Source organism: Papaver somniferum, chromosome 3 (genome assembly GCF_003573695.1).
Source record: "Papaver somniferum cultivar HN1 chromosome 3, ASM357369v1, whole genome shotgun sequence".
Classification (NCBI taxonomy): Eukaryota; Viridiplantae; Streptophyta; class Magnoliopsida; order Ranunculales; family Papaveraceae; genus Papaver; species Papaver somniferum.
Genome location: NC_039360.1, coordinates 66860959 through 66933047, shown reverse-complemented (window position 1 = coordinate 66933047; position 72089 = coordinate 66860959). Strand labels below are relative to the sequence as shown.

Genomic DNA, 72089 nt, shown 5'->3' with positions numbered 1-72089 from the left:
TATATAAAACCATAAAGATTAATACTGCAAAATCATCTTCCAAATAAACTTTATAATTTAAATAAATAAATCTAAAAACATTGCAAGATGAAAATCGTTGGAAATAGCTATTGTTGATGGTGGTTTTTAGTTCAGGGTTAAATTTGTAAAACCTTGCATTCAATATACCGTCACTCTGCAAAAAAACGGAGCCATGTAAAAGTGATGAGTGTCAACCTCTCCACAGACACATTTATTGAGTCGTTCAATATATTTACATGAAATTTATCCAGACTGGCGCATGTATCAACAATCCCAGATACTCTGTAAATTTCAACACCTTGCTTATGTTATTCCCTAACATAAGACCCTCTGAGTACTTTTCCTGTGTTATGTTCCCCGGCATAACCCTTAATATTGGTATGAAATGACGGATTTGTGTTCACTCGCAGCGGAGTAGAACAAATTTCCAAGTATCAAAGGTTAAGGTCCTTGCAAGAAATACTCAGTCAGAAAGCATACTTCTCTCTGTAAATAAAGAATTATGTGTCAATACATAGAATTCAATAAATTTTGTGATATTCACAAAATTCATGAATCTAACTAATTTGCAAAAATTAGGGTTTTTGCACCCTGCGCAGTATATTAGGCCCCGTTGGTCGAGATTATGCTTAAACAACTAAGCAATTGATCCGTCGTGGATTAGTAGGTGCAAAGTCCTACCCAAAATCAGAAAACAGAAAATAACGGAGACACGGAGTAGGAGAAGCAATGAGAAGAAGCGTGGTCGTGCCATAGGCTAGCCGGCACCACTTGGCCACGCCATATGCTACCCAACCGGCCCTAATTCCTTTGTCGACCAATCAGATCGCTTTAAACCTGCCACACTTCCATGAGTTGTGGCTGGGCCCATACTTTCCGGCCCTATTCCCCATCGACCAATCAGGTCGCATTAAACCCGCCACGCGCACCAAAAGGGTAGCCACGCCCATGCTTGGCCGGCCCCCTACTTTTATTGACCAATCAGGTTGCTCCAAACCTGCCACAACTTTAAAAGAGGTGGAAATTGTGTCAAGAAGTCGCCATACTAAGTTGGCTTCCCAAAAACCGCACCAACATACTAACGACATGCTAAACATGCCAAAATGAGCTTGCCAGGCGCACATGCCAAACGGTCATGCCAAGTACACATGCCAAACGTGCCACTTACCACGGCAGCATGCCAAAACGTACCAACCCACTCTCTGTTCGTGACCAGCATCACAACAGACTTCAATTTTGGCTAGCCTAACCATAAGCGCGACCATGCTCTAGTGGCGGTGGATGGAACCCTAACTTCTAATCGTGGCACAAAACTATGCCGCCTCGGGCCCACAACAATCCACAAGCCGTGCGGACTTAGGAAACCCTAAAAAAGGCGCCACACCACAGCCACTCGTGGAAATATTTGCTCCTGTAACCGTTTCTACATGGTGGCCTGCCTATGGCTCCTGTGGCATGACTCTGGCACTGTTTGCATAAAATGCCATGCCACGGCCACCTACCGCATGCCCCATGCCATATGCGCTAATTAGGGTTTCGGCATGCCAAACCCTAATTTAGGCAAAGTTTTTACGCCAACCAAGCCATATAATGTTCCACAGAGCATTGGGATTGATGTGGCCACTGAAACTGATGTTGCCACACCACATTGGAGTCTAACACCAATGCGCCAAAATCTAGTGACCATGGCTACGCCAGGAGCTACTTGCACCATCGCGCCGCTGGCATGCACATGCTATGCCAGCCATTCTACCGTGCCACTAGCATGCACGAACTATGCCAGCCATGCCGCAGTGCCACTGGCATGCGCTAAAGGCGCCACTGTACCATTGTCAGGCATCAACATGGTGTGGCCATAATCGATGGCTACCCTTCCTCATGAGATGCAATCTCGGCCATCCAAGTTCGCCACCGAACTGATAGACCTGTAGCAAGTTTTAGGCGACCAGCCGAGATGAACCTAAATCTAGTGGCCATGGCTATGCCAGGCGCCACTTGCACCTATGTGCCACTGGAATGCACGAACTATGTCAGCCATGCCGCAGTGCCACTGGCATACGCTAAAAACACCAATATGCCATTGCCAGGCATCAACATGGTGTGGCCATAATCGATGGCTACCTTTCCTCACGAGATATAATCTCGGTCTTCCAAGTTCGCTACCGAACTGACAGGCCTGTGGAAAGTTTTAGGTGACCAGCCAAGATGATCCTAATAGCATCACATGCTATTTTCCTGCGGCAAGTCTCTTGACTTTGACTTGCCATACATAGAAAACTGCTACATGTTTTCCACAAAAATGCTCGAGACATCAAACATGTCACAAACTGGGGGATACTCATCAGGGTATTGGTCTGGCGGTTTACAGCGTGCGGCGTGCAATATGCCCGTTACAAGAAAGTGTCATGAAGCGGGACGGTTAATGGTGGAAAGAAGTAACGGGTGTAAACGGATCCACTTCCTTCATCATGGAAGCACGGTTTCTGACGGTTACTCACTCTTCCATCACTCAATCGTTCCCACTTCCTACGAGATCAGGGTATGTTTTATTATGACTTGTATAAATAGGTCTCACCTATTTCCACCAAATAATAGGTTTTGGTCAGAGAACAACACAGTATCCAGAAATCACCAAAGAACTGATAGCTTTCATTCCGCAAGCCAGTTCCACTTTCTGATGCAAAAAACAGTCACACCTTCAGAATTAACCATTCTGGTCTGAACAATTTCTTCGCTTCCCTCCCTAAAACCAACCCTTCTCCTTCACTTTGTGACCGAATTAAGCCTGGAACGGCCATTTCTTGGTTTAGACCAGGATTGTACAAATTGATCTCTCGAATCAAAAGTACTCCCGTGCAGTGCATTGTTTTGGGTTTAAATTTCTTTCTCATCTACACACCCGAATTTACCAAAACCGACAGAAACAGTTTTCACCCACAAACAACTATGTACTCACAATAATGGCTATTCCAAACCCTAGTTATCCTTCTAAAAACACAAGAATAAATTCTCATAAGAAGTTTCCTAGACATTAAGACCTTTGAAAAATTCCTTATCGTCCCAGAACTCCTTGTAATCAACAACCATTGGAACATAAGGTTCATGAAGATAAGAGTCAATTTTCAACGAACCTTCTTGACTGATGTCGAAACAGGGCCTTATGTATTTCAAGAGTCCTAACAAAAGCCTTTGTTTGCGCATCTATTTTCTTATTTCCTTCAACTCTTCAAGAACACTAGAAAACTTCTGAAGATTTGAAGGAACAACCCTTGGTTTTCTCACATTCCTCATTTTTCTTTTCAAATTTGAGGGTAAGGGAGATACCAATTTATCTTTTCCCTTCATGATTGACGGCTTAACAATCATATTAACATCTTTTCCATTAGAAGTCATGATGCTTGGAGTCTCCATAAAAATGGGTTTGTGAGAGTGTTTATGGGTAAAAACTGTTTCTGCTGGTTTTGGTAAATTTGGGTGTGTGGATGAGAAACAAATCTAAACCTAAAACAAATGCACTACACAGGATTACTTTAGATTCGAGAGATCAATCTGTACAATCCTGGCCTAAACCAAGAAATGGTCATTCCAGTCTTGCTTCGGTCACAAGGTGAAGGAGAAGGGTGGTCTTAGGGAGGGAAACGAAGAAGGTGAGACCAGAATGGTTAATTCTGAAGGTGTGGCTATTTTATGACTTGTGTCAGAATTTGGAACTGACTTGCGGAATGAAAGCTATCATTTCTTTGGTATTTTTCTGGATACTGTGTTGTTGTTCTCACCAAGACTTGTTGTTTTCTTGAAAATAGGTAAAACCTATTTATACAAGTCATATTGAACGCACCCTAATCTCGTAGAAAGTGGGAGTGATTGAGTAATGGAGAAGTGGGGTTATGTGTAAATGCCAGAGACCACGTTCCCACCATAAAGGAAACTGGTTAGTTTACACCCGCTACTTCTTACCACCATTAACTGCCCTGCTTTCTGACACTTTCTTATAATGGGCGTGTTGCACGCCGCAGGATGTAAACCGCCAGACCAATGCCCTGATGAGCATCCCCCGGTTTGTGACATATTTGATGTCTCGAGTTTTTTCGTGGAAAACATGTAGCAGATTGCTATATGTGGCAAGTCAAAGTCAGGAGACTTTCCGCAGGAGAATAGCATGTGATGCTATTAGGCTTGTCTTAGTTGGTCGCCCAAAACTTTCCACAGGCCTGTCAATTCTGTGGCGAATTTGGAAGGCTGAGATCGTAACTCATGAGAAAGGGTGGCCATTGATTATGGCCACATTTCTGTTGGCGCCTGATGGTATCACGATGGAGTCATTGGCACATGCCAATGGCGTAATGGCATATAACGGCATACCAGTGGCATAGTGACGCCTGGCGTAGCCGTGGCATAGTGGCGCCTGGCGTAGCCATGGCAGCTATTTTGGCATATTGGTGTTAGACCCAAATATGGCTCTGGCAACATTGGCCATGTTGCTATATCAAACTTAAGGCCTTAGGAAAATCACCTGACTTAGTTGGCGTGGCAACTTTAGCTAAATTAGGGTTTGGCATATCGAAATCCTAATTAGCGCGTGTGGCATGGCCGCGGCACGGTGGCACCTCATGCAATCGGTGCCATGGCCACATTAAAGAAATTATGGCAGGCCATAATATGGGAATAACCACATGCGCAAGGATGGCCACGGGTGATTATAGAATGACGTCGTTTTAAGGTTTGTCGGGTCCCATATGGCTCGTGGCATGTTGTAGGGCCAAAGTGGTGTAATTGGGCCATAACTGGAAATTAGGGTTTCGACTAATGCCACTAAGGCAGAGCCGTGTTTAAAGAAACCTAATTGGAGTATGTTATGGCGTTTGGTCACGAACAAGGAGTGGGTTAGCACGTTGGCGCGCTATTTATGACACGTTGACACGTCTGGCATGCTACTGCGGCAAAGTGGCACGTTTGGCATGTTTGGCATGTCTGGCATGCCAGTTAGCGTATTGGAGCGGCATGGCATGTTCAGCATGCCGGAGCGTAATGGCACGTTTGGCATGTTTTGCATGCCAATTAGCATGTTGGCGCGGCTTTGGAAAGCCAATTTTGCATTGTGACCATCTGGCGCAACTTTGCTTCTTTTAATACTGTGGCAGGTTTAGAGCGACCTGATTGGTCGATTAAAAAGAGGGGTCAGCCAAGCATGGGCGTGGCCACACTTCTAGTGTGCGTGTGGCGAATATAAAGCGACCTGATTGGCCGATGGGAAATAGGGCCGGCAAGTATGGGCCCAGCCACAACGCATGTGCGTGTGGAGGGTTTAAGGCGACCTGATTGGTCGACAGGAAATAGGGGTCATTCGAGCAACATGGGGTGTGGCCACTTGCAAGTGGCGCCGGCTGTCCTATGGCATGGCCACACATCCCTTTGTTGTTGCTCCTATTCCGCGGCTCTTTTTATTCCTTGTTTTCTGATTTTGGGTAGGATTTTGCACCTACTAATCTATGGTGGATTAATTGATTTCGACAGGCGAGGTCTAATATACTGCGCAGGGGCGCAAAACCCTAATTTCTGCAAATTAGTTGGGGTAATATCTGAATCTTGTGAATTATCACAAAATTGATTGAATTCTATGTGTTGACACAGAGTTCTTTAAGTTTATTTCCAGAGAGCTGTATGCTTTCCAATTGAGTACTTTTATGCAAGGACCTTAACCTTGATACTTGGAAATTCGTGCTACTATGCTGCGAGTGAACAAAAATTGTCATGCCATATCAATATTAAGGGTTCAGCCGGGGAACATAGCACAGAAAGCATTCAAAGAAACTTATATTAACTGAATAATACAGGCAAGGTGCCAAAATTTACAGAATATCTGGGATTGTTGCTACATGCACCATTCTGGGTAAATTTCATGTGAATATATGTTGCTCAATAAATGTGCCAGTGAAGAGATTGAACACTCATCACTTTTACATGGCTCTGTTTCTTTGCAGAGTGACGGCATATTAAATGCAGGGTTTTACAAATTTAGCCCTAAACTAAAAACCACCATCAACAAAGAGAAAATCATTGAACAAGCTCTACAAGCAAACTTGTGATGAAAAGAGTTTTTAGAGAAGGAAAAAGGAAGTAGGGTTACATAACCTTTATACAAACTAATGATTCACGTACGCTCAATTCTCAGCCCTAAAGAGGGTAGAATTGCCGATTTTAACCCTTCTTTTTAACGAAAAAGGAAAGACCATTTCAATACTAATTTGTGATATGAAAGGATCAACCAATTTTTTATTGAACTCAAACAAACAAAAGAAAACAACCAATTTTTTTATTTTCTTTTAAGACCTGAATGTGCTTTAGTCTTGTCTCTTTGAAATCAGGCACTTGAGACAAGATGCACAGCCAACACAATTATGACGTATTGGGGTGAACAATGATTTGTCCACCCTGAACCTTTTGGAAAGAGTTCCTAACTACTTCTTTCACAGAATGCTTATACCTTGTTCTTTTCCGGAGAGGTCTAACTGGTTCTTTAGAAGTTAACCTTTTCGGAGAGGGATTTAGTTTACATACCTCAAACGATTTCTGAACAAGTTTAAGCTTGTTTGCTAATCGATTTTCTCTCCGATGAAGTTTGTTGACATATCTTACTTTATGCTTGTACTTGAATCAATTAGAGAGTTTGTGACCCTTAAGAGTACAGTAAGAACATGTCAAGGTGGAGGATGGTTCAGACACCATAACGGAGCAGGCTGCTAGACAAATTGTGGTACCTGAAACATTAGAAATAAAGTCTCCAGTAGATAGAGAAAAATCCATTTTATCCTCCAAAATTGTTGAAGAATTTTCTCCAGGAAAAATATCAAGATTGATGTGAGTATTGCTACAATTATCAAAATTAATATTTTCAGCAAGGAGCGCAACACTTGATTTTTTATCTTCATTTGAATCATAGTGATCAGACATTTCATCAAGAGTTGCAGCAAGACCTTTGTTTCCAGAGTATTTTCTACGATTTGGACACTTATTTGCAAAATGACCAAAGCCTTTACCCAACGCAAAAGATGTATTAACAATTTCAGACACTTTGTGATTAAACTGATCAAATGAATCTTCATCTTCCATACGAAAGTTTTCCCAATCGGAATTTAGGTTTTGAAGTCTAGCTTCTTTTTCACAGGTATTCCCTTCAAATACGGTTTCTAAGATATCCCAAGCATCTTTAGGCCGAGTGCACGTAGTCACATGGTGTTGAAGATCTTGGGTAATGACATGGTAATTACATTCAACCCGTCATCTGCTTTGCAGCAAGAATCTCAGAAGCATTATAATCACTGATATCCTTTGGAACAGTTACAGTGCCTATTGTAACAACCGGAGGATAATAGCCATTAACAACGTAAACCCATGATTGAAAATCACGCGCTTGAAGAAAGGCACGCATAGCAATTTTCCACCATAAGTAATTTGAGCCATCGAAGACTGGCGGTACTTTTATTGAGATAACACTTCTGTCCATAGATTCAGATCGCTACAAACACAGACTTATAAGGTCTTAAACGTGTTTGCCTTCTCTAATACCAATTGAAAAAACGGGGGTCAAACAACCACATCCAATATTTCGCTTAGCAATCTGTATGGACTATCTCCAATATACTTTCAAGAGAATCAACTAGACAGTCAGACTCAATCTTAAGAAAAGTATATCAAAGAGTTATATCTCAATTTCTCAATCCAATCCGTAATCAAACAAATAGGAATTTGCGAGCCTGATGGAATATAAGAAATAACTTGGATGGTATCAAAAACCAATATCCAACTGTCAATCAATTTATATCAATTGATTGAACTTACGCACAACCTGTGATATTTCAATTATATAAACAAATATAATGTGGAAAAGAAATAACACAGACACCAGAAATTTTGTTAACGAGGAAACCGCAAATACAGAAAAACCTCGGGACCTAATCTATATTTGAACACCACACTGTATTAAGCCACTATAGACACTAGCCTACTACCAGTTAACTTCGGACTGGAATGTAGTTGATCCCTAACCAATCTCACACTGATCAAGGTACAATTGTGTTCCTTACGCCTCTTGAACCACGCTGGATTCTGCTTACTTGATTCTCTTAGCTAATTCACGCACAACTAAGAGTTGCTACGACCCAAAGTCGAAGAATTGATAAACAAATCTGTATCACAAAGAAAAGTATATTGAATAGATAAATCTGTCTCCCACAGATATACCTACGAGTTTTGTTCCGTCTTTTGATAAATCAAGGTGAACATGAACCAATTGATGAACCGGACTTATATTCCTGAAGAACAGCCTAGTAATATAAATCATCTCACAATAATCTTAATCGATTAACGAAACAAGATATTGTGGAATGAAAAACGATGAGACGAAGATGTTTGTTACTACTTTTCAATATTGCCTATTGGAGAATAAATCTCGAGCAAATCTTAAAGAAGATAGTACTCAATCACAATAAAAAATAGCAAGAGCAGAACATGCAACTACAGAGAAAATAGTTGGGTCTGGCTTCACAATCCCAATGAAGTCTTCAAGTCGTTAACCTACAGGGTTTTGGAAAAACCTAAGGTTAAAGGAGAATCGACTCTTGTTGCAACTAGCATCACGCATGAGGTGTGGGGATTAGGTTTCCCAGTTGCTAGAGTTCTCCTTTATATAGTCTCCAAATCAGGGTTTGCAATCAATGTTACCTTGGTAACAAAGCATTCAATATTCACCGTTAGATGAAAACCTGATTAGATTTAAGCTAATATATTTCAACTGTTATATCGAACTTAGCTTGTTATACACAAATGAAATGTACCAAAGGTGACCGTACCTAAACGTGTACACTTAGTTGGTTTAGCAATAGTTAAACAATAGTTAGCCATATGAGCACTTTCATATCAACCTTATTCATCTTCATCACAACTAGTTCAAATGACACAAATGAAACTAGTTAGAGAGATGTTCATTTGTTTATATTCTCATAGAAGTATATAAGACACAATTGAAGCAAAATCGATTTTGATTTACTCGAATCATTTCATGAACATTATACCCACAGTTTGAAAAAGATTGCATTCCTTATTATATAAATGTATTAATTCATGAACAAATCGATTTTAGAACATAACCTACTTAAGTATGCAAACGGGTACGCATACCTAAGTAGCCGGACTGAGTTTGGTTACGCCAGTACGCGTACGCGTACGGGTACGCATACCATACTATACTTCCAAACTCCAGCAAAAATTCACGGAACTTGAACTTCCGCTTCTAAAAACCAACCTGTACGCGTACGGGTACGCATACCATAGTTCCCGGTTTTGGACTTTACACAAATGTGAATACACACTATGTTTATATCCAATCATGGTTACATGTTCTAAACCCTCACTTCAATCATTGAAACATTCTTGGAAGACGACAATAGCTGTTTCACACAAACTATTAGCTTCAAAGCAATTTTCAAGTGATCGAATGATCAATACGAAATATTCCGAGTCTACATCAAATGACTGTCTCACATAAATCATGTAAGATGTTACAAGGCGATTTTCACATGATCATGTTTTGACTTTCGTCAAGAATAAAAGATGAACTTGGTTAAAGCGAAAGCTTACCAACACATATTTGGAATAGATAGGCGAGATAAACTCGGCTCGAAATATCAAATGTGTATAATTGAAGTTTATATAGCAATACAACTTTTGTCTCAAATATGAGATAGATTATGAAAAAGAGGGGGTCTAACAACACCACCCAATATTTCTCTTAGCAATCTGTATGGACTAACTCTGAAATACTTTGCTAGAGAATCAACTAGACAGTCAGACTCAATCTAGATAAAAAGTATCTCAAGGAGTTAGTATCTCAATCTCTCGATTTGATTTCTACTCAATCTAAAATCAATAGCGAGTCTTTATCAAAGAGAGATAACTTGGACGGTACCAAAGACCAATGTCCAAGGATCAATCAACTACAATCAACAACCAAAAGTTAGATTAGAGAGTTGATGATCACGAATGCATAACCTGTATTATTTCTATTATATAAAATATAATGCGGAAAAGAAATAACACAGACACCAGAAGTTTTGTTAACGAGGAAACCGCAAATGCATAAAAACCCCGGGACCTAGTCCAGATTGAATACACACTGTATTAAGCCTCTACAGACACTAGTCTACTCCAAGATAACTTCAGACTGATCTATAGTTGAACCCCTACCAATATCCCACTGATACAAGGTACAGTTGTACTCCTACGCCTCTGATCCCAGCAGGAAACTGCATACTTGATTCCCTTTGCTGATCTCACCCACAACAAAGAGTTGCTGCAACCCAAAATCAAAGACTTGATAATAAACGAATCTGTCTCACACAGAAAAGTCTACCGAAAGGATAAATCTGTCTCCCACATATAAACCCTAGGTTTTGTTCCGTCTTTATATATAAAATCAAGGTAACAGGAACCAATTGATAATCCAGACTTATATTCCCGAAGTACAACCTAGATTAATCAATCACCTCTCTACAATCCTTCATGACTACACAAGCGGATTGTCGAGGAATCACAAATAGTGAGACGAAGATGTTTGTGACTTCTTTATCTTGACTATCGGAGAACTCTCACGATCTCAAGCCAATCAATCGATTGTACTCTTACTATAGAAGATGCAAGATCATATAACACAACTACGATAAAAGTAGTATCGGTCTGGCTTCAAAATCCCAATGAAGTCTTTAAGTCGTTAACTCGATTATAGAGAAGAAACTCAAGAGTTAATGGATATTGACTCTAGCGAGAGCACTAGTAGCACACAGACGTGTGGGGATTAGGTTTGTTCAATGCTAGATGTCTCCTTTATATAGCCTTCAAATCAGGGTTTTTCCTTAGGTACAAAGCAAACTCTATTCACCGTTAGATGAAAACCTGATTAAGATTCAAGCCAATATCTCTCAACCGCTAGATCGAAAGACATAGCTTGTCACATACACTTGGGTACACGTTTACTGGGTTTGAGAAAACCATGACCAAATGAGTACATGTATGTTGGTTCAACATGATCACCCAAAAGGTCAACCATATGAGCATCTCATATTAATCATGTTCTTCTTCACCATAACTAGTTCAATTGACTCAAATGAACTAGTTAAGAGTTGTTCAATTGCTATGAGATCTTATGTAACTACACAAGACACAATTGAAACAAAAATGATTCGATTCGATTAGAATCAGCTCATGAACATTATAGCCACGGTTTGCATAAAACATTCCTTAATAGTTAATGTTTCATGTTCAGAGCACATCTTTAGATCATAACCTCTTAAGCTCACAAACAAGTTCGCGGACTTAAGCTAATCGGTTGAGTTTTCCAAACTCAACAGAAATTCTCGGGTCGAGAACTTCCGCCAGTTCGCGGACTGAGTTCGCGGACTTAGCACACAAACGAGTTTTGTAAATCCCAGCAGAAATTCTCAGTCGAGAACTTCCGTCAGTTCGCGGACTGGGTTCGCGGACCTGGCAAGCCAATTCCACAATCCTAACGATTTCTATTGATCAACATAGTTCGAAAACTTCGGTTCAAGGAATACATGGTTATATAATCTAAACTCTCATTTCAATCATTGAAACATTCTCATAGGGCGATATTCAGTCGGGAAGAACAACAGAGCTTTCTCGTCAGAGCAATTTCTAAAGTTATTGAAACTTTCATGACTTTCATCACTAGGTGAAGATAAACCTGATCAAAGCGAAACGCTTTACCAACACTTGATTTCGAGTAAAAGATAAGCAATGAATACTCAGCTCGAAGTATCAAGTGTATATGATCTAGTCTATATAGCATACGACTTTTGTCTCATAAGAAGTATGAGAAGAATAAATAGACTTTCGAGTGATAGATAAGTTCAAGTCTCCATATACCTTTTTGTTGATGAAGCTCCACGGTTCCTTGGTGTAGATCTTCGTCGTTTTCGTTGAATCACCATGAAGTCCTTGAGCTCAACTACACTTTTCCTATCCTAGTCTGAGACTTAGCTAATAGGCTAGAAATCAAGACTTTATAGTTTTGATCACTAACATTGAGAAACATGCTTGATATAGCAACGCATGCGAGGTTGACCGAGCTATGCTCTAACAATCTCCCCCTTTGTCAATTTTAGTGACAAAACTATTAATATATATGGAATACAAAAAAGATAAACTTTAGTGGCTCCTATTCCATAGTCCAATCTTCAACGTTCCTTGAAATCTTCGTCCTTCCAAGTACTCCAATGATCCCAAAGGTTGTAGGTTTAGTATCACCGTTGTTGAAGATCCGTAGCTATAACAATGAGAGAAATCGAGATTCTCGATCATTATTATACAGTGTCATAGTATTATTATGAACATCAAAGTCCAATTGCATCAGGACTTTAACAATAATACTATGGTGATATGTATCACTCCCCCTTAGTCAATACTCCATCTCGATCATGGAAACCACTCCCCCTTACACAATGATCCGAAAACCATATGTATTTGTAGTGTGACCTACAATATTTCTCCCCCTTTTTGTCAATAAAATTGGCAAAGGTACAAGAACGGGTTCATAATGAAATTTCCACAAGAGATATTTCATGACCAAAAGAAAGACAACATATCATCTTAATTTAGATGCAATCTTATAGACAAAGCTAACAACATTCATCAAGGAGTTTTAAGACACAAGATAACCCCTATAAAATTCCACAGCTGCACTCCCCGCAAGATATTACCATTAAGCACAAGTTCAAAAGAACTCTCCCCCATTTGATGTCATTCCCAAAGGAACAACAAGAGCGACCTTAATTTCGAAAGAAAAAAGGATTTTTATTTGGACACCAAAAACCATGTGAATGATTTTTTATATCCAAAACTCAAACAAAATACTCACAAGTAAACCTATGAATATTCTAATTGGAATACGCAATTAAATCAAAACCACAAAAGTGATCAATTTAATTGAAAGTGCTCAACATAAGTAAACTCACAGAGCAACAGGCTACGACTAAGTTAATCATATGGAGGTGACTAACTTAACCGTTCAAGTACTCAACATAAGGAAAACCTTACAGAATACGTGACTACATTAACCAATAAAACATGATAGTGTAGCTGTTCATATACTCAACACAAGAACTTGTGGAATATATGAAAACTCAATTAGATTAATTCCAAGAGAACCTATAATTAATCTAATCGGAATACAAACAAATAACCAAACTAATCACCGAGGTAATCAATTTAATTATTTTGGGATCAACATAAGAGATTATGGAACCCCGACTAAGATTATCATAAGACATGACAACCTTAACCGTACATGTACTCAACATAAGAAAGAAGACATATGGAGTACAAAACTAAATAACCAAGGGTGATTAATTTAGTTCATAATGCTCAACATATAACATCTTACGGAACAACCAACAAATCCAAGGTTAATCGACTTAGTTGTAAGGTGCTCAACATAAGACACACAATGGAGCCTTCACGGTAAAACATAATAAAATGGATCAATGAAGATCTATACCGTGGATAACATACAACAATCTATTCTATCTTTGCATCATTATATGTATAACAACATAATAGACTTTATCCTTGTCACACAAAATATTTAATCCTATTTTCCATCAATTACATGATTGCATAGGCATAACTTTTGTATATGTCAAAAGTCCGTTCGTCCTTTCATCAATACGAATACCAATTCATGGACGACTTTACTTTTGACCGCAATATGGGACCTTCAAGTTCACGGACGCAAACAATACATATCCCATAAAAATATTGCAATATAACAAACCAAGAAAATACTGCAATCATCATCCTCCAAATATTTTTAAAATTTAAAGCAATAAACCTGAAAAATAACATAAGAAGATGAAAACAAATATAGCTATGTGTAGTCACAATCATTGCTATTCAAAGCACTAGTTATTCTTCCATCTAATCCAAAAAGAAGACATACTAGGCGACTAGAACTACGAACAGACGAAAAATTAAATCCTTTCTGCAACCAGGGTTTGAACAAGAACGAGTTCCTCAGATGCCTTTCTTAGTTCGTCTTTTAGGTAGTCTAGATTCCGTGTTGCGATACCAAGTTGTTCGCGTACGACCTTAAAATCTTCAAGAAGATTTCATACCAGTTGTGAAGAAATATGAACTAGTAGTTTATCTTCGTTTTCATGATCAAGAGCATGAAAGCATGAGATATGAATAGGACACAACTCAACATCATCAAACTTGTTGCTTCCCTCCATTGTGCACAAAAAAACTATAGAAGAGTTTTTTGCACAACCGAAATACATTATAAATAAATATAAGGTATTCCATCAAACCCTAGGGAACATGTCGTTCGTGTGGGTTGGTGTACGAGCAAGATAGACGGGCTTATGATAGACAAAGGAAGCCCAAAAAGAAAATATGTAGAGGAGCAAACGGAAATAACATCGAATCTAGTACAATCCTGACAGCTTTCTCAAGAGAAAATCCTGAGAACAATGAGCATCCCTTTTTAACAAGACACAATTACAAAGAGATGCAACATGAACATGTCAGGGTGTAATAAGATGAGCATCTATCTCATCATGATTCACTTCTTCTTTTTTCTTTTCGTCGGTAATTAACGAACTATCAGATTTAGTTGAAGAAGCATTATCAAGAGAAGATTTAGAAGTACCTGGATTAACAGTATTCCATGTTTTCTTGATATTCCATTTTAGTCTGTTTATGTGAATCTTCGGATCATATACTCGGTTGTTGACATGTAAGAAGTCTGAATTGGAAGTCTTGGATTCACAGTCCTTTTTGAGAAAATTAGGGGAACTTGACACATTTTTCTTCCTTCTGTTCCTTTTTCTCCTTCCAAACTGATTTATAGCATCTGTCACACTTTTGCTGTTTTTCCTTCCACCATTGTAAGTATTCTTCGGTTTGAATACAAAATTAGGAAGATCCCTATCACCGTATGTCCCTTGAGGTCGAACATGGTTGATTCTAATTTGTGATATAGGTTTAACAACTTCTTTAGAAATCCAATTAAGAATGTTGTGAAGATTTTCATTCCTTATCCGAAGTCGACACTTTCGCTCAGAGTGTCCTTTGTTTCCGCAGTAATAGCAGTTGAAGGACCTACATTTAGTAGTTCTTTTTTGAGCAGATTTGGAAGAGGTAGAATCCTTGTTTTTGTAAGCTGACACAGGTGATAGACGCATTTATGTGTCTAATATATCTCATTTGTATATACTGTTAGTGCCCATTTTTGTACTTATTATGGTGTTTTATTTATTTATAGGTGTTTTTAGAGAAATAATCCCTTGCGGCGAAATTGGTTAAAAATGCGGCGTTTGGAGCTCCGTTGATAGCGTACCGGAAGTACCCCAGAAATGCACCAGAAGCGTCCCAGAAATGTACCGGAGGAACCCAGAAAATTTAATATTTCCACCCCAAAATTACTATTTCCACTCCAATTGCTAAAGGGACACCCGTACAAGATTAGGGGGAGGACACTTTTCTTCTCATAATTCAAATTTTGGAAAAAGGCGGGAAAATATTTCTTCTCACTGGAAGTTGGGTCGATCGATTTTTGGAGGGGTTAGAGTTCGATTAAACCTCTGATTTTCAATGGGTATTTGTGATATGGATAGAGGAAGACATTTTGGGTGTTAGGATCGATCATAATTGGCTGGAATCATCGCAATCAAGAAATCAGGAAGCACGTTCAAGAAATGAATATCACACGATCACATCAAATTTAGATGTGTACTCATGTGTTTGGAGAGTGTTGAATCAATTATACAGCGTGTAAGATCATGTTTGGAGTGTTTATACATCATTTCAACGCGTGGAGAGCTAATTAAAGGAAGAAAATATCCAAAAAGTATTTTCTCTTTAAGCCGAGTAAAGAGAGAATTATTTTGAGTTATGGCGTGATTAAATGAGGCTGAGGAGTATAAATAGATTTCTGGTATCACAAAGAAGGGGGATCAAGAGTTTGGGGGTCGAGCCAGAGCCGAAAGAAGCGAGAAATCGGGACTTGCAGGATTGTTCACCTGCTGCTGCTGAAGAAGAAGGAGGAGCTCAAGAACACGAAGAACGAACGGCCAAAGACGGTCGTTCTTCAACAGTTCCAGCAGCAGTGGAGAAGTGTCGCAGTTTAGCTGCAGTTTTCTGGTATCGTTTCTTTCTGGACGTGTTTTGTGAGTCTCAGAACCACTGTTTTATAACTTTTGACTCTTTTAATCATACTTTGAGCATCAAATATATATTTTGAGAACATGATTATTATGATTAGCTAAACTCCAACACTAGGATGATGGAGGAAGCCGTTCTTTACGCATATGATAATTATATTAATTCTTTTTTTGACTACTTGCACTTTTTATTAATCGATTTATGATTTTTCTTAATTGGTTGTGATATCGTATGATGATGTATGCTTGGTCGTAGTGCTTTTGATGCGTCATGCTAGTGATATACAATAAATATTCTAAAAATCTACCTTGGCAAGAATGAGAGTCCTTATGATTTGAGCTATAATTGTTTCGAATAAATATATGAATTGTGTGAATGATTAATGGTGGAATCCTGTGTCCTAGTGTCTCTTGATCCTGTGACAAATATTGTGTATATATTTTTATTTTTAAATCTTTACAAGTCCGAGCAACGAACTTTTACTTATAACTAAAAAAAAACTACAAGAAAATGGTGTCGCCGACGCGGACTTGTGTATAGATTTATTTTTATTTATTTTAATTATTTTTGTTCTTCTTTACGTTTCTGGGTTTTTTGTCTTTTTCTTTCAGATTTTGGAAGTTTGAGCGAAAGAAAATTTTTCCAAAGTTTTTGGTGAATACTTAAAGATTGGAGTAAAAGGCAAAGCGAAAGGGGCGAAAGAAGAAATTTTTTTTATTTTTTATTTTGATAAAAAAAAGAGAGAAAAAAAGAGAGATATTTGTATTTTTTTTTAAGACTTTATTTTTCTTTTGCACTTTATTTTTTTTATGGACTTTGGACTTTAAATTTTGGGACATTATTTTTTTATACCCTACGGAAGGGTACCCTTAAATATAAACTGTGTGCAGGGAAGGACGACGATTACAATATCGTCTCGGCCCCTCGGGTTCGCACACTGACACCGGAGTCAGTGGCCCGAGTCGACTTCAACGGTTCATCCCCCGTCTGGTACGGGAGGTAAGCTTTCGAAACACCCGCGAATCCCCTATCAGCGGGTTTACTGTATTCCTTAAGGTGATTTATTGATTGAGGACGAATTTGGGTTGTTTTTAAATTCCTAGTAAAGGGCAAGACCTGACCAATACAATATAAGGGTTCGGATTTCATCACCACTCCCTTCTTGCCCGCCTTAGGAAAACGAAACCTAACGCGAACCCAAGCTTAAAACTTGACTAGAACGAGACCGATAGGGTATCGCTCTTATCAGGAAAAAATTTCGAAGGATATTGGTTACTTTCTTAAGCACACCTCGAAGTTCATGATGGTTTCTGTGAGTTGAATGCGTGACTGCGCCGCCTTGTGATAGCGGTGAGGCCTTGGGTATCAAAGCTCCACTGAGCTTCCCTCGCCTCAATTCAACTTACTTTGACTCGGATTGATTCCAGAGGGGTTTGCTTAAATTGTAACGAATATCCTTTCGAAGGATTAGAAGCTGGTCTAGAAACAATCTAAGTGGAGCCATCATTCTTTTTGTTTGCTAGAAATCAGTAGGTTTGATTTGGTCGAGTCATCCTTGTTTGTGATTGTGTAGAATTCCCTTGCAATTAAGAATGTCGAACTGGTATGACAGAAGCCAATACAATGAGTATCGATCTGAATTTGAATATGGACATCATCATTTTTATGACCATGGTGGGAATATTAGTTGGGAACGCCAACCTTTTCAAGGTTATGGTTCATACCATGGTGAGCCCAATTACTATCCACACACGAATTGGTCTTACGAGCAAGAAAATCAGGAACACTGTAGTACTGGTTACTCGTTTTTGGAAACTAGTCATGATTATGATATTTCTGAACTTGTTCCTTCTCTAGAAGAGACCCAACAACGGATTGAAAGGACGTATAAACGTTTAGTTGCAATGAATAGTTCAAAAGAAGAGTGTACACGATATTCTGAGATGATAAACGAGAGTGGTGAACGTATAAGTGTTATGCTCAGTGAAATTCAGGCACGTCTAGAGGCAGAAAATGAAAAGTTGGCTAATGCTGCTCGAAATAATCTAAATTTCCAAAATAGGGTTTCTAATTCTACCCTTGATATCAATAGTGAATATTTGCCTAATTTAGAGGACGAGGCTAGAATAAAAGACACTAATTATTTAGATAAGGTTCAATCATCTTTGTACTATTATGATGATGAGGATAGTAGTAATGAAGAATCTGAGATATGTAGGCATAGTGATCAGGAATCTATTAATCCAATTGAGCTTTATAATGATTATATTATTTCTAGTTCATATCCAAATAATTTTTATGATTATTCACCTATTCAAAAGGACGAGGATTTGATTAGGGATACCACTGTTTTAGACGATGTAGTTTTTCCTTTTGATTACGAAGCCGATAGTGGTTTAGAGGAACGGGTTTATTACGAAAATGTTGTTTTAGAGTCTAGCGACTTAGAAACAATAGTATTAGATGAAGAAGATATACCCGTAGAGATGAGTAAAGATGCACTACCTGATAATAAATTAGAAGAATCAATTGACCATTTTCAAGAATCTAATGATCCAGAAATTAGGGAGATTGTAACTAGTCTATCTAGAGACACTGAAAACTCTAAGTTTGGGGGTGATTATCACCTTCCTAGTGCCTTACCTTTAACTCTCAGAAAGTCCCTTCACTTAGGACTTGATATCTCTGCCTCGACAATTTTACAAGATTACCTTCATACTCGTTTTCCCGAACCTAATGATGTCCAGGAAGAAGTTCAATCGTTAGAAACCCATCCTCTGGTTGATGTGGTTTGCCCAGGCTATGATTCCCAGATTGACTTTGTTTTCCCACCAAATAGTTTTCTTCCAACTGTGGGAACGTTTATATTCCAAATGTGTCGAATATTAAGTTGTGAGACTAAACCTAAATGCTTTAGGAAATTAGAATCGACACATTTTCTTAAGAATGATCACTACTCTCGTTGTGGTCAATTATGTAAGTCAAATCTTATTGACTTAGAGGATCCTCAGTTATTTAGGTTATTATTGTGCGCTTCTAAGATCATATTTGAGTTTTTTCAGACTCTAGGACCTAATGATTCGGATCCCACCTATGAAGAAACGCAACCAATGAAAATTTTCTATTTAGACCCTTTCATAGAACCTGAACCTGAACCACAATTAGATATAAATTTCTTAATCAGGAAACTAAGTAAGGGCATACTAGTCTTGTTCACTTTCTTGGTTCATTGCATTTTCCTTTGGTCAGCTCTATTTAGTTTTGAAGACCCACAGTTATTTCGACTGTTACTATATGATTCTACGTGGTGACTAATCCCTGCTTAGTCTGGATGAAGACTTTAAACTTAGCACTTCTTGGGAGGTAACCCAATATTCATGCGACACGGTAATATCTTTCCTTATCTCTTTTGCTTCATTGGTAACAGTTTCTCCTTGTTCATGTTTTTAATTTTATCTTTAGAACATTGAGGACAATGTTAGGTTTAAGTTTGGGGGTATGGGAGAAACTTTTTAGTTTCATAATAAATAAACTCCAGAGCCTAGAAATTTATGCTTATTTAGGATGGCACTAACAAATCTAACTGGATGGAAGCATTTTGGTTTGAGGAGTTGAGGGATCAATCTGACTAGATGGAAACATCTAAAGATTCTATTCATAAAAGCACAGAGCTCAGGTGTTAGAAATAACATGATAGTTTCGCCATATCTCGTTGAGTCCTTTTCATTTATGTTTCTATTTTTATTTTTAAACTATGTTTCTCTAGGTGATTAGGTGGGGCTCACGATTCAAGTTGTTACCACTGCTAGGGTAAAATAGAGTGACTGAGTATTGAAAGAAAAAAAAAATTAAAAAAAAAAGTTATGAAAAAAAAAATTAAAAAAAAAAAGTTTTAGACCAGACCATTTGACCAAACGGAATAAAATTCAATAAAGTCGGCCATTGGAACCCTTGTATATGCCAGTTGTGTTGACCTAGAGTTAGGATTATCGAACACTGGTTCCCTTGTATATGCCAGTGATTTGATATTAGTCAGACTATCTCAGTCATTTAGGATAGGTTTATTTTGGCAGTAGCCTTCAGACAGATATGAGAAACATCGTTCACCTAGTTAACATCAAAACCATCTATATTTTTTCTATATCCATCTCTTAATCTATCCATATGATTAGTCTGACTCCGATTATGATGTCCATCGTGAAACTATCTTAGTAGAGCTCTGTCACTTATATGAATTTTAGTATACTTGGGTGCAAACTCGTATACAACAATTGGAATTTCGCATCAGGGAACTTCCTCCTGTAATTAATAAGTATGCCAACCAAGGAGGTTCTTTAGTGCTTTCCAAGATTTTGCGTAGATAGTTAGGGTCTGGAGTAATGATTTTGTGGGTATATCTCTGGCAAGCCCTTCCGAGACTATAACTCGGCCACTAGGGCCACCTAGGGGTTTAAAGGCTTATTGCATATTCTAAATGCAATCGATGATGCCTGCAAAAGTGAGTTAGGATTTTATTTTGTAGTTTTGATTTGCTCGGGACTAGCAAATAATAAGTTTGGGGGTATTTGATAGACGCATTTATGTGTCTAATATATCTCATTTGTATATACTGTTAGTGCCCATTTTTGTACTTATTATGGTGTTTTATTTATTTATAGGTGTTTTTAGAGAAATAATCCCTTGCGGCGAAATTGGTTAAAAATGCGGCGTTTGGAGCTCCGTTGATAGCGTACCCCAGAAAAGCACCGGAAGCGTCCCAGAAATGTACCGGAGGAACCCAGAAAAATTACTATTTCCACCCCCAAAATTATTATTTCCACCCCAATTGCTAAAGGGACACCCGTACAGGATTAGGGGGAGGACACTTTTCTTCTCATAATTCAAATTTTGGAAAAAGACGGGAAAATATTTCTTCTCACTGGCAGTTGGGTCGATCGATTTTTGGAGGGGTTAGAGTTCGATTAAACCTCTGATTTTCAATGGGTATTTGTGATATGGATAGAGGAAGACATTTTGGGTGTTAGGATCGATCATAATTGGCTGGAATCATCGCAATCAAGAAATCATGAAGCACGTTCAAGAAATGAATATCACACGATCACATCAAATTTAGACGTGTACTCATGTGTTTGGAGAGTGTTGAATCAATTCTACAGCGTGTAAGATCATGTTTGGAGTGTTTATACATCATTTCAGCGCGTGGAGAGCTAATTAAAGGAAGAAAATATCCAAAAAATATTTTCTCTTTAAGCCGAGTAAAGATAGAATTATCTTGAGTTATGGCGTGATTAAATGAGGCTGAGGAGTATAAATAGATTTCTGGTATCACAGAGAAGGGGGATCAAGAGTTTGGGGGTCGAGCCAGAGCCGAGAGGAGCGAGAAATCGGGACTTGCAGGATTGTTCACCTGCTGCTGCTGAAGAAGAAGGAGGAGCTCAAGAACACGAAGAACGGACGGCCAAAGACGGTCGTTCTTCAACAGTTCCAGCAGCAGTAGAGAAGTGTCGCAGTTTAGCTGCAGTTTTCTGGCATCGTTTCTTTCTGGACGTGTTTTGTGAGTCTCAGAACCACTGTTTTATAACTTTTGACTCTTTTAATCATACTTTGAGCATCAAATATATATTTTGAGAACATGATTATTATGATTATCTAAACCCCAACACTAGGATGATGGAGGAAGCCGTTCTTTACACATATGATAATTATATTAATTCTTTTTTTGACTACTTGCACTTTTTATTAATCGATTTATGATTTTTCTTGATTGGTTGTGATATCGTACAATGATGTATGCTTGGTCGTAGTGCTTTTGATGCGTCATGCTAGTGATATACAATAAATATTCTAAAAATCTACCTTGGCAAGAATGAGAGTCCTTATGATTTGAGCTATAATTGTTTCGAATAAATATATGAATTGTGTGAATGATTAATGGTGGAATCCTGTGTCCTAGTGTCTCTTGATCCTGTGACAAATATTGTGTATATATTTTTATTTTTAAATCTTTACAAGTCCGAGCAACGGACTTTTACTTATCACTAAAAAAAAACTACAATCAACAGGTTCTTCACATGGAGAAATATTAACAGCTTTAACAAACTTATTCTTACCACAGTTAGGAAAATCTATTCCTTTATATCCCAACCCACGTTTATCATGAGGTTCTTTACAAGATCCCAGCATAGAAGACAGTTTTGTAGAGCTAGAACCGAATCTATTTAGATTCTCTTCCAGTGATTTTACCTTATTAAGAGCAACAGTGAGTTTGGTTTCCAAGGATTTTTCTTTGGTAAGAAGACTGCGTTCATTGTCATTGAAACACTTTTGTTGAGATCACATTTTGCTTCACTTACAGCAAGTCTCTCTTTTAATATACAGAGGTTACGCAGAAGATTATCACATTCAGAGTTTTTGAGCGAACCTCTTCTTCGTGGTCTTTGACGATAGATTGTAATAGTCTGTATCCACCATCATATCCTTTGAAGAGTTTTCTCAACTTTCTGTTTTCTTGACAGAGAGGACTCATATACTTTCTCAAGCAATCAGTTGTTCTTGTTTCCTTCAATTCACGATTAAACAACTTGATGTATCGAGAAACTTCTTAATCAAGACTCGGTCCTTATTCAGAATCACTATCATCCGAGAGATCATCCAACTGTTCATCAAGAGATTTCCTCCAGTTGGATTTAGATTCGGTTGAAGGAGACGAGAAGGAATTTTCCTCAGTGGTTTCAGATTTTTGAAACTTATCTGAGTGGTCCTGTACTGATGTTGCGTTGTGAGAGATAATACTCTTGTCCATAGAGTCAGATCGCTACAAACACAGACTGACGAGGTCTTTAACGTGTTTGCCTGCTCTGATACCAATTGAAAAAGCGGGGGTCTAACAACACCACCCAATATTTCGCTTAGCAATCTGTATGGACTAACTCCGAAATACTTTGCTAGAGAATCAACTAGACAGTCAGACTCAATCTAGATAAAAAAAAAAGTATCTCAAGGAGTTATTATCTCAATCTCTAGATTTGATTTCTACTCAAGCTAAAATCAATAGCGAGTCTTTATCAAAGAGAGATAACTTGGACGGTACCAAAGACCAATGTCCAAGGATCAATCAACTACAATCAACAACCAAAAGTTGGATTAGAGAAGTTGATGATCACGAACGCACAACCTGTATTATTTCTATTATATAAAATATAATGCGGAAAAGAAATAACACAGACACCAGAAGTTTTGTTAACGAGGAAACCGCAAATGCAGAAAAACTCCGGGACCTAGTCTAGATTGAATACACACTGTATTAAGCCGCTACAGACACTAGCCTACTCCAAGCTAACTTCGGACTGATTTATAGTTGAACCCCTACGTCACTACACCATTTTAAGGTTTTAGCAACCCAGAGTAGCAACAACACTAGTGTCGTTGCGAAATTTCCGTTGCTAATTTCGGTTGCTAATATTTCACAACAGCGGAATCCTGTTGCTAATTTCGCAACCTTGGAATTTCGGTTGCTATTAGCAACCGCTGGTTGTTCATGCATGCGAAGCACGCGTGTGGTCGGGAACACTTTGACTTATGTTTACACCCAAGTCAAAGTTTGGTCAAGTCGTCTTCTTTTGTTTTCCACCCTTCAACCTTATCCGCCTTATCTTTCCATCCTTTGAGTTTTCTCAGCCACATTTTTTTTTTCATTCTCTTTCTTCTTCAAGCTGCAGCTCCGAAGAACCCTAGTTCATCAACAACTCCAAACCCTTTTAACCAGATCGATCACATGACCACCATCAGTCTTTTCACATCTCAAGACCCCATCTCAGATTCAAAAGCAAACCCTAGTCTCTTCTTCAACTAACTTCTTTATAATCAAGAGCATAAATTCATCAGGTAATAATCGATTGAACCAAAGAAATCCTAGCTAGTTCGGTCAACAGGTAATAATCGCTTTGTTCTGTGTATCTGTTGGTTTTAGGTTTATGTTTGCTAATGGATTTCGGTTGGAATTTTTATTGCAGTTAGAAGCACCGATCTGAGATTTTAGGTCATTTTTGAGATTTGGAAGTATCGATATGATAATCAGGTAATAATTTTATGATAATCATCTTTTCGTTTTAATTTTATGATTTTGGGTTCAATTTTAGGTTTCGTTGTCTGTGAGATTTGGGTTTCTGTTTTTTTTTTTTTTCCGATTCTGAGTTTAAATGTTATACACAAACATCAGCTGCTTGAGGTGTTAGGTGATACATCATGTTTATGCTACCACATACTTTAGATATAATATTTGATTGAACGATTTGAAAGTAAACATCTTTTATGTGATTCTGTCTTTTGATTGTGGAAGAGTTAGCGTTTTAGGAAATTATTTATTCTCAATGGTAGGATTACCTTATGGAAGTTATTTTTCTTTTAAAAGGGTTGAACCTTATAGGAGTTCTTTTTTTTTAAAAGGGTTGCAATTGGAAAGCTTCTTGAAATTGTATGAATGCTTTTCTGTACCAAGTGTATGCTTGCTCTTTACTTTTTATTTTCTAGAAAGCTTTTTCATATTTATTTGGTGGGATATTTTTTACATCTTTTATTTTTTAATAGGTCAATGCAAATTATGTTTTCCATAGGTTCATATTCCATAAAAATATATGTTTATTTCATATTTTACAATTTTGCAGTCATGAATATCAAATGATAATGGTTGTGCTTTGGAAGCGAATCAATGATACTGGCTAAAATTGGCGCCACGTGTACAAAGTTTTCACATCCCCTATGCTCTTTCTGATTTTTTTAGAGCTTTATATCTGAGATGCTATGGCGCGGTATTTGTGGTCTTGAATGGTGGACATTGAGTCAATGCCCGATATCAACTTCATCACTTACTTATTGATGTTTTTTCTGATCGCCTCTTTGTATTTTTGCAGTCCGGAAAATTAAAAATTGCTAAAACAAGAAATGCGATTCAAGTGGAAGTGCTCGAAAATGACTTTAACAGTCGGTTTATGATAATACAGGTCACTAAATTAAACCCCTAAATATTCAAAAATTTGGATAGAATTTTAGACATAAATTGAAGTAGCAGCTGATTCTTGTTAGTAAAACCATCCGAGTTTTGGGAAGAAGATGAAATCCTTATTTGTTTTTACCTATATTTGCATTTAGTGTGGTAAAATGCAGTTTGCAAGTATGAGATGACTGGTGGAAGATTTAAAGTACCTTGCCTGGTGTTTTGCACGTAACCACATTTTTGTTTTAACGGGAGACTGGGCATGGCTGATAATGGAAACGATATATAGCATGACGTAACCACAATTTTGCTCATTTGATTGTCTTCTTCAGGTTTCCCATACAATGAAGGCTTTTGGCTGTAACTTTTTGAACTGTTTACAATGCATGTTTTAGAACAGCGCCTACTTATTCATAATTTAAAACGATAGTCTTCATGTCATCTTCGTTCTTGTTCATCTTTATATCACGGTGTTTTTATTAGTCAGCAGCATAACTGAATTCCCACTAACCTCATTGAATTCCCCACTAACCTCACCTGGTGGGACATGGGTCTTAACCTGTTATTGATGAAATCAAAGAACATGTATAACAAATACTATCTCTGTCGGTTAATATTTGCCATTTGGAAATGATTGTTTGCAACATCTAATTTGAGTAAGCTTTTACGATGTAATTACGTATTCTTGATGATATTCCTGTTGAGTTTATTTCGCAACTTTCTGTTAATCGCATTCTTCCATTTTAAAATATACTAAGTAAGCTTTTTTACTGAGACATGCAAATATTATCTGATTTTCAATACATCGACTCCAGTGAGAGGGACCAGGGAAGTCTTTGCTGGCACTAGTGAACGAAATCTCAGTCTTTGGTGGCACTGGTGAACGATAAAGAAAAAAAATTCAAGAAGCCAGACAGAAAGCACTTTCCAACAGGGAGAAGTCAGTCTCCTTTCAAGAATACTCTCAGACAGTTGTGCTTTATCTTTTTTTTTTTTGCTTTTTTTGAAACACTTTTGTACATGTGCTTAGCATGCTAGCATGTAGATTCTTATGCATTCGTGCATAAGGAAGACTCTCAGACAGATTTTTATGCAGTTCTGGATAAGAAAGACTCTCAAGCAGTTGTGCTTAAAAAACTTTGAATCGTAATGTATCTATGTGAACCGGCAGTATTAATATAATCAGTTTTTCTTTATGGATGTGTGTGGTTTGGGTTCTGTTGTATTTGTTTGCGCAGGTGACTGCAGTGCAAGTCAATTGAAGTAGTAGCCACCCGGGGAAATATCAATCCCTGGTAAGTACACTTCTTTTGGTTATGCTTATCATATTGAGTTCTGTTGGATACTAATCCTCAGTATATAATTGCTTTTGAGGTAATATGCTGTTCGCGATGTTGCTACGGGATTATGCTGTTGCTGACCTTTCTCCGGTAAGTCTCTGTTGTGATTTTCATTGCTCCCATGAAGCCATTGGGTCTGGTGGGTTTTCATAATTCAACAAGTTCCTAATTCTTTCATATTTGTGTAATTGGCAGTTTCAGTGTGTCTATTAACAACAAAATATGAAGATACATTCAGGTAATGTTACTACTTACTCTTAGATTTATTGTATCAATATGTTGTCAGATTTATATGCGATGTATGATTTATTTTAACACTCTTAAAGTTTCGCAGGAATCAGCAAAAGCTTATGTCATGTGCTGTCTGGCTCCCCATTCTGCACCGACCTGTGAATTCCAATCCCCTTTGTTGTCCTTCTACATGATGTAGATACACTCACAACAACAGTAGTTTCTGAATGTTCATGATCAACAACTACTCTGAAACGAAGGTAAACAAACTTCTTTTGAAAGCTTTCGTCTATAAGTCATAAGCTTATAATGCCAGACCTTGCAAACTAGAATTTAGCTGATTGAACAGTCATTTCATTCCTTTGGATTAGGTAAACAATTCTGAACATGATACTATTTGCTTGTGCGATCGTATGGTATTGAGGTTGGATTTTAGGAAGATAGGACCCAAATTTTCATTGTTGATCCAAATATACATGTAAATTCATTTTTTGATCCAAATTTGGATCCAAATATACATGTAAATTCAATTTTTGATCCAAATTTTCATGTAAATTGAAGTTATACATGGGACTTCCAATTTTTGATCGAAATTGTGGCAATTTTGCATTTACTTCATCATCAGTAACATGTCAATCCATGGATCATCGCCATCTGACCAATTTGTCCTCATAACTAGACTAGTGATATCCTGGGATGTACTTGAATGTTTTGATAAAGTCTTATGTATGAGATGAAAGTGTTGGTCGCCTTATAAATTCATGATATCTTAAATCTTTAGGCATTTGAATTCTTACTAATGTCCATGCTCTCTGGTCCAGTATATCTATCCAAGTAGAAAACAAGGGCATTTTCTAACTCTATATGAATCTGTTCTTGTAGGATCCCCATCAGCAGATTGCACTCCTAACAGCGTTCCTGGCAAAGGTGAATAAGGTGAAGGCATTTAGTGTATTCTCGTAAATAAAATAGATTTAGGCCTTGAACAATGCGTGTGTTAGGGTAAGGGTATGTGTGTGTGGGGTTGGGGGTAGGTGGGGGAGAAAATGAACCTGGTCAAGGAATGATTGGTAGCATCTATAACAATATCTTTATATTTCATTATCTCGGTCTGCTACATCGAATTGAAAATTTAGACATTATTGTCCATTAATTGTCCACTAATGCGTCTGGCACAATGGAGACTGTATTATTGTTCTCTTATTCTCATACATCTCCATTTAGTTCACTTATAACAGAGTTTGTTGATATTTGGTTTACATGGTTTTGACTTGTGGTTTAGTCTTTTGTTTGTGAGATCAATACTGAAACATCAAGTTGGTTGTTATGCAGGTATTTGGCCTTAAGTCAAAAAGCAATACTCTGGTGATATTTTAGAACAGTTGAATCTTTGTTGAGGAGATTGGTTAAGCAAGCGGAGTCTGGTGATACTTCTGGTGATATTTAGTCTTTCTTTCCCTGTTTTTCAAAGCCTCTGTCAGTTGACACAAACTAGGTTACCCATCCATTTTAAAAACATCAACATTGATCGAATATTGTATGTCAGTCACAACATACATAAGTTTACTTGTGTAGATTTGTATCAATTGAAGAATCCTTTCTTTTATGATAATATTATCAGTGGTGATTCTCAACTACATTTGTATCAGTTTTGTATTGTCATTGTAGTTTGTAAATATGTTACCATTGTGTGGATGTTGAATATGGGGAACTGGATAATTGCAGGGGGGGGGGGGGAATATGGGGGTAATGAATTTTGACTAGGTCAATAAACATAGACTTGACCTTTTTTTTTGTGGTTGCAAAAAATTAGCAACCTTAGTGCTCTGTTGCTAACTAGAACCAATAAATTAGAACCAGAACCAACAGTATCTGGTTCCGGGTAAGGGTATTCCTATAAATAGCAACAAATTAGCAACAAAAGACTGTTGTCTCTAATTAAAAATGTAGCAACGGCAACCTCCATTGAGAATTGCCGTTGCTGACCGAGATTCGCATCAAAGCTTACGTCGTTGCTAAAACTTGTGACACCATGATTAGCAACAGCGAAAGCCTGTTGCGACCCTGTTTAGCAACATCTATGGTAGGTTGCTAATACCTTAAAATGGTGTACAGTTGTACTCCTACGTCTCTGATCCCAGTAGGACACTACGTACTTGATTCCCTTTGCTGATCTCACCCACAACAAAGAGTTGCTGCAACCCAAAATCACAGACTTGATAATAAACGAATCTGTCTCACACAGAAAAGTCTATCGAAAGGATAAATCTGTCTCCCACAGATAAACCCTAGGTTTTGTTCCGTCTTTAGATATAAAATCAAGGTAACAGGAAACAATTGATAATCCAGACTTATATTCTCGAAGAACGTCCTAGATTAATCAATCACCTCTCTACAATACTTCCGGACCACACAAGCGGATTGTCGATGAATCACAAACAGTGAGACGAAGATGTTTGTGATTTCTTTATCTTGCCTATCGGAGAACTCTCACGATCTCAAGCCAATCAATCGATTGTACTCGTATTATAGAAGATGCAAGATCATATCACACAACTACGATAAAAGTAGTATCGGTCTGGCTTCACAATCTCAATGAAGTCTTTAAGTCGTTAACTCGAGTTTAGAGAAGAAACTCAAGAGTTAATGGAGATCGACTCTAGCGAGAGCACTAGTAGCACACAGACGTGTGGGTATTAGGTTTGCTCAATTCTAGATGTCTCCTTTATATAGCTTTCAAATCGGGGTTTTGCCTTAGGTACAAAACAAACTCTATTCACCGTTAGATGAAAACCTGATTTAGATTCAAGCCAATATCTCTCAACCGTTAGATCGAAAGACATATCTTGTCACACACACTTGGGTACACGTTTACTGGGTTTGATAAAACCATGCCCAAACGAGTACACGTATGTTGGTTCAACATGATCACCCAAAAGGTTAACCATATGAGCATCTCATATTAATCATGTTCTTCTTCACCATAACTAGTTCAATTGACTCAAATGAACTAGTTAAGAGTTTTTCAATTGCTATGAGATCTTATGTAACTACACAAGACACAATTGAAACAAAAATGATTCGATTCGATTAGAATCAACTCATGAACATTATAGCCATGATTTGCATAAAGCATTCCTTAATAAGTAATGTTTCATGTTCAGAGCACATCTTTAGATCATAACCTCTTAAGTTCACAAACAAGTTCGCGGACTTAAGCTAATCGGTTGAGTTTTCCAAACTCAGCAGAAATTCTCGGGTCGAGAACTTCCGCCAGTTCGCGGACTTAGCACACAAACGAGTTTTGGAAATTCTCGGTCGAGAACTTCCGTCAGTTCGCGGACTGAGTCTGCGGACTGGGTTCGCGGACTTGGCAAGCCAATTCCACAATCCTACCGATTTCTCTTGATCAAGAAAGTTCGAAAACTTCGGTTCAAGGAGTACATGATTATATAATCTAAACTCTCATTTCAAGCATTGAAACATTCTCAGAGGGCGATATTCAGTCGTGAAGAACAACAGACCTTTCTCGTCAGAGCAATTTCCAAAGTGATTGAAACTTTCATGACTTTCGTCACTAGGTGAAGATAAACCTGATCAAAGAGAAACGCTTTACCAACACATGATTTCGAGTAAAAGATAAGCAATGAATACTCAGCTCGAAGTATCAAGTGTATATGATCTAGTCTATATAGCATACGATTTTTGTCTCATAAGAAGTAGGAGAAGAATAGATAGACTTTCGAGTGATAGATAAGTTCAAGTCTTCACATACCTTTTTGTTGATGAAGCTTCACGGTTCCTTGGTGTAGATCTTCGTCGTTGTCGTTGAATCACCATGAAGTCCTTGAGATCAACTACACTTTTCCTATCCTAGTCCGAGACTTAGCTAATAGTCTAGAAATCAAGACTTTATAGTTTTGATCACTAACATTGACAAACATGCTTGATATAGCAATGCATGCGAGGTTGACCGAGCTATGCTCTAACAGATTAGATAGAATTTTGAGTGATAGATGAGTTCAAGTCTCCACATACCTTTTGTTGATGAAGTTCCACAAGTTCCCTTGAGTAGTTCTTCGTATTCATTCGAAGAACGCCGTGAAGTCTAAAGCTCAACTGCACTTACTATCATATTCCGAGACTTAGCTATAAATAGACTAGAAATCAAAACTTATAGTTTTGGCAACTAAACTTGATAAACAAGCTTGAGATAGCAACGCTTGCGAGTTCGACCGAGCAGTGCTCTAAAAATAAGCACATCTCAATTTAAACTATATGCACCCACATCAAATAATCATCAAAACCCCAACACGGAGATAAGAGCTAGCTCTCTTATTTATTAACTCTAGATTTACTTAAATTGTTAGGCACCCTACATAATTAAAAATCATCTTTATTATTTTATTGTTTTGACAACCATAAAAACTAAACAAATTGAGTTTTAGACTATAATTCGAACAATATAATATGGATGAGTTTTACGCAGGAAAATCATATTTAGAAAATTACGAGGTTTTACATATTAACCCTTTAAGAAGATTTTCGTCCCGAAATTCAGAAACCAAAAATACCGGGTGTTACAAAATTGCTCGGAGGGTCGATTCGGTCTCAACTAAATTTCATCTCGAAGTCTGATAGTATGATATTGTTTATAGAAGTTTAATATAGTTTGGTGTTCATTTTTTTTTTCCGCAAAAGAAGCCTCAGTTACATTGATAATAATACTTCGTTTCAAAGACGTTAGAGATTACAGGATTCTGATCGGTTAGACGACATACTAGAAAGTTTTCAATCATCAAAAATATTTCAAACAAGTAACCAACATAATGAAGCCACTCAACAACAAAGTTACAGGATAAAATTTGAAGTAGAATCCCAACCATTCATATGAATTTCTAAGTAACAGAACTAGTTTAAATGGCCTGGTTTGGTTTGAAAGTAGCAAAACCAAACCATATAAAAAATCTACAGTCAGCAGACATGTTAGGGTCCAAAAATCCAACCATTTCTCAAGGATTTTTCTAAAACATGGTAGAACATATGACATGAGTAAGACAGGATCCATATATCCATCCATTTGTCTCATGTTTTTTTCAAAGTAACAGAGATAACCCGAATCGGTCATTATAAGACGAAATCGAACTCTGGGCACCGTCTGAGTCTTCGTCAGAATTTGTATTATGGAACTAATTGTTGCTCGTGCCTTCCGTAACTTTAAAGTTTATGTTGGTTTCTTTGGTGAATATGTTGTAGCTGTTGACTTTGGAAAACCTGAAATTGTTGTTGCTGCTAATGAGACTATCACATCCCAACATCAGAAATTACAAACGAGTAAGTCCTAAAACTAACCCTAAAAACAAAGAAAAAATTGATTTGTAAATTACTAGATTATTAAAACAACCTAGATTGTTGAAATCACATACAATCATAACAAGCCAAATTAAAACCCGATCACCACCATAAACAAGGGAAAAAAAAGGTGGAGTTGATGCCGATACTGATACTATTGGAGTTGTTTTTTGTTATTCATAGATTAGAACCGAAATGATTGTATGCTTTGCTTCCTTCCTTACGAAATATCACAACGCATACCTACATGATCATCTGTTGATCCATGAAGAAAAACCATAAAATTGCAGCAAGAACATGACTGAAGATGGAAAACAATTGGTAACTAAACTTTTTTAAAATTAATAGAAGAGATAGATTAGGAAGAAATAGAACGACTTATGGTGCTTGATCTGCTCAGATAAGCTCGCACGAAGCCAATCTGAGCAGAGAAAGAATCAGTCGGCAGAGTTCTTCGTTGAGAAAAGGTTTTGGAGCAGAGCAAAAATCCGTACGGTGTTCAAGATGGACGAGATCTCAAGTTTTTTTTACAAGATTATATTTCCTCGTTAACAAAACTTTTGGTGTCTTTTGTTATTTCTTTTTCACATTATATCATTTTTCTTTATAATTGAAATATCATAAGTAGTACGTTAAACAACCTAGAGAGTCTTAGCTCAATTGTAGAAGACTACAAGACTTGTTCTTGTGAATTCTTATCTTGAAAAATATACTACAAGACTTGTTCTTGTTGGAGTTCAGTTCTTGTGTATATTGGGTATATACTAGGTTGACTTTGATATATAACCAGGTACAAGAATCTTTTTTGTTGATTAATACTTATTAATTGTACGAGGAATTTTTCATCCAAGTTCGTGAACGAAAAAATTGGTGGTCTACTAGGTACCCTCCCCTTTTCAATAGATATTTCATCTTACCGGCCAACTTTTCTTTGCAAACCTTTGAAGTTGATAGTATTTCTTTTTATCGATTAGGTTGTATCCGTTATTGAGCAATCTGTTTCTCCAGTATGTAAGTTTGTATTTCCCTTCTTCCTATACATATCTTAGCATGTAACTGCATCATTTTCTTTTCATTCCTGATGCATGTAGATATCGTTTGTTCTCTACTGTGGATTAACTTGTGCTGACGAAACAGAATTGTTGTTTCATCCCATGCTACTTCTTGCTGTAAAATTCAAGACTAAAAATCGTTGCTACCAAAAGATGTATTGTTTGGAGAATTATGACTTGATTAGTCACTATTTGTTTAATGGATCTGCATTCCACAGTGACAGTGCATTGACTTCTATATGCATTAATCGATGTCCAACGCTTTTGTGCCGCACGTATTGTACTAGCCTAGCCAAGTTACCCTCAGCAAATACCAGGAAGCGGTACGCTTAGAGCCATATTATGTGATTGCGGAAGATAATACCCATTTTGAAAAATGTGTTATAACAAAAAGAGTAAAAAGACAGTTAGTAGTTTTCTTCTTGCAAGCGTAACTACAACGACAAATAAGGTTTTTCCTCTTTTATTTATAGGTCAATTTTCATGTATCAGTTTCTCTTATCGTGATCTGTAAGATTATAACTAGAGAAAACGGTTAAAAGCTTACATGAAAATAAAGAAGTGGAGAGCTTAAAAGTATACATTAGAGCTTAATGAAATAAAATCAAAACTTGTGAGTAATGTAAAAATCAGGAAGACAAGAATAAAAGACCTTCCAAAATATAGTTGCTATAAGTATATAGTTAACTTACGTCCAAGTGAGAATGAGATGAGGATCCTTTTCCTGGAGGCTAAGTCCCTCCTTTTGTAGGAAAAATCCCATGATCTGGTATTTCTCTAGGTTTACATTGGTTAAGCATTGTTGATTATAGAATATTTTATTACATGGATTGAAATTTGTAGCCTTTACATACTAGCCAGATAAAATTTGAGATACAAATAGGAATATCATATCCACAGGTTTTTAATAGAAAGTTCTAGTTTTCTCAATCTAAAACTTTCAACATATCTATCGTAATCCCTTAAGTATCTTGACTTTCCCCTTTTTTTCTTAAAATAATGTACCATCTCATGAACAACAATAATATTGTTTGAGGTGTAATACCTCGAATGGAATATAAGTAATGGGTTGTCCTTCATAGAATAGATGCCTTTTCAGGGCAATCGTCTCCAGAGTTGGAAAAAATCTCTACAGTTAAACGTGATCGAGCAGGCGTAATCTAGGAGTGGGTGACCTCCCAGGAAGTTGTGTTGGATGACCGCAATAGTTCTCATTGATATCAATGGCTAAGTGGGGACAATATCGATGGAGGGTCGGGTCATTACAAATAGTATCAGAGCCGACAACGAGTCACCTGTCGAGGGTGAGAGAGTACGTTGGACAAGTTGCGTCATGTACTGGTATCATGAGTGGCATGGAACGTCAAATCCGTTTATGATGCTGGTATTGTAATACCCTGATTAGGCAGGTAGGGTTCGCCAAATTGAACGTAGGCATATTTTGTGTTTTCCTAACACTGTGTCATTTTCAGCACAATTGGATCCAAATTTGGTAAAAAAATTCTGCAGTTAAGCGTGCTTAGACTGGAGTAATCCAAGATTGGATGACCTCCCGGAAAGCTGTTGCTGGATGACCGCATCGATACCCTGAAAACCGACACTGCCAGATGACCATCATGGTTTAGTGGGGACAGTAAGATCGGACTCATGAGGTTTGTCTGGAAGACTGAATGGTTGATAGGAAATTTGATTTTTTTTTTCTAACAAATGTTTCAATCCATTATCTAGAAGCTTAGAAATTATCTTTGTATATGGTGTTACAAAGACATATCGACCAGAATTCACTAGGTCTTTAGGGTTTTGGGATTCATAAAAAGTGTGTTTAATTAATAATGCGGCTCATAATTTTATATCAGAAGAATTATTGTACCATCAGGATAACTTGATCACCATCAATGGGCCAGCTACGCTTATAAAACTGACGACATGCAAACCATCGGTCCCTAGAAACTTATTAGATTTAATTTTTTTATAGCCCCTAATATTTACTTTGTCGATGTGATTATTATTAATATTACGTTACCAGATCACAAATAGATTGCAATTAAAATTGCGTTATCGTGGTCATAAACAACATTTGGAATATTATGAAAGATTTCTTGATCTTGTTTATTTAATGTATCTTATCAGATTATATCAAAGACTCATACAAAGATTTGGTTGGTAAAAATATTTTTATAAGATTCAGTAAGGACCACTCCTACTTGACCCTTATTGCGTGTTACCAAACCATTACTATGCAATGAATATTATTTGCTTTCTTATTTCAAGAGTAGCTACATGAAAATATTTTTGGTATTTTTCGTCGTTAAGAATATCTCTTGACTGCTGTCAGACAAGGCTTCAAGTTCCTTTGATTTTCAGATATTAAACCCTGAATAAGATTATTTCCTTGATTAACTTTTAATTTGTCCAAGCTTTTCAATTTTATTTTTGAGTATCCGAAAATATTCTTCTTCGAACTTAAAAATTAGTTTTCAACACTTGTGTATGGAATCTGAAGAGGGATTCCAAGATTGCTGAATGAGTTGTAGACAAATTGACTCTTTAAACCAAGTGTAGTAAAACTTAAAGCCTAGAGGTTTAAAGATTGTTTATAAAATGAGATAAATAAGTCTATGATCATCCGACTACACCTAGATGACTGAAGACAACACAGTTGGAAACAAGATTTGCCAATTCGAAATATGAATTCCCCTATCCAGTCTTTGTTATATACTATGACTACAATCTTCATGATTGTCCCGTAGCTTAGTTTGAATGAATTTCCCACATGAGACGCAAACAAAAAAATAACATCAGGTTGATTAATTTTATAGATTAAAATATGATAAAATATCACCTCATCGTGATGTAGAAACAATGTTGATCAATCGTGACATGGAATCAATTGTTTTGTACATCAAGATCAAGATTACTTGTAAAAAAAATTAATCTCTTATCATTTTCCATGGTCTGAGTTCAAAATAAATAATGGAGACTTCTTGGTTTCTTTTGAATCTTGATTCAGGATAACATACTAAGAAATCTGGAGCGACAACAATTAATTTAGATGTTGAAGAGAGGTGAATTGGAAAGAAGAACGTCGAAAGAGAAGATGACAACCAGGAAATAAGAAAATCGCGGCGAGAGAGGAGGAGGATTTTCTGCCCAAATTTTTTCTCATAAGTCATTACAGTACTGCAGTGATTGCAAGAATAGAACGGAGATTAAAAAAATAAATCCTGATACCTTGTGGGCCAAAATCCTGAAAAGAAAATACTTCCCTAATAAAAATGTAATGCACATAGATCCTAAACCCAAAAAGAACTGACAGTTGAATTTGGAAGGGATAAAAAACGACATAAATCATATACAAAAGAATATTTTTTGAAAAAATGGCAAGGGAGACAAAATCAACATATGGGATGATCATTGGATCCTTTAAAACAACTTCCAGAACTGAAACCAGCTATATGAACAAATAGACTCAACAAGGTAAGTGATTTGATAACTCAAGGTATAGAATGGGATGTAAATAACCTCAATGCTTGTTTTGATACTGAAACTGTGAGCCTAATTCAAGAAACTGAAATCCCTTTGGACAATAGAGAGGATGAAGATATATGGAATGTAACAAATGATGGTAATTTCTCTGTTAAGTCCTTGTACAACAAACTAAATAACTGTTCAAATAATACTACAAAAGACAATACAATCTAGAAATTAAAATTTTCTCTTTCGATTAAAATCTTTATAAGGAAAATAACACAATTAATTGTCCCCAACAGCGAGAGAGTTGCAACAATCTTTCCAAACATCAATACAACTTGTCAACTCTGTAATGCTCGCTCCGGAACCTTAACCCATTTATTTCTAGAATGTAACTTTGCTTCCCAGGTTTAGAACAATCTTAATTTCAATATGGGATATGTGATGCAGAACATGAATACTTGTAGTGAATGGGATAAACAGACTCCCTAGAAACAAAGAAAGATATGAAGAGCAAATGGGGTTGGCAGAATTCTGCTATACTATTTCATGGCACATATGGAAACCCATATATAACAAGATTATGAGCAAAAAAGACCAAAGCAGCTGGGTCACTGAGTGCAAACACTGTAGCCAAGTTTATAAATGCAACACTATTTGTCAACAATAAGAATTATAATAACCTCTTATGGAGTTTACATGCAATCCGAAAAATGACAACAATCTCAAAACAACAAACGTAAGCTACGACATTAATTCTCAAAGGTTATGAACATTAGAATTAACATTTGCTGATCCATGCTACCTTCCACATGTTACTCTGCCATTGGACTTACTTTAAATGATGATGATGTAGGTTATTATAGAGAAGCAAAGGGTCCATCTTCTAGGTGGAACTGATCTAGAGATAAATGGGGCTGAAACAACCTTCCAATAGGCATCACGGTACGACTGAGTGGGTGTGATATAGTAATCTAAGCGACCCAAAACTTCCCGTTAAGTTTTTAATTGGAATTTATCCAAAGCATCAGGCCAAAAAGCAATATGGTACGCTATTTTTCTTAGCTATGGCTTATTTAAAGCCAAGTGCTACGAGGCTTCGCCTGGCTTTAATGTGACAAAATCCCTTCTCTTCACTAAAGAGTGGATCACATCCGATGTACCCTTGAGCTAAGTGACGAGACACGGGAATTGAGTTTCCGTAGTGTCATTTTTTCGGGGGGCTACAATTAAAATCTCTATTTCTGTTTTACTTTTTATGGATCAAAAAATATGAGTTTCCGCCTATATAAAAGCTATGAGAAAAAAGAAACCCAACCCATACCTGATGTCTTTTTCTGAACGCAAAATTGGTTAAAAAGACCAAAATCAATAATTTCTGGGTGAAATGGACAGTTAGATTTTGATACTTTTTAAATGGACAAAAATGTAAAAATAGGCAGGATGTAACCAGTTTCATCGTGCCCATTTTCAAATACTTTTTCTTATTTTTAATTTACACAGGATGTATCCAGTTTTATCCTTGCTATTTTTTAAATTTAAGCTGGGATGAAACCAGTTTCATCCTTACTATTTTTCTATTTTGGCCATTTCCAAACTATTTTTTACTCGTCCAGTTGAACCGTGATTTAAAAATATTTGGACAAATGACCCATTTTCCGTTTTTTGAAACAATTAATTGGTGGATATGAAAAGTAATTGAGGAATATCTTACAGTTCATGTCGGCATGGTTTTTCAATGCCGGCAATCATAATCGATGGTTTTGAACCGTAAAATATCCCCAATAACTTTCCATATCCCCGACTAATCCTTCTGTTTTTACTTGGCCATCTCTTGGCTATAATTAAGCTATAGCTAAGCAAATGGCCTTATCATGGTGCTTGTTCTAAAAAGGGCCTAAAAAGGAAAGACTCACAAACAGCCCTAATTTTGAAAGCGGACAGGAAAAGTTTGTAAACTTCAAGGCTGTCTTTTAACCTAGTCACTAGATCTGATAATTTACTAGTGGCGAACATTTCAATCAGGAATTTAGAAATTCAATCAGGAACCTTAATAATTTACTAGTGGCGAACATTTCAATCAGGAACTCAGGAACCTCAGCATGTCAATCAGGAACCTCAGCATGTCTCACCTTGATCTAACTTGGCCGATGTATTACCACGGGTAGTTTGGTTTTTACCATTTCTTGAAAAAAAAAAGTTATTCTCCCATTTGCAAATGTAGTTTTATGATTATAAAATTCAACAAATAACTAGAGAGTGAAGAAAATAACTAATAACAAGGGGAGAAATGTGCATCCCCGGATAAAAGGGGTGCACGAAGTCACACTCCAAAACATTTACAAATAAGTCGTAATCGAATCAAAAGCAAATGATACTAATATCATGATATAGGCTTCAATTCAAGTCACTGGTTATATTGGAAAACTATAGCACAGAATCCCAAACCCTCACTTCGCCATCTTCTAATCTGCTCGAGATTGACCAGCTCGCGATGAGAGAATAATACCAACAATGAGACCATACAAGGCGAGTGCTTCAGCAAAGATAAGAATCAAGATCATCCCGACAAATAGTTTTGGCTGTTGTGCGTTGGCTCTGCAAACAACAATAACCAATTACTGAATGTTCAAAAGAAAGAAAAAAGAAAGGAAAAGGTCTTAATGCCTTCAATTGAGCAAATCCTTCTCTAGATCCAGATCACACTCAAAAACTGTGGGATGCATAGATTCTTGAGAGACAAAAAGTAACAAATGTACGAACAACTCAGATGACAAGAAAGAAAACCTAGAAACTCATCCAATACAATAGAAGATTAAAATCGTTCACCATATTCATTGCGAGTAATAAAACACTGCCTTATCTAAAAGAAGTAAAGAACACGTCAAATGGATCAGTTCACAAATGCGGTTCTTATGGGAAACTCCATAACTTCTTAACTGAACCAACACATAGTGAAACATAGTAAACTATAAGTAAAATCACCCAAAATTATACTCAACAATATTTTACTCTTATTTGATCAGTTGTGTTTTTATGAGCAGTTTAACTCCATGTTTCCTGATAATACATAACCTTCAACATTGCAACATTAGAAGTTTAATGAGAATTTTGCCTACAGCTTACCAGTGCACACTTTAGAATTGTGAAAAAGTTAATAAAAACTAAGTAAATACTTTCAGTTGTATGGTAATACCAATTAGTTCTGCACTACATAAGAATGTATCTTGTAGTACCAGTAAAAAACATACACAGATAAAAAAAAGTCATAGATCATGGAAAAATAAACTAGATAGTAACAGTGATCCAACGTACAACAGCAAAGGCAAAGCATATTAGCATTCAAATTAACCTTCGTCAACCCATAGAAATTTTAAAATGTATAAACATGGACAAATAAATCTTGATGTGAATTCTCTCAGACTTCAACAATACCAAACATTCTGTTCAGAAGTTTAAAAAGAAAAGTCCACGCTCCAACAGGATCCTTATTCATATACTGAAAATAAATTGCATATCAAACAAGAAATCCATGTGAGGTATAAAAATCCTAGATCAAGCACATGATATTGATAATAAATCTCAAAGGTTTTACTTCTACTCTCCTTTCTGATGAAGAACAAACTAATTGTTCACATGGCCATAATCAAATTTCTCCTAAGCTCACAATCACAACTACAAACGTTTGCATTATTTTGAAGATCCATAACTGGACTGATGAATGGGCCAACAATCACAGAAGATATACGGCAATTAATTAGGTAAACTACACCATAACCTAAGCAAAATTGATCAAAATCTGATTTAAGAAATTACAGACTCAGAAGAAACTATGGATTCATAAGAAGATGAAAGTGAATTTACCTGACACCTGCATCACCAACAATTCCAATAGCCATACCAGCAGAAAGACCAGCAAGACCACAAGCAAGACCAGATGATAAATGAGCATATCCATCAAACAAGTAGTATGATTTTGCCTTAGGATTAATACCAGTACTGATAATAACAGCGATAATTAAACCGTAGATTCCCAACACTCCAGCCATAACAACTGGAACAATAGATTTCATAACAAGTTCAGGTCTCATCACACCCATAGATGCAACTCCTACACCACTCTTTGCTGTTCCATATGCAGCTCCCATACCTACAATCAAAAACAACAATAACAAGATCAAGATCAACCAAACCCTACAATCTAAGAAATCTACAGAAAGAAAGAAAAAGAGAGAGAGAGAGAGAGAGAGAGAGAGAGAGAGAGAGAGAGATCTACATGAGAAGACGAGAGCAGCAGCGGCTCCAAGGAAGCCGAAGAAGGGAGCGGTTTCATCTCCAGAGAAGCTCGAAGACATTTTTGAAGAGAGATCTGAGAAAAAAGCCTATTTTAGTTGGAAATTCTCTCTATCTCTCTTTGTGAAGACGAAGGAAGAGTAAAGGGGAAGATCGGGACTGATAATAAAATTGGTGATTAAACTCTCTACAAGTACAAGGTGATGATTCAAGTTACAATATTAACCTTTAGTATACTCGTATTTACGAAGGGTTGTCAGGTTTGCGCTTTAAATTGGAACGTTCCAGGAAGGTCACTGTTGACCTAACTTTGCCATGGTGTTGGCATTTGGGAAAATTTAATGCGGTTTCAGGTGATCCAAATTAGGACACGTGTACCTGTAATCAATGAAGATGAATCGCCTATGAGTATGAGAATTAGTGGATATCAATATCCAACAACTTGGAATACTTCGTATATGATTTCGGAAAAAATGATATTTCTACTTTTTTTTTTTTTTAAGGCGTATACTCCATGAAGAAGTTTTCTATATGCTAAGGTAAGTTCATTATCTCCTTCGGCTGTAGGATCCAAATTAGAACGTGGAACACATGTATTAATGGAAGAAGATACGACTATGGAATCAATGATGTGTAAATGAGTATTATAAATTTCACACATAAAAGCTGGATAGCCAAAATGGAAATTCTAATGGGTCAGGATTGACAAATGCTGTGAAAGACCAGACTGAAATATCAAGCCTCATCCAAATCTAGATGGAACAACTGATACAGGCATTATTATTCTTTATGGACATCAACATGATTTATTTTTTTTGAAAATTACTTATATTGGAAAAAAGAAAAAAAAATTACTTATATTAGCCGATCAAAAAAAATACGAAAAAAGAAGAAAGGTTACACAGAATTTTCCAAAATGTTTGTTCCCTTATCTCACTTAGCTCATTTGAGATATTGGTATCTAACAACATAATGTTAACTCTATTTTGAAAGCTAGAACTAGCAACTGTATTAGAAAAACATACATCTGATAATAGAGCAGAGTTTAAAAATTGTGGCATTAACAACCATTATTGTTTATGAATTCCCCGTTTGCGTGCTTCTTTTGCCAAAATGTCTGCCACTTCATTGCCTTTCATATTGTTAAACATAAAGCCCAAAAAGTTTTCACGAGTCTTCAAAATTTTCATTGCTTCTGAGACTATGGCTTGGTTTCTCCAAAAGATGTTACTCTGCTTGTCCTGAGCATAGAAGATCAATCTCTGACAATCACCTTCCACCCAGAAGTTCTTTAAGTCCATTCTTTTTGCCCAAGTTGCTGTCTCCAGCATACTAAGAGCTTCTACTTCTTCTGTTGTGGAGGCCCTGAAAGTCCCAGTTGTAGCTTAAATTGCACCACCTGTATCACATCACAAAATTATGCCATATCCAGCCGGAGTACAAGAATCAATCCAAGATACGTCAAAGTTTACTTTAAATTGATTTGCTTGGGGTTTTGACCATCTACTAGTATTTGTGCCATTTTTGATTTGTAACACAGAAAAAGAGTTAGAAGTTACCCCCTGTTTTAATGGACATCAACATGATAGAATGATGTAAAATAGGAACACAAGCCAGGCAGTACACTACAAATACCTTTTCTTATGGGTAAATTACAAACTGTTGTAGATGGGAGTTTCAACGACTTTAAGTTTTGACATACTATTACAAACACTTAACAATATGAAAACCAAAGGCAGAAGAGTTTCAGTGTTTTATGTACATATAGACAATCTATGGAAGTTCCTCATAGTCCAAAAGAGAAGAAGAGTTCATGCTGGTTTCCACACGGTGAGCAATTCATGAAATAACTCCTCCATCAATTCCCTGTCTGCATTCCTGAAGAAAGCATCGATTTCATCTTTCACATCATATATTTTTCCAAAATCAAACAAGTACATCAGACACCCTTTCTTAAGCTTGTCAAGCTGATACAACCAGGCCTCTTGAAGCCTCTCAAGGACATTTCCTGAATTAATATCCTCTAACAGACTTTCCTCACAGGCATCTTTAAGGTCCATAATGTCATACTTGTGTGCAGCTCCTAGTAGTGCCAATCGGTGCCTCCAAAAGTCATCTTGTTTTATGGTCCCGTACAAGTAACTGAGCAAGGCCATACAAGATTCTACAGATATGTCCTCTATATCAACCATGGAAGACTCTTTCTCTTTTAGATCATGTAAAAACATACTCTGAAATACAGGAGAAGATGCAGATAAAATTGCCTTGTGTGCTCTTAGTGTGCCACCCGACATGTTAATAGTGACATCGGTGAGTATTTCCTCATTGAGCATTCGGGAGAGACAGCAGAGTGTGCGCTGTGTTGCAAGACATTGCGTTGCTCCATCGCCAGGCCATATCGAAATGGGATCACCACCCTGAAATTTGAACAATGTTTGGAACAGCTTAAACAAGGAGAATCATGACTGTTTGGTGGAGTGTCTAGAATTTAAAAATATGAAGCTCACATTAAGTTGACAGATTTTCAGGTCCAGAAATTCAACATCAATGACTATACGGCCCAAAAATGTAGAATCAACCGGCCAAACAAAGTCTTCACTGGTCCTGAGCAGTCTCTCGTGAACTGAAGCACCAATCAGTAATCGCCGGTTAGTGGAAAAGCTGAAAACATTGAATATTTATAACAACAATCCAGAATAATCAGATGCCCATAATTGTATAACAAAATAACTGATATTTCTGCAATCAACAATTAAAATTAAGTCCAACAACTTGGTTTGAAGAAGTTTCTAAGACAATTCCTTTACAGACCATAAGGCATTTGTTCTGTATGGATTATGGAGACCTGCAAGGGTTAGGGAATGGAGTTGAGAGAGGAAACATTCTCCCCAAAAGCAACTGCATGTGGGTAAGTTGGATCATCTGGACCTTCCATTTTTCTAAAAGTTGAACCAGCACAGCATTCAGAATGCATGTACATGCCACCAGAAATAATCATTCAATATACTACAGACAACTGCAGGGTTGAATTTGTCTCAGGAAATAGTAATCCTTCAACAAGTTCAAGAGAATCTTGAGGTACAGTTTCTAGTTTCAGGAAATATACGGGATAAAAAGGTCTAATTTAGAGCTAAACAACTCTTTCCTTAAAAGATATTAAAACCACGGAATATCGAACGTTTCATATCATTAACCACAATGTAACAAATAATAATACTAGAACAACGGCCATCCCTTGTATCAGCACAAATTTAATATTTTCTATTGTCTTTGCAAGTTCAGGCTTTCAGAGAAATATAATAAGTTGTACAAGACGATGTAGGAGAAGGGTGCCCTGACAGGTCGACAGTTAAGAAATTGTTGGTAAGAAACCCCATGCTAGTCTTATAGAGGGAGTATCAGGGGATAATTGTTCCAGCCTCATATCCGCATGAATATAAATCTGTCACCTCCAAAAATTTGAGCTTCTAAGAATTCAGGTGTTCAGCATAGTATAAGAGGAGCTGATACAAAAGAGGCCAAAAGATTAAGTCCCAGCTCTAGCTATTGAACAGTCAGAACTTTTAAATGGTAGAGCTTGTAGGTAGGGTTGTGCATATAATATACATGTATATTTTGATGCCAGACCGCCCAGCTCACAGATACAAGCACCACACCTCATCTCTAGGGCACGGTTATTATTTTTCCATCATCACTCAAGCAATGGGATTTGATCCTTCTAACATTTTTCAGATTGCCTACTCTGACGCCGTACTGAATAACCATTTTCTCCAAAAGCTCAAACTTCTACAGAAATGTCAGTAGTATTGGCACACGGTCCCTTAATACTCCCCTTATGATCACGTATTCAATTGAATTTCAGTTGCATTTCCACACTCTTAAACACTTGCCCTGTTTCCATTTAGCATTCATTTGCATTTCTTAAATTGCAAATGAGACTAATTTACATAGCACAGCAGCATACATTAACTCCGAGTGTTTAATGTAAAAATTAATAACTTTAGATATACATTTAATGTAAAAATCTGAAGCTCCGAATTTCTCGTATCCCTAGCACAGCAGCAAACATCCTGCCTTCCTAGAAGTCGAACCTCTCCTTTTATGGTACGATGTACACTTATCCCATTTGGTTATTGACACATGTCTCCCCACAACCCCTTCTATGAGAGTTACTTGTGGAGTCCTGCACGTGTCCTAAGTTAGCTAGGGTTTCTCCTTTCGACCCTATCTATCATAAGACACGGCTTTGGGCTCTAGTCCCCAAGCTCAGTCCTACGTTAGCTAGGGTTTCTCCTTTCGACCCTATCTATCATAAGGCGCGGCTTTGGGCTCTAGTCCCCAAGCTCAAAATGTGCTGGGTGAGAGCTTTACCTACTTTAACGTAGCCATAATTCTCTTCTATAGTGATAGAGTTATGATAGAGTGCTGGGTGAGACTTTTAGTGATAGAGTGCCTCTTCTATAGCCATAATTCTCTACCCTAAGCCACAGTTGTTTGTGGTATGCACACCCATCCTTGACTAAAAAGTCTTCCAGACTAAAAGCTTCCAGCCAATCACCAAGTGGTCTGGTGGTTGGCATGCTCCCTCCCACTCCGGAGGTAGGGGTTCGAACCTTGTAATTGCTGAAATCCACTCCAATTTAAGGAGTTTGGATGTAGTCTAGGGACCACTAGTCTAGGACATCAAAAAAAAGACTCAAAAGATCGAATTCACGAAAACTGCAAAAAAGAACCCTATAGGCAGGGTTTCTTGGCATGAAAACCGCCCACCGTGGGGCTCGAACCCACGACCACAAGGTTAAGAGCCTTGCGCTCTACCAACTGAGCTAGACGGGCAGGTGCTTGTTGTTAGTAGTATTTAGCCTTACGAACCACATCCAAAGGTGTATTACAAGTTTACAACATTCCCAAGGTCAGAGAAACATGAGACAGAGAGTGCCAAAAACAAACCAAAAATCAGAATTTGAAACAAAGGCTTGAGCAAGAAAAGGCATAAAATTGGAATATAAGTTAAACATACCGCTAGTGAGCAAGAATCCAAATCCAGAAGAAACCCAAAATGGGATCATATAAAACACAATTGAAATGATAGTTGAAGCGCCCATGCGGAGCTATTTCTCTCAGGGTCGCCCACGACCTTCCATCTCTTTATGACACTCAAGTGAAGCAAGCTGAATTACTGGAATGAAATAGGCAGTTTCCCCACATATTTTACCCAGTTTATAGAGTTAGAGACATTGACATAAAGATTTACGTGGTTCTGCCATGAAGGCGGGGTTAAGGAGTTTCACTATGATACTGATGTTACAGTATCATATCTACCTTGAGTGTGGTCCCTAAATATTATTAACTACAAATATTTCCATCAAACAAACAAGTAACTAGAAAATGGATGACGGAACGAACAGTAAGGAAATTCATATTATAGTCAATATTTATAGCACAAACAATTGAACCAGTCTGGACATTCAGCTTGTTGATTATCCAAGTAAATCAAACAAGCTATCACTGGGCAACGTTTAAACCGCAAGTTTGCTGATGCAAGGGATCTAGCTGTAATCATTTTGCATGTCTGGCAATTATCTATTCATTCACGCAGAAAATTGTTGTATCTTATTTCTTCAAAAACAACCAATCTGAATTTTTTACTGCCGACTATTCTTTTACACTTTGTTTGACTGTACACAAATCGTTACACCTGACAGGCATAACCATTCAAAATGGCACGAAGCCAAGTTTTAGACAAAAACATAGAAGGCTAAGACAAATTGGATTCCTATGCTTTGATCTAAACCACTAACTTGGATTCGTGCCATTTTTTATGTTAAGCTAGTATATTCAGTTTGGATAACTTAATAAGAAAAACGGACACTATTATGTACCTACTTACATAGAAGTAAACAGATATCATGTGCACAGTGCACCATGTATCATATTATCAATAATTGCACAAGAACTAATGAAACGACGCCGTTATAAATCCACATGAATCGGATCAACTCACAGAGTCCAAATTAACGAAAATCATAGTCCTGTCGGGAACTCGTTAGATAATCAGACACAAGCAGAAAACATAACAAACTTACTTGGAGAAATGTAAGGTCGTCTATTAGGACCACAACTTGAGACTCGTAGGACGAATCTAGCAAGAGGTGGTTGTTCTTTGGAGACTCGAGACGGTTCAGGAAATAGACGAACATATAGATACCGATTCTTCTCAATTGATATGTGCCTAAGTTTGATGATAAGAAAAGAGAAAACCCTAAGTTAACATCATCAAGACAGTCTGAGGGATAAAACCGAATTCGGGATTAATGGGATGAAATTGGTTAGGAAATTAAGATGAAGATAAACTATTACCAGTTCCAAATTCCAAGTTTGAAAGAATCGGATCGTCGATAAGAACAAGGACCAAAGCTCTCAATTCTCCATTGAGCTAACCTAGAAATTATCTCTACCTTTGAATCACTGCTACTACCAGTCATCTCTCACCCTCTTTGTGCAAGCATGAACTAGTATTTGGCTTTGATTAGCACTACTCTCTGTAAAGAGACCTAGGGGCAGAGATGCAGAGAGGAGTGGTAGGCGAGTGGAATGCGTCACAGTGGTGGACTAACTTTTACTCAACTCTATTATTGTAGCTAATCTTTAGTTAAACATGAAATGATTACACTTTTTTTTTCTTTTTTACGATAAACATTAGAATGATTAAGGGGAACCAAAATATCTCCGCCTCTTTAAGGTGACCAAGCTTAATTGAAATCCTTACTTTTTTTTTTTTTTTGGTTCACCAAACGAAATTAGGGACTAAAATGTTAAACAAAATAAAGACTGTTTGGTTAAGAAATATAAATAAGGACTGAAACGTTTAACAAAATAGGGACTTAAAAATAATAATATATTAAATCGTTTATTTACAGAAATGTCATTTTTATAAAAATAATGATAAATATTTTAAAACTCCGTATCTTCCAAATGGTACGTCGGATTGTTGTGAATTTTATATATTTGGAAAGTTCTTTCAACCACCTACGCAACGAGTATAAACAACCGTATCAAATTTTTACTTTTTAATATATTTATAGTTCTCCGAGAAAATAATTATAATTTAAAGGTAAATTGAAAGAGCTTATGTACTTTTTATATGTTGCCTATATAATGCTCAAATACTTCACTTAATATATTATAAAATTACTTAGAAGAATCTATAGATTTTAGTTTCGATACGAAAGATTACCTCTGTTTCATTAAAAGTGATACTTTAATTTATTTATTTTTCATTCCATTTTTACCTAATATTAGGCTAAATTGAAAAGTAAACTGAAGGTACCACATTTCATAAAAATGGAATGAAAAATTAATGTTGTCGACATGCATCGCATGTGCTCACTACTTGTTTTATTAAGTCTGTTACATCAGTAAGGTCTGCCATAATCTTTCCAACCAAAAAGTCTGGAGGATCGATATACCATGTATCAGACATTATAGAGTCCCTAACATGCTTGACCAACGTATCTCCCGGACCATTACATTTTCTAATCGTATGTTTACATATCCAACATGAAAAACTACTTAAATAAAACAAAATATCTTTGATAATGTTCATGTTCTGTTATGAGAGGGATGAATTATTTCCATTTATTGCATTAGCTACGTTGCTTGAATCAACTGTAGTCGCAGAAAATCCTACACTACACCCCTCATAAGATTTCATTAACATTCAACTCATTTTTGGATTAACAATTTTAATTTTATTGATGAATCTTTGAACAATCTTACAAGAAAAGATAAAGGAATCAAGAATAACCACTGCTCTAGATTTTCTCTCTCCTATTTACTTGCTTCTCACTCAGAAAAGATCTATCCATTTCTTTTACAACTGAACGGCTATTTATAGGGAATTACATAGTGGATGACAACTAATCTGTCCTTTATTTTCGGATATGACTTGCGACATTATCGCAACCTTATAAATATCAATCTCGCAAAACTTCCTTATTTTCGCAGGACCGTCACACTTTTCTCATGATTTGGCTGATGTCGTTTCTGAAGTTGTTCTGCGACACTGTCGTGTTGTGTTGTTAATAATTTCGCTGAGGCATTATTGCTGCGAGATTCTGATCCTACATCTTGCCTCTTTTCATATCTTCTCTGCGAAGTAGAGAACGATGTGAGAAATGCCGCAACTATCCATCACTTCATATTCTGCATTTATCACACGTATCCTTTCCCCCATCTGTTTCTTGACACGTCTTCTGTAACCGCTGCTTTTCAACCGCTCGCGTCTTTTCAGATTAATTGTGTTTATCTTATCGAAAATCTCCTCTATATATACTCTTCTTACTCTCCCTTTTCTTCTTTTTTACTCTCTTTTTCATCTTCTCTGCAACTTCATCATTTTCTCCGTAAATTCCTCTGCTGTAATTTTTCTTCTTTCTTCTTCTTTCAATCTTTTTAATTTCTTCTTCATCTCCATACTGTTCCCTCTGTAGATCTTTATTGTTCGTAATTTTCTTCCTTTTTAATTTTTACGAATTAATCTTCCTGCTGGTGTTTTCCATGGATTCATCGAGGTTAGTTTTCTTTTCTTTTTTCTTTCTTATGGGTTTTGCTGAAATTGATCTTGCTTACTTCCTTATGTGATGTTGTTTATGTGATTCCCATACTGTTGTTATTTCAGCAAAAACGCCACTAACACCAAATTTACGGTTCAGAACCCTAATATTCCCAAATCGCAGCATAAGGTTGTTGTAAACAAAAGAAAGTCTGCGGATCATAAGGTAGTAAGAAACATTATTCTTTTCTAATAACAATATTGTTGCCTCTGTTTCTTATCTGGATTGTGATTCGCAGGGTGATAAGGATGCCAACAACTTCAATATTGCATTAGCTACGCTGCTTGAATCAACTTCAATACATATATGCTCCACTTGTCTTTCTAGAGCCCATTGAACCCCATCCAATACAACAAAGCATTCTTCTTCCTTTGCGCTTAGTACATCTTGTCTTGCAATGCACCTTGAGCCTCGATATTCACATGCAAAATTTCTCAGTATTAGGCCAATACCACAATGAGAATAATTAAGTTTGAAAGATGCATCGCAATTTAGTTTAAGGAAAGGGCTAGTTAGAGGATTCCATCGTTGGTCTCTATTTTCAAAATCTCTGACTTTCCGATGCACTTTATCCTTGTCATTTCTTTTGATTAGACTCTACAGATTCCGTGATCTTTTAATAGTTATCACTGGATTTGGCTTGTGATTTTCGAAGACACAATGACCTCTCTCTTTTCAGACTTCCCAAACTATACAAGCAGCATCAACAATCCAGTCTTCATCTGTTACTCTAGTGCCATGTGCAGGAAAGAACCAACTTTTAACCCAATCTGGGACACTGTTAAAGCTTTGTAAAGATTACGTTATTCCTGGAACTGAAGTATAGTCTATTCTTGTGAAATTACAGTGCATTAGAATGTGATTGGTGGTTTCAACATATAATCACACATAGAGCAGCCAGATGGATCCCCACCAATTTGCCTCATTATCTTTTCACTAGTCGGGACAATGTCAATTATGCACTTCCATATAAATAGTTTTTTTTTCCTGGAAGCTTCAGACCCCAAATAGTTTTCCATAGTTGCACCTTTTCCTGATTTGTAGCTTGTGTACCATTTTTTATCTCCATCTTTTTATTATAGGCTGATTTCACAGTAAACACCCCATTATGTGTAAGGGTCCAAACTAGATTATCATCCGCCAGTCTTGGAATTCTGGTGTTGAAAATATTTGCTGCAACATCAGGTACAAATAGTTGATTAATAAGATCAACTTTTCAGGTTTTATCTGCTTGATTTATTAGATCACAAACATACATATCCTCTGAATAGAGTGTTGCATCCGTATTCATCGGGATTGGAGGTTCATCCACACCAAAAATCCATTTATCTTTCCATACCTGAATTTTCTCTCCATTGACTATTTTCCAAAAGCTATATTTCTTAATGAAATCAACTTCTTTAAATAGACTTTTCCAGACCCAAGTTGTATTTTTTCTCTCTTTAGCATGAAGAAGAGTAGAATCCGAGAAATATCTTTTTTTAGTGCATTCCCCACAGCTGATCTTCACTGTTGCATAATCTCCATGCATACTTAGCAAGTAAAGCATCATTAAAGACTCTTAAGTCTCTTTCGTGTATCGATTAAGGGGAACCCATAACCTTACGAACTACAAACCAAAAAACAAAACAAACAAAAAAAGCAAAAACAAAATAACTGTCTAAAATAGACTTTATGACTACTATCCTCCTCTACAATACTTTGCAATTGATCAACTTCAACAAAATTTCCACTGGATGAATACTTGCAAGATGATCAACTGCCCTGCTTGTCTCACGGAAAACATAAGAATATCTAATAGCCTCAAAAATTAAACTTAAGTGAAAAATACGTCTCCATATGTGAAGAACACTCCAGACAGGGTAGGATTCTTAGCAGTAAGCAACTTGTAGATCACCATGACATGAAGACCTTTACATATCTTAAACTTTGTTAGTTTGAAGCCTAATTCTTCACCCTGAAGTTCACGAGCTCCCACAGTAGCAGGAACTGAACCACCACAAGCATCTGCAATAGCGGTACCTAGATGATCCCTAATAATAGCTCCACTACTACCTGAATCATCCTTCCTTGATCCATCTATATGGATCATAACTTCATCCTCACTAGGAGGAGGCAAGCAAGAACAAGGTATAATTTTCTTAGATTGAAAAGCATAAGTTATCCCCCTTGCATCCATCAACTCCCTAACCTGAGGTTTATCCAGCTCTATAAGAATCGCAGAAATATATTTCAATCTGACATCATTAACAATCAGATATCTAACTCCATCAGTAGTGGTACTTTGTGTTAGAGCATAGCTCGGTCGACCTCGCATGCGTTGCTATCTCAAGCATGTTTGTCAATGTTAGTGATCAAAACTATGAGTCTTGATTTCTAGCCTACATAACTAAGTCTCGGACTATGATAGAAAAGTGTAGTTGAGCTTAAGGACTTCATGGCGATTCATCATACAACGACGAAGATCTACTCAAGGAACCGTGGAACTTCATCAACAAAAAGGTATGTGGAGACTTGAACTTATCTATCACTCAAAAGTCTATCTCTTATATCTCCTACTTATTATGAGACAAAAGTCATATGCTATATAGACTGGATCATACACATTTGATATTTCGAGCCGAGTATATCTCGCCTATCTATATCTAGAAATCATGTGTTGGTAAAGCGTTTCGCTTTGACCAAGTTTATCTTCACCTAGTGATGAAAGTCATGAAAAGTTGCAATTACTTTGAGAATTGCTCTGACGCGAAAGGGTCTGTGAATAACGGCTATATAACGTCCTCTAAGAATGTCTCAATGATTGGAATGAGAGTTTAGATTACATAACCATGTATTCCTTAATCCGAATCGAACTTTGTTGATTGAGAAAAACCGGAGGAATTGGCCTTGCCAAGTCCGCGAACTGACGGAAGTTCTCGACCGAGAATTTCTGCTGGGATTTTCCAACAACTCGTTTGCGTGTAAGTCCGCGAACCTAGTCCACAAACTGGCGAAAGTCTCCTTGCAGAGATTTTCTGCTGAGTTTGGAAAACTCCACCGGTTGTCTTAAGTCCGCGAACTTGTTTGTGAGCTTAAGTGCTTATGATCTAAAGATGTGCTCTGAACATGAAACTTAAATTACTAAGGAATGCTTTATGCAAACCGTGCTATAAAGTTCATGAGTCGATTCAATCGAATCGAATCATCTTTGTTTCAATTGTGTCTTGTGTAGTTACATAAGATCTCATAGAAATTGAACAACTCTTAACTAGTTCATTTGAGTCAATTGAACTAGTTATGATGAAGAAGAACATGATTAATAAGAGATGCTCATATGGTTGACCTTTTGGGTTATCATGTTGAACCAACATACGTGTACTCGTTTGGGCATGTCAAACCCAGTAAACTGTACCCAAGTGTGTGTGACAATCTATGTCTTTCGGTCTAACGGTTGAGAGATATTGGCTTGAATCTAAATCAGGTTTTCATCAAACGGTGAATAGAGTTTGCTTTGTACCTAAGGCAAAACCCTGATTTGAAGGCTATATAAAGGAGACATCTAGCATTGTGCAAAACTAATCCCCACACGTCTGTGTGATACTAGTGCGCTCGCTAGAGTCGATTCTCCTTTAACCTTTGGTTTTCTTCTCTAAAACCAGGTTAACGACTTAAAGACTTCATTGGGATTGTGAAGCCAGACCGATACTACTTTTATCGTAGTTGTGTGATCTGATCTTGCTTCTTCTATCGTACGAGTACAATCTTTGATTGGCTTGAGATCGCGAGAGTTCTCCGATAGGCAAGATAAAGAATTCACAAACATCTTCGTCTCACTGTTTGTGATTCCTCGACAAATCGCCTGTGTAGTCAGGAAGGATTGTAGAGAGGTGATTGATTAATATAGGCTGTTCTTCGGGAATATAAGACCGGATTATCAATTGGTTCCTGTTCACCTTGATTTCATATCTTAAGACGGAACAAAACCTAGGGTTTATCTGTGGGAGACAGATTTATCCTTTGATATACTTTTCTGTGTGAGACAGATTTGTTTATTATCAAGTCTGCGATTTTGGGTTGCAGCAACTCTTGATTCTGGGTGAGATCAGCTAAGGGAATCAAGTGCGCAGTATCCTGCTGGGATCAGAGGCGTAGAAGTACAACTGTACCTTGGATCGGTGGGAGAGTGATTGGGTTCAACTATAGTCCAGTCCGAAGTTAGCTTGGAGTAGGCTAGTGTCTGTAGCGGCTTAATACAGTGTGTATTCAATTTGGACTAGGTCCTGGGGTTTTTCTGCGTTTGCGGTTTCCTCGTTAACAAAACTTCTTGTGTCTGTGTTATTTCTTTTCCACATTATATTTTATATAATTGAAATAATATAGGTTGTGCGTTCGTGATCATCAATTGGAAATCCAACCTTTGGTTGTTGATTGATATTGATTGATCCTTGGACATTGGTCTTTGGTACCGTCCAAGTTATTCCTTGTATTTGATAAAGACTCGCTATTGTTTCTAGCTTGAGTAAAAATAAAATCAAGAGAGAGATATTAACTCCTTGAGATACTTTTATCTAGATTGATTCTGACTGTCTAGTTGATTCTCTAGCAAAGTATTTCGGAGTTAGTCCATACGGATTGCTAAGCGAAATATTGGGTGGTGTTGTTAGACCTCCGTTTTTTCACTTTGAGTAGAAAAAACTCTCATATTTCTTTCCCTCAATATGTGATAAACAAAACTATTTAGGCAAAGTTTTCGCAGAGAAGCAACAGCTCCATCCCCTTTAAAAGTATCAATACACCACCGAAGTTATGCTTCCCAATATACTCTTGGTTCTCTAAAATACCCCAATTTTGATCTAAAGGCCAACCTTAATAGATTTTGAGAAAGGACATTCAAAGAATAAGTGATCTTCATCCTCAATACCAGTTTCACAAAGTAAACAACTAGCATTCTCAGTCAAACCCCACCTCCGTAATTTAAATCTAGTTTTTAACCTTTTCAATAAAGCTCCCCGAAAGATAAAAGAATGCCCTGGGATTCTATTCTTGAGCCAAACAATTTTATGCCAAATAACCTCAACATCATTACCATACAGAGCTTTGTAAGTGTGGTGCATAGAAAAATCACTGTTAAGACTAGCTTTCCAAATAGGCATGTCATCATCTCTACTATCAAATTCTTCTCCCAATAACTGAGATAAAATAGGACAATCCACATTGTGACCGCAATTAGGAAAATTCCAGTAATCATCCTCCATACAATCTGCAAGAGTCATCTGGTAATTTGTACACATATCTTGAATACACTCAGCAGGCAGCCAATCACATACTCTTCCTTTTTGATGCCAGAAACCATAAAAAAACTAATGTTCTCACCATTACCAATACACACACCCATGAATTGCTGAGCAACACTTCTAAACTCAAGGATTCTTCTCCAACTCCAAGAACAATCTTGAGGAATATTTAAAGACCAAAAATCTTTGCCTTTTATAAGATTTGACTGAATCCATTGAGTCCAGATTGTCTCCTTACCAGAAGTGATATCCCATATATGCCTCAAATTTGCTGCAACATTGGTGACTTCCAAATTCTTAACTTCAAGCCCACCTACCTTTTCAGCAGTGAAAATCTGATTCCAACTTACTGGATTATGTTTCTTTCCTAAATCTGATCCAGACCATAGAAACCTTTTGAATATAGTACCCATCTCCTTTATAACTCTCTTAGGAAGCACAAAACATGTGAACCATAAATATACCATACCACTTAAAACATGTCTTATTGACAATAATCTGCCAGCAAAAGCCAGATGTTTTGCTTTCCATTATTTGATCCTCTTGATTACCTTATCAGTAAGTGGAAGACAATCCACATAATAAAGTCTAGTGTATATTAAAGGAACCCCTAAATATCTAATAGGCAGATTTTATTTAGAATGTGATAATCAACTAATAATAGCATTCATAAAACTCTCTTCAACAGCAGAAGAAAAAAATGGAAGTCTTCTGATTATTTATAACTAGCCCAGTGAACTTACTAAAATCAGCAAGCACATTAGCAAGAACCTGAGAAGACTTCATATTTCCCTTAAAGAAAACTAGGACATCATCTGCAAAACAAAGATGTGTCAGCTGAGTAATTTTGCACTTTGGGTGAAGACCAAAATAGCTAGAAGTAACTTGTTTCTTCAACAAAATACTTAGAACTTCCATCACCATCACAAACAAATAGGGTGACAAGGGACAACCTTGTCTTATTCTTCTATGAACACCAAAAAAATCATATGGAGATCCATTAACCATAACAGAAAATCTTGAAGAAGAAATACTTACCATAATCCAATCAATAAAGTTACTTGGAAAACCAAATTTATTCATAACAACTCTTATAGCCTCCGAACTCACTGTATCATAAGCCTTTTGAAGATCTAATTTCAGAGCACACCTAGGAGACCTTTTAGTGTTATGATAGTTCCTTACAATCTCATGAGCAAGAAGTATATTGTCTTGGATGGATCTTCCAGAGATAAATACATATTAATTTGAACTCACTAATTTAATCCTTTCAAGACAAACATATTCTAGAAGCAATCATCTTGATAATGCATTTATAAATGACATTACAACAAAATATGGGCCTAAAATCAGAAATGGAAGATGGATTTTCACATTTAGCTATTAAAGTAAGAAAAGTATTATTTACCTCCTTCAATAATTTACCAGATTTGAAGAAATTCATAATGGCTTCTACAAATCATCATCTACCACAGACCAAGCTTTTTTAAAGAAATAACAATGGTACCCATCAGGTCCTGGAGTCTTTTAAAAATGAATAGAAGAAAGAGATACAACTATCTCATCTCTGGATACTGGTGTATCCAACTCTATAACATCATCAGAAGAAACCAATCTCTCAAATTTTAAATTAGCAATAACAACCTTAGACTCAACTGAAAAAGTGTCCTCATTAAACAAGGAACTGAAGAAATTAACACACTAAGACCCAATTTCTCTGTCATCTTCCAATCTTACATTATTTCTAGAATTAATAATCAAGATAATATTTCTTGATCTTATTTCTTTTAGATAAGAATAAAAGAATCTAGTATTTGAGTCTCCAACTGTCATCCACTTCACTTTAGATTTCTCTTTAAGAATTGATTCTTCATATCTTACCAATTTTGCACAAGATTGAACAACCACGTTCTTTTTTTTAGCAATATCTCTATTAAAAGGATAGGTCTGAAGTTATTTTTGAAGATCATACATTTGATTCTTAGCAATCACAACCTGTTCAGAAAATCTTCTAAATCTCTCATTTTTCTAATTAATCAACACCTTCTTAAGTCTCTTTAATTTATTAACAAGAACCATCATAGGATTACCACGAATAGGGGTATTCTTGACAACTTCTAAGAAATCAGGTTCATCTTCCCCAAAGCTTCAGAACTTATAAGGAGGAGGACCATGATATGTTCCTTCAACTAACTATGGCTGGGCTATGATCTGAAACACCAGGGCGAAGAAATTCTGCACTTGATTTGGAAAAATAATCTAGCCCATATTAACCATTACTATATCTATTTTGAAGTAATTATTGTTTCACCCTCATGCTTATTGCTCCAATAATAAAAACAACCACTATATCTTAAGTCAAAAGTATGACAATCCTGAGCACAATTGCTAAATTCATAAAAATGAGCATAGGTAATATCAGCTGCACCAATTCTATCTCTAACCTCCAGCACAGAATTAAAATCCCCCAGAAGAATCTAAGGTTTCTGAAAAAGTGGGGGTACAATAACCTCAACCAATATTTCGCTTAGCAATCTGTATGGACTAACTCCAATATACTTTTAAGAGAACCAACTAGACAGTCATACTCAATCTTAATAAAAAGTATATCAAAGAGTTATATCTCAATTTCTCGATTCAATCCTCACTCAAACAAATATAAATTTGCGAGCCTGATTGAATACAAGAGAAATCACTTGAACGTTACCAAAGACCAATATTCAAGGATCAATCGATTTCAGTCAACAACCAAAGGTTGGATTTACCAATTGATCGATTCAACGCACAACCTGTGATATTTCAATTATATAACAAAATATAATGCGGAAAAGAAATAACACAAACACCAGAAGTTTTGTTAACGAGGAAACCGCAAATGCAGAAAAACCCGGGACCTAGTCCAGATTGAACACACACTGTATTAATCCGCTACAGACACTAGCCAACTACAAACTAACTTCGGTCTGGACTGTAGTTGAACTCCAATAAATCTCACACTGATCCAAGGTACAGTTGTGCTCCTTACGTCTCTGATCCCAGCAGGATACTACGCACTTGATTCCCTTAGCTGATCTCACCCACAACTAAGAGTTGCTACGACCCAAAGTCGAAGACTTTAATAAACAAATTTGTATCACACAGAAAAGTCTACAGGAATAGATAAATCTGCCTCCCACAGAAATACATACGACTTTTGTTCCGTCTTTTGATAAATCAAGGTGAGCAGGAACCAATTGATAACCCGGACTTATATTCCCGAAGAACAGTCTAGAAATATCAATCACCTCATAATAATCTTAATCGACTAGCGAAACAATATAGTGTGGAATCACAAACGATGAGACGAAGATGTTTGTGACTACTTTTCTATCTTGCCTATCGGAGATATAAAATATCGAGCCAATTATTTCAATTGTACTCAACACGATATAAAGAACAAGATCAAATCACGCAACTACAAAGATAATAGTTGGGTATCACTTCACAATCCCAATGAAGTCTTCAAGTCGTTAACCTACAGGGTCTCGAGAAGAATCCTAAGGTTAAAGGAGAATCGACTTTCGTTATGCAACTAGTAACACACAAAAGGTGTGGGGATTAGGTTTCCTAGTTTCTAGAGTTCTCCTTTATATAGTTTTCAAATCAGGGTTCGCAATCCAAGTTACCTTGGTAACAAAGCATTCAATAATCACCGTTAGATGAAAAACCTGATTCAACCAATCTAATATCTTTCAACCGTTAGATCGAACTTAGCTTGTTACACACAAATGAAATGTACCCTCATTTAGGTGTATGCAACCGTACCTAAACGTGTACACCATGTTGGTTCACAAATAGTTAACCGAGGTTAGCCATATGATTACTCTCATATCAACCTTATTCATCTCAACCATAACTAGTTCAAATGACTCAAATTAAACTAGTTAAAGAGTTGTTCAATTGCTATAAAAAACACAATTGAAACCAAATCGGTTTGATTCACTTGAATCAATCGTGAACATTATAGCCACAGTTTGCAAAGATTGCATTCCTTATGATTTAAAAGTTTAAGTCCATGAACTGACTGATTTTTCAAAGTAACCAGCTTAAGTATGCGTACGGGTATGCGTACTTAAGCAACCGGATTTGAGTTTGTTTAGTTTCCAAACTCAGCAGAAATTTTCGGTTCGAAAACTTCGGCAAGTATGCATACGGGTACGCATACTTAAGGTGACTAGTTCAGAGTTTGTCAAAACCAAACTCAGCAGAAATTTTCGGTTCGAAAACTTCCGCCAGTATGCATACGGGTACGCATACTTAAGGTGACTAGTTCAGAGTTTGTCAAAACCAAACTCAGCAGAAATTTTCGGTTCGAAAACTTCCGCCAGTATGCGTACGAGTACACATACTTAACCTGTCTCCTTCACCAATTTCGTATACCCACATATGCATACACTTGGCTCCCGGTTTATGGATTTATACACTAATGTGCGAACATACTATATATGCTTATATCCAAACATGGTTACATTCTCAACTCTTTATTTCAATCATTGAAACATTCTTCTATAATGACAATAGCCGTTTTCACACACTATTAACATCAAAGAAATTTTCAAGATATTGAAATAATCATTATCGAAACATTCCAAGCCTACATTAAATGATTGTATCACACAAACCATGTAAGATGTTACTCGGAAATTTTCTCATGATATAAGATGAACTTGGTCGAAGCGAAAGCTTACCAACACATATTTCAAGAAATATGTAAGCGAGATATACTCAGCTCAAAATCTCAAATGTGTATAGAGAAAACTATATCTTAACACGACTTATGTCTCATTATAGGAGATAGTAGAAATATACTTTGCAAGTGATGGATGAGTTCAAGTCTCCACATACCTTTTGTCGAAGAAGTTCCACAAGCTCCCCTTAGTAGTTCTTCGTCTTCAAATGATGAACTCTGTGAAATCTAAGCTCAACTACACTATTTATGTCCTAGTCCGAGATATTTATAAATAGGCTAGAAATCAAGACTTATAGTTTTGATCACTAACATTGACAAACATGCTTGAGATAGCAACGCATGCGAGTTCGACCGAGCAGTGCTCTAACAATCTCCCCATCTGTCAATTTTAGTGACAAAACTATCAATACATATGGATTACAAAATAGATAGAAATCGTAACTTCTCATCCAAATGCTTGATCTCCTTGGCATATTCAACACGACTCGAAATCTTCGTCACTTCCAAGTAATCCATGATCCTAAAGGTTGTATGTTCAGCATCACATTTGTTGGACATCCGTGGCGATAACAATGAGAAAACAAAATGCTCTGAATCATTGTTATACAAGTATCATAGTATTATTACACAGCATCAAAGTCCAATTGTATCACAACTTTGACAACAATACTATAGTAATATGTATCACTCCCCCTTAGTCAATACTTCATCTCAATATGAAAACCACGCTCCCTTACATAATGATCCGTAAACCATATGTATTTGTAGTATCACACTACACATTAATTCTCCCCCTTTTTGTCAATATAAATTGGCAAAGGTACGAAAACTAGTGGGATCCTCATGAAATTTTCACAGAGATACTTCATGACCAAAAGAGAATACCATATCAACTTATTTAGATGCCATCATAAAGCCGAAGCTAAATGAATTCATCAAGGAGTTTATAAAGATACAAGATAACCCCTAATATTCCACAGCCGCACTCCCCACAAATATTTGGCAATTAAGCGCAAGTTCAAAATGAACTCTCCCCCATAAAACGTCATTCCCGAAAGAACAACAAAGGCGACCTTACTTTCACAAGAAAAGAAAGATTTCTTTTGGATAACTCAAATCACATGAAAGCATGAATTTGCATCCAAAATATTCAATTGAATTATCCACAGAAGAATTCATGATTAATCTAATCGAAAAAATACAGCCACATGAATCACAAGAAAACCCACGATTAATTTAATTGGAATACACAACCAAATTAACCACAACGTGATCAATTCAGTTGGTCATGCTCGACATAGGAGGACTTACGGAGCAACAACTAAACTGACCACAAGAGAATGATCAATTAAATTGGTCATGGTCAAACATAAGAAAACTTATGGAACAACACATTATATACACAAAAATGTGGATCAGAGATCGACCAATATTGCAGAATAAACAAGGATTCATTCTATTTTCCATCACTATTTGCACAATGACATATAATAGACTTAATCCATGTAAACAAAATTTTTATCCTTTCTTCCATCAAAACAATAACATAAAAGGCTTTAACTTTTGTAATGTCAAAAGTTCATTCTATCTTCTATCAATACATTCATACCGACATAATTAATAGAGATAACTTTTGAACAAGTATGGGACAGTCACAGGTTCACGGACGTAAACACATATCCCATAACAGTTTGCAATATATAAAATCATAAAGATTAAAATTGCAAAAATCATCTTTCAAAAACTTAGAATTTAAATAAATAAATCTAAAAACATTGAAGATGAAAATCGTTGGACATAGCTATGTGTACTCACAATAATGGATATTCCAAACCTAATTATTCTTCTAAAAACATAAAAAGAAGATTTATTAGACAAATAAACTCAAAACAAACTCAGAAACACGGAGTAATCACAAGCCATAATCAGAGTTCCTGTACGGTAGCTTCACTGGTGCCAAGACCTTCAAACTCGTGACTAACTGTATCAACTGCATCTTCAGAGAAGATATCCTCATTGAGAAGATCCTTAACTTGTGACTTCATAAAAACAAGGACAAAATCAACCTTTTTCAACTCAGTTCGTAACAAGTTAAGAACCTTTACAGTGTTCTCGAGCTTCAGTTGAGTTTTCCCAAGATCCGTGAAAAAACCATGAACTACTTCAGCAGAGACAATCTCAGCATTTTCTCGATCTTGATGAGAAAATGCATAATAGCATGAGGCATAGGATTCGAGTTCGTCAGACTTCACAAGGGTTCTCTTCTTCTTCAAAACAAACTCCAAATAAACTGAATCATCAATTGAATCGGCTGGTAAATCCCAAGAACTTGGAGTAGATCCCATCCTTAAAAGAGCATAATAAAAGTATGTATACTCTATAAAGGATTTGGTATTTATAGGTTACACAATAACCAAAGTTTAGGGTTTCCAAGTTTCGTATGTGCCTGTGAAAGGAAATACACGAACGTACATAGACTTACCCTTATACCAAACAGTTGTGAAGAAGATATAGCACAAATTTGCTTAATGAGTAAAAAACTCATCTCTAAAATAAATTTTTTCTCAAAAGAGAAAAAATTTAGAGCACAACAACTTGACACCCCCCCCTTTTTTTAACAACAAAACAAAAAAAAACTTATGCAACAAAAGGTGTTTGTAATTGATAAACCAGCTAAGAACGATAAGAAGATAGATGGAGATTCAGAAACACATTTTGTCAGCAAGTATACCTGAAAAAATATCTCACTCTGTCAGGATTTTTGAGAGTGAGAATTCAACCTTGTGATTAATTAGCACAAGTATGAGCCTTGAGCTCATTAAATGAACGTTGCTTATGGTTACGCCTTTTTTTCCTGATCTTTGGAGGAAAACCATTGTGATGTGAAAAGTTATCATAAAACTTACTATCATCAAAGTATGACGCATAATGTTGATTCTTACCTGAAGAATTTTCCCCAGAGGGAATAGTCAACCTGATGATAATTTCTTTATATCCTTCATTCATCCTTTTTAAGTTGTCTTCCAGACCTCCATTTTTGCTTCCTTCTTCTGGTACCCTTTTCACATCATGAACAACATAATCTCCCTTATTAATCGAAGAATATCCATGAGTTCTTCTTCGTCGATATGGCTTAAGAAGACTGTTATGTGTTTGAACATTTGAGGAACACATTGAACTGACTTTCCTGGTGGGGTACACAGGGTGAGTACTAAAACCAATAGGTTTAGACATATGAATGTCAGTTACACCTTTGAGAATTAAATCTAAGGTGTGTTCAAGACAAATAATAGAATTATCATTCAACCTAGAATTCCTCTTTTGTTTACACGGCCCTTTTGAATTACAAAAGAGACACACTTTCTGATCACCTGAGTGTGATGTGGGCTTCCCTTGATATAAGAAGATACAAGCACATCCTTTTCAACAGAAAGGTTTTTTGGTTTTGCTTTCTGAACTAGTAATTTTTTCAGTTATGTCAGAAGCAGTTGGTATATCGGACTCTTTGGAACATTCTTGAATAGAGAGTTTACTCAAAAAAATTCAATTTCCAAATCATCTTCTATGATTTTTTTCCTCATGAGAGTTCTGTGAAGGACATACATAGGCGTTTTCCTCACAAAGGATTTTTAAAAGAGAGTCACACTCATTTACCATACCAACAAGGATATTGACTTTATCATCCTGGATTCTAACAAGTTTCAGAATCACTGTACTCTTTTTGGTTGTATTCCTTTTAACTTCAGAGTCAGACTCGTCAGTAAAGTAGTCAGGGTAACACTTGTCAATGTATATCTGTTTCCTTGGAACACTAGGTTCGTCTATATTCGAGATTGACAAATCTTTCTCTTTAATAGACTTTATAGAAACATAAATTTTATTTCTGGCGATGCGTTTATCAGAGACAATATCGTCCATCCTTAGATCGCTACAAACACATACTTATAAGGTCTTTAACGTCTTTTCCTGCTCTGATACCAATTGAAAATGCGGGGGTCTAACAACCACACCCAATAATTCATTTGGCAATCAGAGAGGACTTACTCCAATATACTTTCTAGAGAATCAACTAAACAGTCAGACCCAATCTAGAGTAAAGTATATCAAAGAGTTTAATATCTCTAACTTTTAATTCAATCCGCAATCAGCAAATAGAAATCTGCGAGCCCGATTGAATAAGAGGAGTAACTTGAACGGTACCAAAAACCAACGTTCAAGTGTCAATCAATGTAAATCAACAACCCAAGGTTGGATATTCTAATTGATTAATCTTAACGCACAACCTGTGATATTTCAATTATATAACAAAATATAATACGGAAAAGAAATAACATAGACACTAGAATTTTGTTAACGAGGAAACCGCAAATGCAGAAAAACCCCGGGACCTAGTCCAGATTAAACACCATAATGTATTAAGCCGCTACAGACACTATCCTACTACCAATTAACTTCGGACTGGACTGTAGTTGAACCCTAATCAATCTCACACTGATTCAAGGTACAGTTGCGCTCCTTACGTCTCTGATCCCAGCAAGATACTACGCACTTGATTCCTTTAGTTGATCTCACCCACAACCAAGAGTTTTACGACCCAAATTCGAAGACTTAAAAGACAAATCTGTCTCACACAGAAAAGTATATAGGATTGAATAAATATGTCTCCCACAGAAATACCCAAGAGTTTTTGTTCCGTCTTTTGATATATCAAGGTGAACAGGAACCAATTGATAACCCAGACTTATATTCCCGTAGAACAGACTAGAATTATCAATCACCTCACAATAAACTTAATCGACTAGCGAAACAAGTTATTTTGGAATCACAAACGATGAGACGAAGGTGTTTGTGATTACTTTTCTATCTTGCCTATCGGAGATATAAAATCTCGAGCCATTTCAATTGTACTCAACACGATAGAAACAACAAGATCAGATCACCCAACTACAAAGATAATAGTTGGGTCTGGATTCAAAATCCCAATGAAGTCTTCAATTCATTAACCTACAGGGTCTCGAGAAGAAACCTAAGGTTAAAGGAGAATCGACTCTAGTTATGCAACTAGTAACACACAGGAGGTGAGGGGACTAGGTTTCCCAGTTTCTAGAGCTCACCTTTATATAGTTTTCAAATCAGGGTTTCCAATCCAAGTTACCTTGGTAACAAAGCGTTCAATAATCACCGTTAGATGAAACCTGATTCAACCAAGCTAATATCTTTCAACTGTTAGATCGAACTTAGCTTGTTATACACAAATGAAATGTACCCTCATTTAGGTTTATGTAACCGTACCTAAACGTGTACACCATGTTGGTTCCCAGATAGTTAACCGAGGTTAGCCATATGATTACTCTCATATCAACCTTATTCATCTCAACCATAACTAGTTCAAATGACTCAAATGAAACTAGTTAAAGAGTTGTTTCAATTGCTATAGAAAACACAATTGAAACCAAATCGTTTTGATTCACTTGAATCAATCATGAACATTATATCCACGGTTTGCAAAGATTGCATTCCTTATGATTTAAAAGTTTAAGTCCATGAACTGACCGATTTGACAAAGTAACCAGCTTAAGTATGCGTACGGGTATGCGTACTTAAGCAACCGGATTTGAGTTTGTTTAATTTCCAAACTTAGCAGAAATTTTCGGTTCGAAAACTTCCGCCAGTATGCGTACGGGTACGCATACTTAACCTCTCTCTTTTACCAATTTCGTATACACACATATGCATACACTTGGCTCCCGGTTTATTGATTTATACACTAATGTGCGAACACACTATATATGCTTATATCCAAACATGGTTACATTCTCAACTCTTTATTTCAATCATTGAAACATTATTTTATAATGACAATAGACGTTTTCACACACTATTAGCATCAAAGCAATTTTGAAGATATTGAAATAATCATTATCGAAACATTCCAAGCCTACATCAAATGATTGTGTCACACAAACCATGTAAGATGTTACTAAGCAATTTTCTCATGATATAAGATGTACTTGGTCGAAGCGAAAGCTTACCAACACATATTTTGAGAAATATGTAAGCGTGATATACTCAGCTCGAAATCTCAAATGTGTATAGAGAAAACTAAATCTTAACACGACTTATGTCTCAATATAGGAGATAGTAGAAATAGACTTTCCAAGTGATAGATGAGTTCAAGTCTCCACATACCTTTTGTCGAAGAATTTCCACAAGCTCCCCTTAGTAGTTCTTTGTCTTCAAATGATGAACTCTGTGAAAGTATAAGCTCAACTACACTATATATGTCCTAGTCCGAGCATCTATAAATAGGCTAGAAATCAAGACTTATAGTTTTGATCACTAACATTGACAAACATGATTGAGATAGCATGCATGCGAGTTCGACCGAGCAGTGCTCTAACAGTGTGGATTAGGTTTCCCGGTTGCTAGAGTTCTCCTTTGTATAGTCTTCAAATCAGGGTTTGCAATCTATGTTACCTTGGTAACAAAGCATTCAATATTCACCGTCAGATGAAAATATGATTAGATTCAAGCTAATATCTTTCAACCGTTAGATCGAACATAGATTGTTATACATGCACGTTCATTTAGGTTTGTGTAACCGTACCTAAACGTGTATAGATAGTTGGTTCAACAATAGTTAACCAATGGTTAGCCATATGAGCACTTTCATATCAACCTTATTCATCTTCACCATAACTAGTTCAAATGACTCAAAAGAACTAGTTAGAGAGTTGTTCAATTGCTTAGATCTCATAGAAGTATACAAGACACAATCGAAGCAAAAAACAGTTTTGATTCACTCGAATCGATTCATGAATATTATAGCCACGGTTTGCAAAGATTGCATTCCTTAATTTATAAATGTCTTAGTTCATGAATAAACCGTTTTTAGAAAATAACCCACTTAAGTACGCATACGGGTACACATACTTAAGTACCCAGACTGAGCTTGTTTTCAGTTCACAAACTCCAGCAGAAATTCACGGGATGTGAACTTCCGACAGTACGCGTACGGGTACGCGGATTTAGCTCCCGACATCCTAAACCAGTAAAGTACGCATACTTTGGTTCAAGGATTTTGGACTTACACAAGTATGAGTTCACATACAATGTTTATATCCTTTCAAGGTTATATATTCTAAACTCTCAATTCAATCATTGAAACATTCTTAGAGGATGTTATATAGTGGTTACTCACACACTATTTTTCATCAAAGCGATTTTCAAGAGATTGAAATAACCATCATGACTTTCGTGACGAGTAAAGATGAACTTGTCCAAAGCGAAAGCTTACCAACACATATTTGGAGAAATAGATAAGCTAGATAAACTCGGCTCAAAATAAAAATGTGTATAATCGAAGTCTATATATCAATACGACTTTTGTCTCATGATAGGAGATAGAGTAGATATACTTTTATGTGATAGATAAGTTCAAGTCTCCACATACTTTTTTGTCGTTGAAGATCCACTAGTTCCTTGAGTAGTTCTTCGCTTTGCATGATGAACGCCGTAGATTCTAGAGCCCAACTACACTTTCTATCCTAATCCGAGACTTAGATATAAGTAGACTAGAAATCAAGACTTATAGTTTTGGCAACTAAACTTGAGAAACAAGCTTGAGATAGCAACGCTTGCGAGTTCGACCGAGCAGTGCTCTAACAATCTCCCCCTTTGTCAATTTTAGTGACAAAACTATCAACACATATGTGGATCGACCGATAGTATTTTAGAATGTCAACCAGTCGCCACTCTCCTATAGGGACTGATCGGCCACTCCCTGGGATGCATGTGTAGCACCTACCAAATCCCTGAAAAAGGGCGATCATGATCCTTTTAAGACGCTCAATTCGTGACTGATTCAATCGAGCTCTAAAACTATGATGCATCTAATACATCGATGATTTTTCAGCTGCTTGTTTGAAAGTTATGCTTTATAAACATCGACTATAAGCGATGCTATGCAAATATTGATTCCGTAAATAACTTATTATTTAACCTAAAAGCACTATGTGCTGATTTTAGCGGCAAGTCTCATTACTTGACCCATTCACTCGAGACATCAAACATGTCACAAACTGGGGGATACTCACTGGGGTATTGGTCTGGCGGTTTACATCGTACGGCGTGCAACACACCCATTACGAGAAAGTGTCAGGAAAGATGGAAGGTTAAAAATAGTGAGAGTAGTGGGAGAACGTGTGATTAGTCTTCCCTCATAACGGAAACACGATGATCACCACCTTCTGCACAACTCCACTTCTTCATTACTTAACTTCCTCCATTTTCTATGAGATCAGGGTACACTCGATGACTTACATAAATACGTTTTCAACCTATTTCAAAAATACAAGTGTTATCAACACAATTATCTAGAAACCGTATTCTGATACAAGTTATAAAACAGCCGCACCTTCATAATTCAACATTCTGATCTCAAACACCTTCTTCGCTTCCCTCCCTAAGATCAACCCTTGTCCTTCACCTTGTGACCGAATTGAATCTGAAACGACCATTTCTTGGTTTAGGCCAGAGTCTTACAGATTGATCTCTCGAATCTAAAAGTACTCCCGTGCAGTGCATTTGTTTAGGGTTTGAATTCGTTTTTCATCAACACACCCAAATTTACCAAAAATACAGAATCAGTTTTTACCCTCAAACAATTCCAAACTCTAGTTATTCTTCCTAAAAACACAAGAATAAAATTCTCATAATTAAGAAGATTTCCTAGACAAAATCAAAACAACTCTTAGAGAACATGATTCGGAATACACGTTAAACAAAGCCAGCAACCAAAGATTGAACATGGACGAGTTCATCAGTTTCTTTCTTCAGCTCGTTTTTCAGAAAATCAAGATTCCTTGTTGCAATTCCAAGTTGTTCACGTACGACCTCAAAATCTCGAAGAAGATTCCCGACCAGCTGTGATGACATCTGAACTGGTAGTTTGTTTTCATGATCAGCAACATGATAGCAGGTTAAGAAAACAGGCTTCTCGTGAAACTCGATAGGCTTGCCCTTCTCAACATTGTCTTCCTTGTTGCATCCATCCATTATGCACACAGAAATCAGGTGAACCTTTTGACGTTATAGAACGTTTATGTACCAAAACTGAGCATGATACATGTATATACATATATGAGTCTTTCTTAGGAAACCCTAAGGATACTCGTAAACGTTCCGTGTGGGTCCGGTGAACTGCACTTACGGTTACAACCTTGGTACGAGACCAAAAGAATAATGGAGTTAAATTTAGAAGGGACCTTGAAAAACTCAAGAATCATTCTAAACAAGGGATGACCTTCTTAGTTCAAGGGAACATAAGATAATCGTTGAATATCAAGGAAATCAACAAGAAATTATTCTCAAGAGTGAACGATCAAAAAACATTACATCATGTAAGGTACTGGAGCAAGGATCAACATTTTAATGATCATTGTTTCGTAAATGAAAAGAAATATAACAACAACGACTTTCTCAAGACATACAGGTTTCTTGAGAATTATAAGCATCCTTCCATATTACAAGAAGGATGCTATATTGAGTAGTCATGTTGTATTTTGATGAGCTTTTTGCTCATCAAACATATTGACTTCTTCTCTCTTTCCTTCTTGAAGATTTTCATAAAGATCACTAGGATTAGTAGAAAGAGATTTAACCATAGGGGAACAAGGAATACCTAAACTTGCTGCTTTCCTTGCCTTTTTGATGCTCCGTTTGAGTCTGTTTATGCTGATCTTGAGCTCCGAGACTCGATTATTGATATGAATGAAATCTGGAGCAGAAACTTCGGGTTCACTGTCTTCTTTAGAAGGAGATAAGGAATTTGGCTTTTCTTTCTTTTTCCTATGCCTTTTTCTCTTCTCAGAGTAATTTAAAGAGTCAAGGTTTAATTACTTCTTTAGACATCGATGCAAGAATGTTATGAAGTTTCTCATTCCTCAGTCGAAAACGACATCTTCGTTCAAAATTTCCTTTATTTCCGCAATGATAGCAGTTAAAGGATTTGTTCGTGACTGTTCTCATCGAGTTAATTTTGAAGGAGTACAATCCTTGTTCCTAAGACTGTCGGCTGCTTGAAATTTTTTTCACATGAAGAGTTTTCATTAGCATGAACAAAATTAATCTTACCAGTACTTGGAGCGTATATTCCCTTATAGCCCAGACCACGTGTATCACGATGTTCTTTACATGCTCCAAGCATAGAAGATAATTTTGTAGAGATAGAATTAAATCTTTTCAGATTTTCTTCCAGTGACTTTACCTTATTAAGACCAGCAACAAGATCAGTCTCCAACAATTTTTCTCTGGCCAGCAGACTGAGTTCTCTGTCATTAAAACATTTTAGTTGAGAGTTATATCTTGCTTCAGATTCCGCACGTCTTTCTTTCAACACAAACATATTTTGAAGAAGTTTGTCACACTAGGACCTTTTTGAGCGTAAGTCTTCGTCTCGATCTTTAACGGTAGATTGTAACAGTTTATATCCACAATCATAACCTTTAAAGAGTTTTATCATCTTTCTGTTTTCTTGACAAAGAGGTGCCAAATATTTTCTCAAGCAAGCTTTTGACTTCTTTTCTTTGAAATCATGGTCAAACAACTTGATATATTGAGAGACTTCTTCATCAATAGTTTGTCCTTCTTATGAATCACTCTCATCTGAAAGATCATCCAATTGTTCATCAAGACACTTTTCCCAGTTGAAGTCAGATTCAGACACAGAGGCAGAAACAGGAGATTTCTTAGATGTCTCAGGATTTTGAACATCTCAGGGGAACTATGATCTGGTGTTGCGTTACCAGAGATATTACTGTCCATATAGTTAGATCGCTGCAAACACAGACTTATAAGGTCTTTAAACGTGTTTTCCTTCTCTGATACCAATTGAAAAAGCGGGGGTCTAACAACCACACCCAATATTTCTCTTAGCAATCTGGATGGACAAACTCCAATATACTTTTAAGAGAATCAACTAGACAGTCAGACTCAATCTTAATAAAAGTATATTAAAGAGTTATATCTCACTTTCTTGATTCAATACTTACTCAAGCAAATAGAAATCTGCGAGTCTAATTGAATACAAGAGAAATCACTTGAACGGTACCAAAGACCAATGATCAAGGATCAATCAATTTCAATCAACAACCAAAGGTTGGATTTCCAAATTGATCGATTCAACGCACAACCTGTGATATTTCAATTATATAACAAAATATAATGCGGAAAAGAAATAACACAGACACAGAAGTTTTGTTAACGAGGAAACCGCAAATGCAGAAAAACCCCGGGACCTAGTCTAGATTGAATACACACTGTATTAATCCGCTACAAACACTAGCCTACTACAAACTAACTTCGGTCTGGACTGTAGTTGAACCCCAATCAATCTCACACTGATCCAAGGTACAGTTGCGCTTCTTACGTCTCTGATCCCAGCAGGATACTACGCACTTGATTCCCTTAGTTGATCTCACCCACAACTAAGAGTTGCTACGACCCAAAGTCGAAGACTTTAATAAACAAATCTGAATCACACAGAAAAAACTACGATAATAGATAATCTGTCTCCCACAGAAATACCTACGAGTTTTTGTTCCGTCTTTTGATAAATCAAGGTGAACATGAACCAATTGATAATCGAACTTATATTCCCGAAGAACATCCTAGAATTACCAATCACCTCACAATAATATTAATCGACTAGCGAAACAAGATATTGTGGAATCACAAACGATGAGACGAAGGTGTTTGTGACTACTTTTCTATCTTTCCTATCAGAGAATTTAATCTCAAGCCAATCTTACGATTGTACTCAAATATGATAGAAACAACAAGATCAGATCACGTAACTATAGAGAAAATAGTTGGGTCTGTCTTCACAATCCCAATGAAGTCTTCAATTCGTTAACCTACAGGGTCTTGATAGAAACCTAAGGTTAAAGGAGAATCGACTCTAGATAATACAACTAGTATCACACATGAGGTGTGGGGATTAGGTTTCCCAGTTTCTAGAGTTCTCCTTTATATAGTCTTTCAAATCAGGGTTTGCAATTAGTGTTAGCTTATTAACAAAGCATTCAATATTCACCGTTAGATGAAAACCTGATTAGATTCAAGCATGTTTATTTAGGTTTGTGTAACCTGATTAGATTCGAACTTAGCTTGTTACACACAAATGAAATGCATGTTTATTTAGGTTTGTGTAACCGTACCCAAACATGTACATTTAGTTGGTTCAACAGTAGTTAACCAAATGGTTAGCCATATGAGCACTTTCATATCAACCATATTCATCTTAACCATAATTTCAAATGACTATAGAGAACTAGTTAGAGAGTTGTTCAATTGATTAGATCTCATAGAAGTATATAAGACACAATTGAAGCAAAAAAGATTTGATTCACTCGAATCAATTCATGAACTTTATAGCCACGGTTTGGAAGTATGTATTCCTTAGTTTATATAAGTTTAAGTT

At 36.7% G+C, this 72089-nt stretch overlaps 2 protein-coding genes, 2 long non-coding RNA genes and 1 other non-coding gene across 5 annotated transcripts; 2 read left to right on the top strand and 3 right to left on the bottom strand.

Moving 5' to 3' along the window:
- Positions 1-24075: 24075 nt before the first annotated feature.
- On the top strand, positions 24076-26414 carry LOC113361332. The gene is made up of 4 exons (XR_003365081.1): positions 24076-24188; positions 24270-24334; positions 24921-25256; positions 26065-26414. It is a non-coding gene; the product is annotated as an uncharacterized LOC113361332 (long non-coding RNA).
- A 542-nt stretch (positions 26415-26956) lies between these two features.
- LOC113361331 lies at positions 26957-28360 on the top strand. The gene is made up of 3 exons (XR_003365080.1): positions 26957-27080; positions 27703-27756; positions 28153-28360. It is a non-coding gene; the product is annotated as an uncharacterized LOC113361331 (long non-coding RNA).
- A 10527-nt stretch (positions 28361-38887) lies between these two features.
- On the bottom strand, positions 38888-41169 carry LOC113356386 (V-type proton ATPase 16 kDa proteolipid subunit-like). The gene is made up of 3 exons (XM_026599500.1): positions 40972-41169; positions 40560-40845; positions 38888-39293 (listed from the first exon to the last, which is right to left on the bottom strand). Exons 1-3 carry the CDS (start codon positions 41048-41050, stop codon positions 39161-39163), a joined length of 498 nt encoding a protein of 165 aa, XP_026455285.1. The 5' UTR covers positions 41051-41169; the 3' UTR covers positions 38888-39160.
- Positions 41170-42605: 1436 nt separating this feature from the next.
- LOC113356385 (BTB/POZ domain-containing protein At1g21780-like) lies at positions 42606-47625 on the bottom strand. Its single transcript, XM_026599499.1, has 4 exons — positions 47349-47625; positions 47075-47220; positions 43496-43611; positions 42606-43405 (listed from the first exon to the last, which is right to left on the bottom strand). Exons 1-4 carry the CDS (start codon positions 47471-47473, stop codon positions 42800-42802), a joined length of 993 nt encoding a protein of 330 aa, XP_026455284.1. The 5' UTR covers positions 47474-47625; the 3' UTR covers positions 42606-42799.
- TRNAK-CUU lies at positions 45752-45824 on the bottom strand. Its single transcript has one exon. It is a non-coding gene; the product is annotated as a tRNA-Lys (tRNA).
- Positions 47626-72089: the final 24464 nt, after the last annotated feature.

Bases quoted from the DNA above. Each gene is read 5' to 3' on its own strand.
- LOC113356386 (XM_026599500.1), bottom strand. From the start codon at position 41,050: ATGTCTTCGAGCTTCTCTGGAGATGAAACCGCTCCCTTCTTCGGCTTC. The intron at 40,846-40,971 runs GTAGATCTCTCT...TTTTGATTGTAG, and splicing joins TGCTGCTCTCGTCTTCTCAT to GTATGGGAGCTGCATATGGA. The intron at 39,294-40,559 runs GTAAATTCACTT...TGTTGTTTGCAG, and splicing joins GTTGGTGATGCAGGTGTCAG to AGCCAACGCACAACAGCCAA.
- LOC113356385 (XM_026599499.1), bottom strand. From the start codon at position 47,473: ATGACTGGTAGTAGCAGTGATTCAAAGGTAGAGATAATTTCTAGGTTA. The intron at 47,221-47,348 runs GTAATAGTTTAT...CATCAAACTTAG, and splicing joins AAACTTGGAATTTGGAACTG to GCACATATCAATTGAGAAGA. The intron at 43,406-43,495 runs GTGAGCTTCATA...TTCAAATTTCAG, and splicing joins TGAAAATCTGTCAACTTAAT to GGTGGTGATCCCATTTCGAT.